Raw genomic sequence first — 72,089 nt, 5'->3', positions numbered from 1 at the left:
CTGTAATGTACACTTCAGTCAGTCTTTATTTTTAAAAATAGTGGGATGTATTCATTGTTAAATCGTTTCATGGGTTCAAATTAGCTGTCGAGCGAGGCAGAGGCACCTCCTATTTTAAGTATTTCACAATTTTGTAGAGGCGATTCCCACCATTCAACAGATTCCGAAAACGTTTTTCAAAGAGATTTTAACACCTGATGAAATTGAAGATTTACAAGCATATTTGGACAGAATTAGTCTAAGCTAGATTGGGACACCCCATGGTTTTCACATTTCTCTGTCCTCTGGTCATCACTGAAGATCTATATCTGTGCCTGAAGGGGTTTAATTCATTTCCTATTCAAATAATTCCCTTTTGAGAACGACTACAATCTTGCAATGTGATATGAAGAAGACCAAATTGTTTATCTTGTCTCTTTGCTTATGGTTGTGGAAAAATAAATAAAATAAAGATTTATTCAGGAATCATGGATTCACTGCAATATGGTCTTTCTCTTAAGTGTTGAATGTTTTTTTTCAATTCTGCCTTAACTAAAAAAAAATTAAATAAAATTCTTAAGTAAAAAAAATTGTTGATATTGATCGATTTTGCGCTTTTTTGAAATAATGCGCCTATGGCATTTGCCATACTCAAGATGCGCCACTGTTGCTGCGTGACTTATAGCAATAAAACTATCATTGATTGTATATATTAAATATTTATACTTGTATCAAAATTTAAATACTCAAATGCGCGATTTCGAATGCATCATTAGTTATATCGTATTCAAAATATCGAGATTTTAAAAACGACGCTGAAATCTCCAAGTTGGAGGAAAGACAACTAACTGTAATAAGTGTCACGAAAACTATTAGAAAAATGACAGTGATTTACGACGGCATAGTCGAGAACTGAGAGCGTCAGAAAGTACTTAGACAAATTTTAAATTCAAGCGTCGTAATAACAACATATTGAAAATAACGTTACTTAGAAAACTATGAGAAAAAGACAATACAGAAAATAACTGCCGGGAAAATGGACGGAAAAGGACATAGATGGAAAGTGGAATTACCACAAATAAAATAAGTTGACAAGTGATTACTTAAATTCGAAATTCTGGTGTCGAAATAACGTAATAAAAAATCGGACTTCAGAAAACCATGTTGAAACAGCTGAAAATCCATCGAAAAACGAAATGGATTTACGACGGAATCAGCACGAATTAATTACGTCAAAAAATTATTAATAGAATTTGAAATTCACGTTTCGTATTAACGTATTAAAAATATCGGAATTAGGATGACCCTGTAAAAATGACCCCCCCCTCCTAAATAAATCTAAAATAAGTGCCGAGAAAACAACTAGAAAAAGATGTGAATTAATGACTAAATAGCCATGAATCATGCGCATCAAAAAAGAATTACTGAAATTTGAACTTCGGGGGCACTATTGAATTAAAAGTACCGAAGTTCGAAAAATCAGGTGAAGATCGCCGAAAAAAGGATAAATAACTATTGGAAAAACGAAAAGATTTAACTATGGAATCGGCATTAAGTCTAAAGTGTCAGGAAGTGATTGTAATTCGAAATTCGCGTGTCGAAAATTATTGGAATTTGAAAAATCACGTGAGAAAGGCCAAAAAACGATTGAAAATTTCAGACCATCCAAAGTTACAAGCAATTTTTGCTACTGCATTTTTCTGTAATTAGTTCTTGTATTTTAAAAAATAAAAAAATTAATAAATAATTTAAAAAAAATCACGATTTGCTACTTGCTAGTCACTGAAATCGCACGCTGTTGAACTATACAAAAAGTAACTAAGAAATGCTTATTAATCTTCCATGAGTTAGTTTTATAAAAATTTAAATAACTTGATGTTTTCACTTTTGATAAAGCTGAAAATGTTATATCTTTTTATTAAATTTTTTGGAATATTTTAAATAAAAAAGTTCATTCCTTAATTTATCTCCAACAGTTTTTGCTATTAGAGTATAAATAGACCTTACAAATTTGCGGAAACTCGCATGTCATATTAGCTTTCTTTAAATAAAAGTATACAATAAGATCTAAAAACGTTGTATGACGTCGTATGAAAATGTAGGAGGACCATTAACTAAAAACCAATAAGGATGATACCTATCCTTTAATATTTAAAATAAAGCTCATTTAGACACGAGTCACACAGACTCATTTTTAAACCACGAAGTTTTACTTTTACATTTCCAATTAACTCTCTTCTTTTACATCGAAATAGTTCCAACAGTTTAACAGTCGACATCTATTGACCTTTCTTGCTTTTCTCACACAGAGGGTTGTTCGTTTGTCACATATATGTAATTCAAGTTTCATTAGTTTAGCTTCTTTTGAAGTTCGATGTGATGTAAAGGGAAGAAAAACAAAACAAGTTTTACCTCGCGTTCTAGTTGTGATAAAAATATAATTTTCAAATAATTTAAAAGAATATTAATTTTATTGTTCCTCTTAAATAGGAATGTTCATTTTTTAATTGATCGCCAGCAATGTTTTTGCTATTAGATTTTTAAAAAATGTAACAGTTTTAGAAACTGAAATGTCATATTTGCTTTTTATTATCTTTCTTTGAATAAAAGTGTACAATAAAATCTGAAAATGCTTTACAAATGTCCTATAAACAAATTAATACTAAAATATAAATACTATTTCATGTTTCATTAATTTAGTTTCATTTGAATTTCGATATAAAGGATAAAAATAAAATCAAACTGATTCTCACATTCTAGTTGTGATAAAAATACAATTTTTTAATCACTTGAAGGAATTTTTATTTTTTGGCATGGAATTTTTTTGAATAAAAATGTTTATTCTTTTATTTATCTCCCGCAGTCTTTGCTATTAAAATTTAAAAAGAACTTACAAATTTTCAGAAACTCAAATAAGATATTTGCTTTTTTTTAGCTTTCTATAAATTAAAATGCACAATGAAATTTAAAAATATTTAACAAATTTCCTGAAAAAAATTAAATACAAAAATATATATGTAATTCAAGTTTTTTTAATTTATCCTTATTTGAAGTTCGATATGAAAGAGAAAAAAAACGAAACTTCGCATTTTAGTTGGATAAAAATATTATTTTTTTAATCACTTGAAAGGATATTAATTGTATTTTAAGTAATAAAAAATACTTTTCTCTTCCTAGCCTTCTTAATTAGTTTAAAAGTTACTGCTTGTCAAAGATGATGAAATAAATTCATATACACTTATGTGTAATGTTTGAATTAATGCTGAAATTTATATGCTATAACACACCAGCAGAAAACGTAATGAACATGAATAAAACTGATTGTGCGACAAAAAATACCTACTTATCCTTCACAAGCAAGTTTCTGTATTCAGTTTAGTTTGTAAGTCAAGTCCTCATGTAAGAATAATGATATACATTAATAATTTAGCAATATCCTGAAAATCACATAGAAACATTAACATAGAATATAGCATCATTAAAGAAATGGTTACGTTAGTTTTCAAAGATTCAAATGTTAGCCATGAACGTTTAAAATATTAACTACTGTTTTAAATACTGTTTTTCATACATATCCGTGAGGATATTTATTCATACAAATGATATGGGCTTAAGGTAATAGTCCTTTCAACTCTTTGGAGCGAGGCGGGACAACCGTGTCCCTTTTATATATTTTTTTTCCCCTTTCTGACACTCTAATTACAAGCAAAAATATATTTTACTATTTTTTAATTCTGAAAACTGTCTAATAATTACTAAAAAAGAATTGTTAGTTTAGCAGAATTATATTTGTACTAAAATAAAAAAAAACAAAAAAATTATTTTCATTAATATATTTTATTGATGTTTTCATTGACATTCAAAAATATATTAAGAATTGATTTTGTGAATTAAGGAAAGTTCAATGATGTTAACTGTTTCTTTTAGATCTAACTAACCATAAATGAGTGCAAATTTGAAAAATCATTGTTTGGAAGATTTTAGCTTTAAAGAAAAAAAAGGGGCACTGGTATTTCAGGCTGTATTTCATAATCATAAATTATTAAAATGCTAAATATAATATTTTTCACTTATTTTGACCTAAATTAATACAAAATAATAAAAAAAGTATGAAAAATATGCTTTATAAAAATTCTGTGAGAAAGGGTTAATTATTCTATTTTAGGCTTTAAGATGTCTTTTCTCTATTGTAAGCACCAAATATATATTTTGAATTTGTGATTTCCTAATAATAGCTGTTTTTATCTGAAAGAATTTTCTATACCTGAAGTCTCATTATGAAACTATAACAAGTCGCAGCATTTTCTTATAATTTTCGAAATTAATATTAACGGCAAAAATGTGGCACAGGCATAATTTAAAAACACATTAAGCTGTATCAAATGGCTACTTTTCAAGATGTTTTATACAATTATTTATTTCTATTGGGTATAAGCCGTGAAGGATTTTCAAAACACTAAATATAAACTTTTTTACAGTTCTGTTTTTTCTGTTTTACAGTTCTGTTTTTCTGTTTTTTAATTTCACCTTTTTATTTTTCCTCACATCTTTTTATTGCTCACACATGTGTTGGTCAATATTTCACATGAGTCTTAGATTTATACACGCAGAACTTTGAATTCTAATTGTGAAAATTAAAATATTTCTTAAAGATGAATTTATAAAATGAAGCATGATGATTTAAATGATCAATTAAATTTCTGTAATTATTGCAATATTTGAAAAAGGAAAACAAATATGCAGTGTAGATGTATTAGTTTTTCATTCATGCTTGTGTAGTTATTCATTCATGCCTACTCTTGTAGTATTTCATTCTTGTAGTTATCTTTACTCACGCATACTAACTCTTATTTTTAAAAATAGCTCTTTTGCAATCCTCAAACTTGTTGGAGGCACCTGTTTTGTATATAATTAAATAATAAGGAACTATATAATAAATATGAAAACAATAAGAAAACAGTCAATAAGGAAACAGAATCTACTGCATACTGAGTTGCATTATGTAAATTTTTTATTGGGTGACAAAGTATTTGAGTACAAGGCATCAACTTATACACAAACAACATATCTTTATTAAATTTCTAATAATCATGTAGGAATCTTTTGAAAACCATGACAATAATGCACCATAATGAAAATGCAAAAACATGTTCCAATGCTTTTAGCTCCCATTTTATATTCTCCTCTCCAAATATCTCCTCTTGAGTCTCTTTTTTGAATACCTATTCGCAGGACATTTCACTTCGTAATCGGATTAAATTGGCCCATCTAATAATGGCGCCGAACAAGTGCCTGCATGCCACGTGCCGACAGTGCACGTCGCCATTATTCGTCACGTGACCGGACGGCGGAACTGTTCTCGTTTCCCATTGGTTGCTATTGTGAATCGGCGCGTGCGCGACGTATAGTGTTGCGTGGTAAAGCCGGGACTGGATTGGCCTCTGGCGAGAAATGAACAAATTTAGAACTCTTTGGCTCTACTTGAGGCCTAGATGGAAAATGCTATTTCAGAGAGAAAATTGCTTCTGAAATTTTCCATACTTCGCACTTTTTTCTAAAAATATCGAAAAATCAGCAGTTATTTGTTTCTTTTCAAATGAAAAGCACCAATATGAGAAAAATGATAGAACATCTTTATGCCAAGTGGATATACTTTCTATTACCTACCACTTTAGCTTTAAGAAAGCACCGTGCTTTGACTTGAGATCTAAATATAAATATTTATATTATTACAGCAATATGGAAGACAGAACTATCTTGTTACAGCAAAATTTAAGCGCCTATGCTACCGCTTTTTTTTTTTTTTTGAAAATTTGTACACCTTTTTAAAGGTAACCGAATACTTCGGATGCATAATTTTGAAATTTTTAATTTAGATTCATGTGTGTATTATGCACTAAAACATGGTATTAATACCAAAAAAATTATATGATAAGAAACCTTATTAGAAAATGTTAGGGAAAAAAACACTAAAATGTCAAACACAGTGTTTTGTAGAAATTTATTATTTTTTCATTATTCTTGCTTTATAATACTCATAAACGTTTAACTTAGGGAATAGACATAATATTAATATTTTGATATTTTACAGCAAATTTTGGAACTTTTTTGGAAAAAAAGGCCGAAAATTGTAATTAGTTATTTGCATTTTGGCTTTAAAATCTAAAATAATAGTTCAATTAACTAGTCCATAATCCATTCTCTAAACATATGTATAGAAAACATTCATGCAATACTTCAAGTAATCCGAATTAAAATATTTTGAGATACGGACATTAAAATGAAGGAAAATAACTGAAAATTTTGTTTCGAGAAAAAGGACCAAATTATCAATGTAATAATCAAAATAAATGATATTTTTTAAATTATAATGACATCTGTTCGAATTGTAAACAAAACACAAAGTTTATATATATAAAATTGTAATAAATTAAATAGTACAATAAATAAATACAAAAAGGATAAAACGAAAAATTAAGAAAATGAATAAGTTTCATTTACTGCGCATAAGCTGCAAGTATATAGAACTCAAAGAAAACGAAAATATTAAAATAAAATGAGAAATGAAATAAAAAAAATTCAATAAAAAAAGGGGGGGGAGATATAATCTTTTCAGCAGTTCACACGATTTATACCAGCAAAAAGGAGTACTTCTTCTCTTCACATTAATTTTATTAATTAAAATTAAACTTTAAATTAAAAAATTAAACTTTAGGCTCATTCCAGGCTATATAAGTATTGCTTAATTAGATTTAAACTTTCTGTTATAATATGTGAACTCAGTGAAAAATTCTTTACCGACTTTAAATTTCGAAAAAACATTTTCCTGACACATACTACTAATTTTGGAATAAAGTAGAATCCAAAAGTTTAAAAAAAAAATGTCAGTTTTAGAACTATTGCTTTCCCCATTTCTTAAATTTTCTACAATTAAAAATGTATGAATTTTTTTATCCCTAAATAAACAAAAAAAACAAATTTGTCTTTCTGTCATTGCATTACTATGATTTTTATTTTATTTCCAGACAGGTGATAAAATTCTAATAAAATTAAAGGTTATACTAAATTTAAATTATAAGTTTTAACGAGAATGCTACTGTTAATAAAAACTTAGTCTTACCCTGGTATTGAAAATTCTAAAAATGAATTAAAAATAATTCCCTTCTGCGGGGGAGGATGGGGAAGTAGAAGAGAAATCACTAGTGACACGTTGAGATTATAAGGGAAAAGTAATTACTATGTAGTAGAGAATTGGATTTTTATCTGATTCGCAATTCATCATTCCTGTGAGTTCCCCCAAAATGCTTACTCGTGCAAGCTTAAGTAATTGAAATTACTTTATTGGTGCAATAATGTAATTATCATGTTGAGTTGTTAACTTACTGAAATGTACTACAGGTGTTATATTATTTACTACATGAGTTGTAAGAAAATATGTAAATAATCACACTCATTACAAAATGTTAATTGTTTTCGATGAAAAAAATTTTTTTTGATACCTTGCAAAAATTAATAAATATGTATCAAATTTGTCATTTTTAAACTAAACAATCTTTGAAACTAGCACGACTTCATACTAGTATAGGGGGGAGACGAGAGTACTTCATACTTACTGCTACAGTCTTAAACTTGAAAGTAATGAGTGAGTAGAACTTGTTCTTACACTAAGCTCATACTTAACATAGCGAAAGAACTTGTTAAGTACGAAGAGTTACAACTACGAATAAATAAGTACGGAAAAACATATTAAGCCAAGTGAATTGTTATTGAGCCGAAATGAATTGAGTAAATTGTTAATGGATTGCATATCTAGGTAAGTGCCTAAGCAAGTTCTTCATAGTTCAACGCATTTAAATCTGCCCTATTTAAAGAGTTTTCAGAATTAATTTGCATATTTTAAGTTTCAAGCTATAATATCTTCAATCAAGCACTTCTAAACCAGGCATTTACGACAACGTTTTGACACCTTTTTTTTTTCAAATTTAAAGTAAGGAAGAATAGACTAAAGACGGCTGGTATTAACTAAAAAAATTATTTAAATTTTATTATTATTTATTTATTTTAAAATTCTACGTTCCTGAAATTAAGAGAATAACTTACTTACGGAATTATCCACCTTTAGAGAAAATAATGATTCTATTATGTTAACCTATGTACAGAGCGCAAAATTAAAAACGGACCACCCTGAATAACTTTTGATCTAAAGAACGGATTCTCACGTTCTAGGAGACTCCATTTTAATAGTTCGAGGAGGTGACCTAAAATATGCTAAGTAATTAGTGCAGACGATATTTCAATTAATAAACCAAAACAAAAAGTATTTGAAAATATTAAACAGTTGTTTTACACTTTGTTAACCGACAATTTTACGCAGAAACTATGTCATGTCACCGACTAATATTTCGTAATTTAATTTTGGCAATATTTAAAATTTGAAAATTAATTTCAATAGAAAATATTTCATTAAATCAACTGAAACAAAAAGTATTTGAAAATATTAATCAGTTACTTAACAATTTGTTGAATAGCAATTTTACACAGAAACTATGTCATGTCAGCGGCTATTATTTCGCAGTTGAATATTAAAATTGCTAATTGAAGGAAGTTGCTTACTCGACATTGCTAGTGCAAAGGACGAGTTAACTTGTCATCGATCAACAACGTCTGGGCATGAAAAGACGAGTTATTTCATCACTGGTCAGCAATGTGTTAAAAAGTAAGGAAATAGGGGTCATATATCCATTCTAAGGTCAACTTGGAGGAACTTCTTATGGTCAACATCCCATTTCGATCTAAAAAGAACTCTTAAAAATAAACACCATTGAAAAATTATAGTAGTATTTAGAGTATTTTATTAAATAAATTTTTAAAAAATGCCACTAATATATTGAAGGGTCAACTGCAGGCTGTTTCAATATAACTTAACTTTATTTCTGAATAATTTATCCAACAAATAATAATAAAAACACCAATATATTAAGCAGTAGTGACATTTTTCTTTATGTCAATTAATATTAAAATCAATTACTCAATCAACTATATTTGTAGTGTGCGTCTGATATGTAGTAAAGTAGTAATGTAGTAAAGTATGTCTTCTGATATTAAGAGTATATCTTGCAAGTACTGGAGGATTTTAAATGACATGGTAAGGTATTAATAGATATCATGAATATTCAGAAAAGTCACCATTATTATATCTAAAAGGTTTTACCAATAAGCAATAGCTGTAAGTCTTTATTCATTTCTGAGCAATAATTATTTTAAAAATAATTTTTCAACTGTCATAAATAGATTTTTGTTTGATTCCTTATTTAAAAAATAAATGTCAAGTGAAACTTGCTTTTTTGTCACTTAAAATGAATATTCAGTGGTTATTTGTTAAATAAAACTAAGATTTTAACAATCGTTGTTATTCAGAAAAGATCCAGGCTTTCAATTTCATTCACTTATTTGCACCAGTACAAACTTTTCATGGATAACAATGAATTTTTTTTTCTAAAAATTGCATTCATGATTTTACAGAATATCTTAAAAATTTTGGCATTCAAATTGGTCCAAGTTTTTAATTTCTTTTTTTTTTTAATGTTTCCAAATAAGTAAAAGGAAAAGTAAACTAATTCATGGAAACCAGTGTATGAAATTACCTTGGTGTATCTTCTTATTTATTTTTTAAGAATAAATGCTTTAAATGCATAAAAAAAAAATACAATTACTCAAGGAAATAATTTCATGAATCGAAGATATTTGAAATCGGTTTCTAATCAACATCGTTTTCAAAACGTTTCTATTTCACGTTAAAATGCTTTCTGGAATACAAATTATTTGACGTTAATAGTTAATACGTTGTAAAAAACGTAACATCGGATTTGTCGGGAGTTTCCACGGATATGAAAATTAATAAAATCAATGAATAATTCTCAATTTACCAATTTTTATGAGCCCAGACAATACAACGCTAAAGTAACTTTTTAAATATTAAAAACTTAGATCACAGACGCTTTTAATTTCAATAAACTGCAGCTTTTCACCTTATATGCCAATTTCATTATTAGTACAGGAGCACTAGTTAACGATGAACAAAGCTCAACCTAACGGCCATAAATAACTGTTAAAAACTCAAAATTATAAATATAGCTCATTATTCACTAAAAAGTAATATTTTATGTAACTATAGAATCTTAGAAAAAGTAAAATAAACGAATACTAATTCTCAATTTCGGTTCATTTTTATTAGCCCGAACAAAATACATATTTTTATCACTCCCAATCTGCAATAAATAGAGTAACTTTTCAAACATTAAAAAAAATTTATCGCAAACTCTTCTGATTTTCACAAAAAAGTGGCTTTTCACCTTCGCAATGGCACTTAGTGACATTTTTATAATTTGTGTAGAAAGCACATGCTAAAGATAATCAAATTTAACTTAACAGTCATAAATAACAGTTACCAACTTGCAAAAATTATAAATATAGCATATTATGTGCTGAAAAGTTTTATTTCATGTATCAACAGAGTCTTTGAAAAACAGCCTTAAAATCGATTAATAATTCTCAATTTCTGTGTATTTTTATTAGACCAAACAAAATACATATTTTTATAAATCTTATACTGCATTGAATGGAATAATTATACAATCATTAAAATTTCGATCGAAAACGCTTTTTATTTTCCCAAAACAATGCCTTTTCACCTTTATTTTGTGCCTCTTGTATTAGCGTAGGAGGGTGTGTTAATGATGGACAAAGCTTAACCTAACAGTCATGAATAAGAATTAGAAAATTGAAAAAGTGGCTTCTCACCTTATGGACGTTTTGTGACACTCTCATTATTAGCATAGGAGTGTTTCTTAATGATGGACAAAGCTTAACCTAACAGTCATAAATAAAAATTGGAAAATTACATTTCGAACACTTCTCATTTTCACAGAAAAGTGGCTTCTTACCTTATGGGCATTTTGTGACACTGTCATTATTAGCATAGGAGTGTTTCTTAATGATGGACAAAGCTTAACCTAACAGTCATAAATAAAAATAAAAATTCGATTTCAAAGTCTTTCCATCTTCACATAACAGTGACTTTTCACCATATGAGCATTTTGTGCCACTTTCATAATTAGCATAGGGTGCCTGTTAATGATGGATAAAATTTAACCTAACACTCATAAATAAAAATGAGAAAATTCGATTTCAAATGCTCCTCATTTTCACAAAAAGTGGCTTTTCACCATATTGACATTGTGTACCAATTTCAAATTAGCATAGGAGCTCTTGCTGATGATGGACAAAACTTAACCTAACAGTCCTGAATTGTTTACAAACACATAATCGTTAAAAAATAACACATAATTCGCTAAGTAGCAGCATTTCATAAGAGAACAGAACCATTGAAGAACAGTCTTCAGGAATTGGAAAATCTATGATATCATTCTTCAATCAATCTGAGTAAGCAACAAGTAGACAACTACCTGTCCTTCTATGAAACCTGCTGGAAGGGAAAAAAAAATCAGAAAATGATGTCATGCAGAGATGAAAAGATGACGGGGTGGACGAAATCCATTAACATCCCCGAATGTCCCTTTCGAGTTTTTCCCTACTCTGTTGTTAACAGGCTAGAACACGCGTAAGCCGCGTGTCTCAATTGTTGATCGTCTGCAGAAAACCGTGGGAAAGATCCTTTTACTCAAACTCTAGAACGTCGACTCGGGTTTCAATTAAATAAGGAAAGCAACTAAGCGGACAGAAAACGGCTTTGAAGGGTTTGAGTGAAATTTAGAAAATGAAAAGTGATATAAAATTGTATTTCATTATGGTTCTGGTGGTAGGAAAATAATGGCGTTAACGCTCTTTTTTTTAAATTGTGAATTTGAAATAAACAGCAAGGAGGATGGGCTTGTTTGGTAATTTTTCAATACATAAAATGCAAATTAGAGAGATTCTCGCTCCAAGTTCTTCCTCAAATACTATTTTGAATTGAAGTCATTAGGGGTAGGGATCTTCAACTATTTGAGCTGAAGAATCACAACAATAAATTCGAAAAACTCCATGGGCCACGCATTTATTAGATAATATAGTTTAGTCAAAGAAATTTATATGCAGGAGGCTGATAATTCTAGCTTAGGCTATAAAATTTTATAAGTTCGGGCATGTGGAACCGCTGTTGCTTGGGGGAGAACGTTAGCCTTCCAATGAGATGAACCGGTTTTGAATCCCAGCGATGTCTGGTCGATTCTCTATAACTAGACATACATATCTAGTTTTTGACATATATTTTAATTTAAATTTTCAGCAAATATTCTGAAATGTGCTTATTGTCGTATTAAGGCAATACCTATACATGCGATACATACCTATACATGCGACAATGCATGCGAAGGAAGGCCGGGTTGGCAAGGCGATGGACCCACGTTTGAAAGAACTGGGTTTGGAATCCAGACTGCCGAAGACCCCCGTGTCGTAAATGGTGACTGGTGCATGTTAAATCTGTCGGGTCACAAGGTCCTCAATGCCCCCATAACAAATCAATACCTCTAAGAGTACTGAATTGGAGATTGATCGTTCTCTGGTTCAGGTCAAAATTACTATCTGTGAATGAAAGAATGGATGTAGAAAGGGTACGCCTTATAAATGGGTGTTACGTATGGGTGCTGCAGAACTCGACTTCTTAGCCATAGATGGCGCCCCTGGATAACAAAAACAATCGCACTCCCTTTGCCTTTATGGCTGACGACAACAACAACGAGAAAGAAAGAAAGAATTCTTTTTTGTTACAAAATAAATTTCGAAATAATCTAAATCAGTTACACCTAACTCATCTGTTGCAAATGTTCTAAATTCCCAATTTCAGGCATTAATTTTTTTTTTCTTTTCCATCCTAATTATAAATGAATTTGCGATTTTGCAGTTTTCAGAGCGTCATTTTTACAAATTTAAATGATGAGTAATTTTATATTACTATCATTTCTGATGTTTCAATATGAAGTATACTTTTTCAAAAACTTTTAAAGAAAAGTATCTACGTGTAATAATTTGCTGTGAGTTAAATGCAGTAAAAAAATTTAACGTTATGAATATATACGAGAAACTTACTTATTGTAATCACGAATAAGTAGTTCAGTGTTATAATATCTATCTGTATTATTTGATTAGGCTATTAACAATTTAATTGTCAAGAATAATTCTGTTCTGATATTTATATGTCTTCATCCGTTTAAACAAGCGGCTGAAAACCATCAATAAATATCAGAATATTAACATTTGTTTAACATTAACTAGTATTAAATAACTAATCTTAAGAAATTGAAGTGACAAGATATTACTAGATTAAAAACTTCATTCGTTTATACAAAAATATACAAAATGGAAGTAACAGTAGACATGTTTCAAGTGTTCAAAAATTGGCGCTGATTTTCAAGACTTGCTAGACGGGAAAAGTTTTTCACTTTTCAAAGTACTTTTGTTTCTTCTCATTCAAGTCTGGCAAGTCTTTAAAATAAGCGCCTATTTTTGAGCGTTTGAAACACGTAGTGTATTATTTTCCTTTTTGTATTTTTGAAGCGATTTAAGCTTTTAATCAATTAATATTAAGTAGTATTGTTTTTCTCTTAAAAGAAATCATTGCTAGTTAATTATATTTTTGACACATTTAAAATTATTCAAAATTTCGACAGACAGAAAAATGCTTCATTTAAAATTGAAAACATTTTCGGTTAGATGGTCTTTATTAAATCCAACTTTTCCTGTTTTTTTATTATCATTTATTTTATTTCGCTTCATTTGGAGGTGACGGCCATTTATTTCTATGTCCAATAAAGCTAATAAATAAATGAAAATTAAATATAAGGGAATTTACGCGCACCCTGCTGCTAATTTACATTCCAATTGCACTCTTTTTCGGAGATTTTCCTCTTGGCTCTAATTGGTCGTAATTAAAATGTATGCATTTATTTCCTTTAAAATTTCAGATCCGAACTGACAAAACACAGACAAAGATCAAGTTTTTTAAAATGCTAAACAGGAGAGCTGGTCGTTAAAAGCCACTGAATTGGAAAATTGCCACCAGGCTAACTGAAAAGTATCCTTTGTTCAATTCCTAGTAGTAGTTCACTCCCTAATATACATATTTATATATCTTGTTCAAATTTTCAATAGTTAATAAAATACTTTTTACTTATCCACTCAAGTTCAAATAAATTTTTTTATACTTGTAGTGGATGACACTTGATATTACTACATTTTTTTCAAATATTAATTCATTAATTAAATTTAATTTGTTAATTTTAGTTTTATATGGGAAATTTTTTTTTCTCTCTTATATAAGATATTTAGCAGATTACTATTATCTTATATAAATAGTAACAAACAAAAATAATAGTCCAACACCCTGTACAGAAAGGAAAATTGCAGGGAAATTCGCTTTCTATTTTGCCACTTTATATTGTGATTGTCATATGTATATAAATATTTTTACCAATTGCTATTATTCAATAAAAAGTAACTAAAATAAAAAATTTCATTGTTGATCTAAGTAGGAATTAACTTTAATTTCATTTTTATTTTACTTGTTTATAGATAAAATGCATAATTTTTAATTTTTGAGAAATATCATAAATTGTATTTGCATGCATTGAATCGTTAGTCATTTTTTATTGGAAAGCTTTCGATAGATTTTGTGATAAAGTTTCTTTTGGAAAAGCTATTTAATTCACACTGGTGAATAAGTCGATCCATTTCGACCAACCGTCCCCATAAATGTCTATGCAAACAATGCCGTATTTGTAGATGGACATGACTGTATTGCCCTTATTGTAGTACAATCTTAATGAAAAATAATGGCGGTCGCCAGGAAGCAATCCAATCACGCCAACCTTTTAATGGCTATCTGTCACGTGATATAAAGTCCCATTTGGTTTGGATTATTAATTAGATGACGCCACTTTGTCAAGTTTTCAGTTGCTAATTGGCAAAGTTTAATTTTTTTTTCTTTTACTGTTTTTAAAATTCACACCTCGATGCTGCTACTTAACATATTTCTCTTTAGCGAAATTTCTCTAAACAGTGCAACGCAACAAAAAAAAATTTCTCACTGTAAAAAAACTACGGAAACTGTTTAAATAAATACACGGAGAAAAAATTTTGGAAAAATTACTGTATTATTTGGTAATGACATTTTTGGTGGGAAAAAAAATTGTGAAGATTAATATGTATTTGAACCATTCATTTAGCGATTTTTCCGTCTGTAATAACAGTTAACTTGAAATTCTGGTTTTCAAAAATATAGTTCTTACTTCCGAAAAGTAAATTAAACCGAATAAATGGTTTGTATGTCATGTTCTAAGGTATCATGATGAGATATCCAAATTGTATGAAATTTTTCAAATTTTACTACAAAACCATATTGTAATGTTAATTTTATCGTTTTAATGTTCTCCTAGAGCCAAAAACACGATAGATTTTACAATTTTCTGGTAGTTTTGAGCAATATTTTCTCAGCATACACAATTTAGAGTACGGCATACGCAATAAAGATTTACACAATAAAGTTTTAAATACTAGTATAAATGTCTGATAATTAAAAAAACTTTTAGTATTCTATTACTTTCATTTATTTTGGCAACTAGTTTTTATTTTATGAAATATTTCCATTCTTATTAACACAGAGATAATATTTTTGAGACAAGTTTTTCCAATCATAAAATTTTTATTTTTAAATTTATAAAGCTAAGAGTTTCACAATAAGAAATTTTTTTTAATTAGTCTTCACATTTGAAAGTTAATATGAAAAAAGCGTCTAAAAATATCCTAAGCTTCAAATAGGTAGGTAATAATTTTTATTTTAAAATATAAAAATGTGATAAAAAAATAAAATGTTATACATTTTAAATACTATTTATAAATGTTATTAGACATTGTAAATACAATTAAAAATATTATTGTACATTATAGATGCTATTTGCAAATAATGTTATACATTCTAAAGACTATTTATAGATATTATTACACTTAGTAAATTTTATTATGCATTGTTAAAATCTAAAGTGAGTTTGCATCTTTGCAATAAGTTTTATTATGCAAAGTGAATTTTATTATATATTGCAAAACGGGGCAAATTTCATTGTTGTATTTACGAAGATTATTGATTTATAAATATTATTATTCATTGTCATTGTAAAAATTATTTACAAAGATTATTATGCAGCGTAGATACTATTAATAAATATTATTATCCAATGTTTACTTAATAAATATTCATAAATATTGTTATACATTGGAAATATTATTTACAATGGTTATTATACAGTGTAAATACTATTAACAAATATTATTATTGTATACTTAAGTAGTAATAACAAATATTATTATTCATTGTATACTTAAGTAGTATTAACAAATATTGTTGTACATTGTAAATACTATTTACAAAATATATCATAGAATGTAAATACTATTACAAATATTATGTTTTGTTTACGTAAGTACTATTAACAAATATCATTATACATTGTAAATACTATTTACAAATATTATTATACATTGCAAAATATTATTACTATTATTATCCCACAAAATACACAAATAAATAGAATATATTTTCTGCCAACTAAATTCATTAAGTGGAATTACTTCTCCTTCATATTTCTAATTTTTAACCTAACATGATAAAAAAAATTGTCCATGACAGATTTTTCCACTTCACTACACCTCTCTGCGGGTGGCAACAGAACAAAAGAATAAAAACTCTGGTTTATCATATCCTTAAAATATTTGTCGACAGATCGACCCTCTCGACAGACTATTCCTTGAATGGAATCAAATAATGCAGTTCAGTCATTGAAGAGGTCTTATTAGGTTTTCGGTGGTGGAAGCCTAGCAAAGATTTGTACCGGGAAAAAAAAACGAGTGCTGTATTGTTACTTTGTGGTACAGGGTCGTTGTAAGTGGATGCAAAGTTTGATATCGACTGGTGTTTTGTTCGTTGTAAAACGGTGTTTTTTGTCCTTTCTTGGGGGAGAGTTTTAGTTTTAGAAGCCAAATGTTTTATTGTCAGTGTAAAATTCAAGTTGAGTTAAATATAAATGTTGTTTTAAATAAGTTTTTGAAGGGGATGGATTAAAACTTTGGTTCAATTTTGTTGCTTTCTTTTTATCGTACTTAGGTTTGCAAATCATTTTTTTACTTATAATAATATTAATAATAACTTATTATAATAGTTTGTAAGATTAAACTATTACAAATCATACGTGCTTTGGCAAGAATTTTATTAATAATGCAAGCAATTGTTTTATATATTTTTAATTTTTAAACTTGGTATTTAATATAAAAAGAAATTAATTCTTTGAAATATCAAAAAAAAAAAATGTTTTAGATCAATATATCATAATGTTTTACATTTGCAGTTAATTCTGCTTCCTGTTATTTTTTTATTTAATTCCAAAATAATGATAATAATAATATTAATAATAATATATTTTAAAGTTTTTATGTTGTGCTTCTCATTATGTTAACAAAATTAAAGCAATTTTTTTTTTGCTTTTCAAATTAATAATAATAATAAGCTCTTTTCTAGCATTTTAGTTTAAATTGTTCCGAACCTAATTTTGAAACAAATTTTGAATACTTTTAAAATAATGGCTATCTAATAAAGGCTGCAGAAAAAAAAATGAAAACAAATTGTGTGATTCGGTTAAATCGTAAACAATTCAGTAATTTATTGAATGGACAGTTATTGATTTAGGAAAAGGTTTTTTTTGCTTTTTTTTTTGTTTATACATTTTACTTAAAATTTTATATAATTTGTTGGAATATAATTAGTGCTTCGATTGCCTATATTAGTTAGTTATAATTAATTAGTTAATGATTTAGTAAATATTTTTCTGGGTTACGCAGTGAGTTTTTTTTTTTGGTTTATTGATTTATCTAGCGACATAATGATCCGTTTCAATGATTCAGGGATTTGTTTTCAGTATTTTGGGAATTTTCTTACTGATTCAGCGAACTACTGATTCGTTTAGTGTTTCTGTTAATCACTTAGCGACTTAAAGATTCAGTTAGTGTCTTTGAGACTTAGTAACAGAAAAACTGATTTATATAGTGATTAAGTAAGTGATTTATTGAAGTTAACTTAGTAATGCATAAATTTATGAATTTGTAATTCAGAAAAGGAGTAATTGAATAATATAGTTAGTGACTTTGATTCAGCTGGTGACTAAATTCGCGATTAAATAATTTAAACAGATAGTAATTTAGTGATTTATTTAAGCAATTAGTGATTCAATCACTCATCAAAGAAGTCCTAAACTTTAAAACTGACTACGAAAATTATTTTAATGTATCCTAATCAAACATTTTAACGAATAAAATATCAAAACAAATCAATGTCTTTCTTAATATTTATAGAGGCTTGTAATGTTCTGAAAGATAGTGAGATCAAAAAAAAATGGAGAAAATTTAGTTTTTAAGACCACTTACCGCTAAATATTGTAGCCATTCAATTTTATTATCAGTATGAATGCGTAACCCAGTAAATCTTTAGCCAATTTCAATGAAAATCACAATCAATAAACTAAAAGGAGAGGTGTTATTAGATTTTAAGTTTAAAATAGTCATAACTTACTTTTAAAAAAACTAATAAAATTTAAAAAAAAAAAGATTTCAAAAGTTTATTTAAAATAAAAATTTTCGGTAATGTATTATCTAATGAAATCACCCATATAAAATTCATGGTTATTTCCAAATCCCCTTTGAGGGATCAAATTGTTTTGCTGTATCATTAAAAAGTTCTTTTACTTATTAAGTTATTTATTTATTTTCAAGGATACACATATGTTTTTATAGTTTGTTGATCCAAAGTATATTTCAATTTTTTAAATGATTTGTCTAAATTCGAATGATTTGTCTATTTGTTGAATTAATACCGCGTTCTTTTCAACACTTATAAGCATTCCAGAGTAAATCTCAAAATATGCTCAGTTAAAACGTTATATCAAAAAGAAAAAATTAAATTGTGTGTAATGAGCAAATTATTCTATAGAATGAAATAATCTCAAAACTTGTGCATTTATCTGATTACTCAAAAAGAAAATCGAACTATAAGTCACAACATAATTTTTTTTAAATCTCAATAAATATATACAATTAACCTGTAATTGCAACCAAAAAAAAATCTCAAAATATGTGCCATAATCAGAAAATTTGAAAAACAGAAAAAGAAACTTTCTCAAAATTTAATATTAGTTTTCTAGATGTAAATGCATATTTGAAGAGCACCAATGATAACTATAACTAATTTCAAAAAATATCAACATTCTTTTTTTAATTACTATAATTATAAATAGCTTGCCAAAAGAAGTAAAAAAAATCTTTATTAACTTATGTTTATTCTTTCATACATGCGAGTGAATTCAAAATATTTCCGAAATACTTATTAATTTTATTAAATAGGTAACATAACACTAAATATAACACCAATATTGTATAACACGAGTTTAAGCAATAAATACATGACAAACTCTTTAAATTTTATTAAAAAATTGCATTTTAGACAAATCCTTCCAAAAATTGAAACATTATGGTGGACGATAATTTTGTAATAATGAGTTCGCTGCAGCAGAATTATCCGAAAGAGAAACTAATTATTTAGCAAAAACTACCTATTTTTATTTTTAAGCATTAATTCGTAACTCATTTAAAATAATAATGAAATTCTCGAAGTATAATCGATTTAAAAATGTGAAACATTATATAAATTTTTTAAAAAAATATTACTATCCACACAAAATTTAGGGATTAAAAAAGCGAATTCTCTGTATTTTAACTATGAAATTGGAAGTGTGTGTTTTAGAACATTATTAAAAAAAATATAGAACGAACATGTAAAAGCTCTGCTAATTGGTTTCAATAGGGAAAACGACTTATACGAAATGTCTATATAATTTTACAACCATTAGTTTATATTACTTCAAACTGTATTCAGAAGCAGTAAAAAGGAAATAAATATATATCACATAATGCATGATGCTAGTGTAGGTGTTAAACGGAAGGTATTATTGAAATTATCGAATTCAGTTAATTCGATTTACGTTTAATTGAATTAAGTTAAGTACGTTTTGAAGATAAGAAAAGACAACCATGCGAAAAATCTGTAAAACAGGTTTCACTGCAGCATGATCATCCAGTAGGAAAAACTTACTTATGAATGTCGTTCCACCAGAAATCTTGACGTTAGTAATGTTTGATTTTCTTTTCTTCATCTTTTTTTCCCCTTTTGTCTTCTTATTTTTAAGAAAAATATTACAGCCTTCGAATTATCCATTTTAAAAGCAATAATTTTATTATTTCATAAATATTATAACTAACAACGGAATTCGTCTGTGTAAAACATCTCGTCTCTCCTCAGTCTTTTATCTTGCAATCAAAATAGCAATTCGCAAAGTAAATTTTCAACAATATATTTTATATTTATATATTACCAGACTATAATGTAATGATTTTGTATCCAATAGGAATATTAATGATTTTTGCATTTAAGAATATTATTTATTAACCCTCACTATTTTTCCTCTCTAGTATTTTATTTTACTTTTATAATTCAGATTTTTTTTTCATCATTTTATAAGCATACTCAGAATGATGAAATTATTAACCTTAATTACACGGAGAAAGCAAAATATGGTGAAATAACCATACTTTATGATATTATCACACAGCAGCTGTTTCATAAAAGTAATATATATATAAATGGTATTTAAACCATTCACTATGTAATTTTTCCATTCATATGATAACGGTTTACTAAAAGTTCTGGTTATCAAATTTATATTTCTTAATACCACATATTTAGTACAAAATAAAAAACTGAAAAGTAAATTTTGCCGAAAAAAGATGGTTTTTACACCATACTCTAAAGGTACAATGAAAAAATTTACCCAATTCATAAAAACACATTTTATTGTTAGTTACCATTCAACAAAAATCATTACCAAAACGCTACGGTAAAAAGTATTTTGGATATTTGATTTTACAAGATTTTTGGTGTTCCCGTAGAGCCAAAAACTCAGTAAATATTTCCATATTCTTGTAGTTTTGACCGTACTTTCTTTTCTCAGTGTAGACTTAGGCAAAATACTTAATCACTTCTGTTCCTTAAAAACATTTTATGTCTGGGTGGTTATTGTTTATTAGAATCATTGTTAACACTGGGGAACAAATTCGTTGTTCCATTGATACAAATACTTGGTCTCGACTGATCCGGAGGGCAAGTCACAAAAGTTTTATTTCGTGAAGCATTTTCTGCTACGCAAACAAATTTAAAACGAAAAAAAAAATAATCATATTAAAGTAGGAATTTCAAATAGTTCCAAATTACAACAAGTTGTAATTTGGGATAAAAAAAAGTATTGTAACTTGAGACAACTTTATTAAAATCATTTTATACCAACAAACAAGTATTTTATTTATTTTTTCAAAGGCTAAACTAAGAAGAAATATATTTCAAATGTGTAACAGCAAGATTTGTTCAGTTCAAACTTAATATAAAGCAGTAAACGGGGAATTACGATTAAGGGAGCAAACATAAGCTTGTAATAGCATAATATAGCACTTAAGTTAGGAATACTAACTATGAATCGAATTGCACCTATAGCACTTAATTTCTCATAGCATTCATTAAAAAAAATGGCTGATATTAATACCTTGCTCTCCATAATTCATGTTTCTAATTTAATATAAAGCTTGAGAATTTTTTTTCTGTTGATTTTTTTAACAATTCATAAGATTTTAATAGAACTTCGATGCTTTCGTATCATTAGTTTAAAATCTGTAATTGATTCCTCATTCCAAATCAAATTTTTTCAAATGACATTTTCAAGTCAATTTTTCGGTGAAATGTGCAAGTTTAAAAACGTTATATATAACAGGGGTCGCATAAATACTGAGAAAAACTACTAGCAGTGTTAGAGCTCATCATCAGGATTAAATTACATAGAAACTCATGCCCGGTAGTATCGACATACGAACTAGGGGTGCCTTCCTTAAATGAACTGCTTCTTCATGCTGTTTCGAACAGGTCATAATAAGGATTGCCCCCTAGCCGCGTACGACAGTGTTTCCGGGCAGGAGATCATATGAAATTTTAATCCTGATGACGTGCCCTAACTCTCTAGAAAGCTGGTCGCAGGATTTACGCTAACCTCTGTTAATCATAACGTTTTTAAACTTGTACGTTTCGACAAAAAAGTTTTAGAGTAAAACTAAACTTTAGAGTAATTCATATTTGCAATTCCCTCACCCATATTAAAGAAAAACAGGTAATTGTATAAATGCAACAAAAAATTTTGCCCCAGTATAACTCACATATTGTAATTTTTAAAGGTGGTGACATAAAAATAAAATTAAAATTTTTCATGAATGTTTTCTTTTTTACAAATTACAAAACATATTAAGACTTATTTAAACTAAGGAATTATATTTGGTTATGGGTAAGAAAAGCTATTTTAGAAAAAAGAAAGAAAAATTATTCTTGAGCCGAAACAAAAGCTGCACAGTTTTATGTCGTGGAACAAGTTCGCCGCTTCCAAATTTTTAATGCAGAGACTAATAACAAACGAAATGTAATGAATAAATAATATAAATAAATTTTAAAATAATACATTACACTAAAATATACTTATAGAATATAACATTTCCCTCATTCAAAAAATTGCAACAGATTAGAACACATCCCCTTTTAACAAACTGTATTGAAATCATTAGATCATAAATTTATTAATTTGTAATATCTTTGATCACGACTCAAAGTGCAACATTCTTCACTGTTCCGACGTATAATCACACCATCTATCTTATTATATAAAACGCTAATACGTACGTATGTATCAATAAAACCGATGATATTTCTTTTCTCGCGCTGGCAACAGTTTTCATTTTTAATTGATTGGATTCGGCGCGCAAGAGCACGTAGTGAGCAACCAGATAATAATAACCAGAGTGAGCATTATCAGGTTGTTCAATTCAGATTCATGCACTAAAAACATGACAATATTTAATTTAAACTCAATTAGGAATTAATTAATTAATTGAAGTGAGAATGCTTTAAAAGGCCGCTGTTGAATTGATATTTTTCTACTGGGAGCTACCTAAACGTCTAAAAAACGTTTAAGTGTTTGTATTGAATGCAATGAATTTTTTTATATTTCGCGTTTATTTATGCATTGAATTTTCACGCTTTAAAATGCAGAATATTAGTGAAGCAATATTTGATAATTTATTTTGCTAATATGTTTCTTATTTAGCTAATGTTTTGATTTTTTCACCATGTACAATCTAAATAGCTAATATACTTTTTTAAAAGCCAATAGGAACATTGGTAGAATTCTTCTACATAAGTACAATAAGTCTTTGATGATAAAATACTATGTCTTTGATGATAATATATTATGTCTTTGTGCTAGAACATTGTGTTCATTGGCGAGCGAGCGCAGCGAGCCATGGTTCACGGCGTGAACCACATAGGATTGCGTAGCAATTCTCGGGGGTTGGCGAGCGTTAGCGAGCACGGGGCGGAGCCTCCTAGTAGTTTAAATAAAATCAAAACTGTGGTTAGTCAAAATTACCAATAGTCATTTTCTCATAACTTAAACATTTTAAAATCTTCTCTTCAATATTTAAACAAAATTCAGCTAAATAGTTTAATAAATTGAAAAAAATGCAAATGAAATTGAAAGAAAATTAATTTTAAAAAATGAAAAAGCATTGTTTCAATGTTTCCAAAAACATTATTTCATTCCTTTCTACGCTAATTTCTAAAACGATAATTTTTTTCTGTTATGTACTCTTAGAAAGAAACTCTCACTTTAAACGATTCAGCAATCCTTGAGTCATATTTCGTTAATTTTGAGAATTATCCCGTCACAAAATCACGTAAATTCTGATGAAACAGAAACTCTCAAATATATGACAAATATGCTTCTTCAACTCGAAACCTCACCGCAGTGCATTGTGGGAGATAGTTAACTAGAATGATGATAACTGGACGATCGAAAATAAAGAGACGAAATAAGCCGACTGGGCAAGGAGTTGGCCTCGTAGCAGAAAGATCCCAGGTTCGAATCCCGCTTCGGGCATGGATGTAATTTATCTCTCAGTTTTATTTGCCTTTCTTGTGTTATAAGGTGACATTGACCCAGATATATAGTGTTTACGATAGGGGATTCTTAAGAAATTTAGATAAATTAGGCACTACAAGGGCTTTATTTTTTTGGAGAAAAAAAATGGAATGATGAAATATTTCTTTATTTTTGACGAAATTTATTTCCTCGAAGAAATGAAGACAGTTATTTCGTCACTCTGACGAAAAGTTCGCTCGGAGCATATACCAGGAAACGGTTTCGTCAATAACGAAGAAAGTTTCGTGAAATTTGAGTATCCATTCTTTACAGTGTGCAATCTATTGATAATGTGTGCTATCTATTGAATCCATCGATCATAATGGGAAAAATATTCTTAGAAATTGTTACTGTTCTGGGATGATAGACTGTAAAAAAAAATCTGTTAAATTTACAGGGGAAAAAACTGTCAGTTGGTGGTGCTAGAACAAAATCGTTTATTTCCCAGAAAAATACAGTTATTTAAAAACAGATGACGCTTTTAAAGTAGATAAGTATTTTTTCCCCTCCAGACGTGGACACGTACCTAGGTTTCCAAAACCCTTACTCGTATATAGTCCACGTCTGGCTACCAGTCCAGCTCGCTACAATCCCGGGAGCGAACCTGATCAGCTAGAAGTACTATTATTTTAATAAACAATCTATTAAGGTCTGTGCTAGTCAAGCGTAAATTTCACCTGACCAGTAAATACCGAGATTTATAAAAGGGCCACACTACCGGGAGGAAGTTGTTCTGTCCCCTGCACCACGGAAGCTCCAGCTTGTTGTTATGAAAAAGAAATCTTAAGCTGTCTTTATCTCAAAAGTCTTACTTATTGAAATCATATTTAAGTGAAAAAAAGCATTTAATACTGTATTGGACCACCTTTATAAAAATGTCAGGCAATTGTTTTCTGTTATGGAAAACGGAGAAAAACTGTTTTTTGAAAAACAACTTTAAACGGAGAAATTCTGCTGATAAAAAAGGTAATTTTTCGCAGCATGCGAGTAATGATTAAAAACAGAAGAAAAATCGTATTTATCATTAAACAGTTTTTTTTCTATAAGACATATATGTTTTTTCCTTCAATGGAATTTACAATTATTTTTCATATTGTATCTAGGTGCAGCACTCTCCCTTCCATTTAACACTTAGTTAGGTGGTGAAATGAATTTGAATTAAATTCTTTGTATTAACATTGATCTAGTTAATAATACTAATCTAACTATTGATGATTTAAAATAATTAATTATATTACATCACATTCAGACAACGGCAGTGACTTAGCTCAAAATTTCATCCCTGCGAAAATCATTAAATAGTATTCCATATAATAACATCATTCGAATACAGGTAAAATTCAAAAAAAAAATTTTAACCATATGTTTTTTACCCTACATTAGAAAAGAAAATCACAGTTAAAAATCAAAGATAATTACAATATTGTTTATAAAAGTAAATCTTTGAAACTTATTTTTGAAACAATAATTAATGTCAGAAATACAAAATTTAATTACATATTTACATAATTTGAACTTTTCTTAAAGCAAAAAGTTTTAATTGGTTTAGAATTTTATAATCAATTTTATGTTTTAAAAAACTAATTTTATCAATTTCATCTGATTAAAACATAATTTTTTTAAAATTCCATTTACTGTTCTGCAAATTGAAAAATAAATAAAACAAATAATTATATAAGGTCAAAAAATAAAACTTTTCAAAAAATTTATTTAAAATGTTGCTTGTTAAGAAATAGATTTATTGTTAAAAAAATAAGCTATATAGATGCTATTATTTTCCTCTAAAGTTTTTTAAGGAGAGAGAACTATCTAAAATTAAAGTTAGTAAAATTGTTTCTTAACAAATAAATTTGCTTTTTCTTGCCTAATTCATTTCCGATTATATTCTATTTAGAATATAAAAACTATTAAGAATTTATTATTTTTTTAAGAAAACGTACCTCTGTTTTTTTTTAAGAAATATATTAAATTTTAAATTCAATGGAATTTAAACTTTCTACATTTCCATTTCCAGAAATTCAATTCTGACAATAAAAAACTGTATCATAAAACCTTTTAATTATTTAATCTTGCAGAGGCATTAAAATAAAATATTTGTTTCAATATAGATTTTTTTTATTTACAAATTAAATATTTTAATTTAAGAAGTAAAATAATTTTGGATTATCTGAAACACACAAATTAATTTAATATTTTCTTCTGTTTTCTTCTGTTTAATTGATACTTACTTGCATGTCTACAATATTAAACTAAATAACTGTAATATTAAACAGTTTATGAAACTTAAATTCATTTTTTAAAGTGAATTCTTTTTCCCTAGATTCTAATGAAAAATAAACAAAAAAAATAACGCTTAAAATTTTTAAAATCAATTTTTAATGATTTCTACGAATTTTAATATTAAAAAAACGCATTAGCCTTTTAAATTGCTACTCTAATTAAAAAATAATAAAGTAAAAACTCTAAAAATGATAATTAAGGAGCTCATATAATTATATTTTGGATTTTAAAAATGTAGCAGGAATATTTTTTTAATATTGCATGCATTAAAAGCAATTTTAAACTATTAAAAAAATGAAACAATTTAACTTCAAAAAAAAAATATATATATATGCATATTTTTAAAGAATTTTCTAAGTATAATTTTTTTTTATTCTATTTCATCATAATATTTTTTACATTTAACAATTAATGTTAGGCTTTATCTAAGTTTATGTTTAAATCTACTAAATTACATAAACATTTATGAAAATGTAAGTTAAATAAAAAAAAAATAATAAATTTTTCTAGATTCTGTCAAAGAAACTTTATAAAGTGAAACATTCCATACTTACATAAATACTTACTCCGTAGCTCTTCATCTTCTTATCGCTCAGACATTCGCACCCACAACACTAGTGTGAGGAATAAATATTCCATGAAAGAATAGAACATATTCTTCAACATCAAACACACTTCTTTTACCACCCCGCATCACATCCTGGGAACGGTTCTCTTTGATTTTTCACACACAATCACCCTATCCCTCTCTCCCCTACGCATGATTCCCCAAAAGAGCACGCGACCATGAAATGCGCGGGAAAAGGTCGAAGCTTGCGGGAAAAGAAACTATACAAGGGTTAATATGTGGGTATTAAAGTGTGGGAAATTCACTAAGTATTGAAAGCTTGCCTTAATAGTTGCAAATTGATACAAAATACTTGAGAAAAATACTATTTAAAATAAAAATATAACTTTAATTTTTTTTTTCATCTCTTATAATGTTATATATATTGTTATTTTCTTATATTAAAGTATGCTAAAACTCAGCTTTAATATTTTCAATGAGATAAATGTAAAATCAGTCATAAAGTTAAAAAGCTTATAAAATGCTTCTTTTATAAGTAACTATATAGTTCATCTATACAACAACATATGAAATATAGTTCATACATACAACAACATATATATAGTTCATATACTGCGAAAAATTATTCAGCCTATAAAATAACGATAATTATTAAATTAAACTATAAAATAATTTTTTAGCTTATAATTTAAGCTTATAAAATGATATATATATTTAATTGCTCTTAAAATTATGAACATTTTAAAAACTATTACTGTAGATTAACTTCCTACCCGAGCAGTTTCTTTAAAAAGACAAAAAGAAAAAAAATAACATTAGTTTCTGAGAAAATATCGACACATTAAATGGCGCTCTTTCGGGATCCTAATTTTTAATTTAATAACTTACATTAGTATAAGTATTTCAACAGCTTATAATATAATTATTCAGTTTATAATATAAGCTTATAAAATACTTATAATAGTAAAGTTTCCCTATCATTTAACATTACGTTACAAAATGTTAACAGAACTCTATATTTATTATTAATAAATAAATGTTTGAAAAATATTAAATAAGTATAGTGAAGAAAACAAAGTATTAAATTTAGGTACTTCGTTTTCTTCATAAATTACGTTAGATTAATCATATTTTCAATTAATTGAACGTAATGATTTTAAGTAGCATCATTTTAGAATTTATAAATTCAAATTATTAATAAATTTCTAAGCACACGTAAATTTTGTGCGTGCAAATTGTTGTTATGTACAAAATATTGGCAGTTTTAGAAATTGCATTGTATATGAATTTTAAAAATATCAAATAAAATTCTTTGAATAAAGTACAATAATTATGATGTAAGCAGAATAAAAATAAATGTTGGTACAATTCTTAACGTTTTAAAATATTGTTTAAAACAATATATAAGTATATTATATAAATTTTGTAGCTTATATCAAAAGCATTATTGACAGATGGTTTAACTGAATTGAAAGAAAAAGTCACAATAATATTTTTGGAACTAATTTTAATTCATTCTAAGTGAGTATCAATCACATAGCAACAAGCCAATAGTGTGAAGAACCAAAAATTCACAAAGCGTTTCATAATATTTCCGGTTGGAATAATATAACAACCACCTGTTGGAAGCGGTTGGAAGCCAAGTTGGTGAAGCGGTAAAAAAGAACTAATATCATAATACAGGGTGCATAGCTAAATTATTTAACAAAAAATAAGCACCTTTTAAGCACTTTTCAAGCACTCAAAAAATATTTTTAACCACTTTAAAAAAATATCATAACTAAGCAGGGTTGGAACGCTTTTGACTTGTTTGTTGAACGGTTTTATCTTGTTTTAACCATCTTGTCAAAAAATAAAAAAAATTTAAAAAAAAACATTAAAAAGAAATATTTTGGCATTGTTTATGACAATTGTCAAAAATCATGAAAAACGAAAGTTGTTTTCATACGTTACGGACTGACAACACACCGAAATAGATTGGGGTTGAATTAATTGTAAAAACGTTGAATAGAACAATGTGAGCTGTGTCATAATTCAAAGCGAAAGTTAACATAGTAAAGGAAAAATCTTATTTGGATAAAGGGAAAATTAAGCACTTTTTAAAAACATCTAATGAAAAAAGCACCTTTGAAGGCTTTTAAAAAACGAAAATAAGCACCTTTAAGCACTTTTTAAAAATGCTACGCTCCCTGTAACAGATGAACAATTTTAAGATAGAAACAATCCGTTAAACGTATAAAACACAAATATATTTATTTATTTATTTTAAAAAAAGTTTTGTTATCAATATTTATTATTTGGTACGGTAAAATAGAATTATATTAGGATTCGAATACAGAATTCCACAGATAATTTTTGACCTTTACTTCAAAAAGTAATTAAAAAAATGTCCGAAATATTTATTTTTAAGAATGAATAAGTTTAGAACCAAATTTTAAAATACAGAAACTGTGTAAAAAGCAGAAAAGTATATTTGTATGTTTTAAAGTGTTGTTTAATAGAAAAACCAATGTTCATTTTTTTAAAGAAGACCTAATTGCTGAGATTAATCAGAGTAGGACAATTTGAAAAAAGATCATGCTCTACGAAGAGAAACTGCTTCTTTTATGATGTCAGTCGAAATAATTAAGTGATCAACTACGTTTTAATTTTAACAAAAAATTATTTTTATGACTAAGTTTCAGTTGTTGTGAATATGTAAAAAAGTTGACATCTGTTTGCAAAATAAAGAATTAAAATAAATTAAGGATTAGTTTGTAGAGATTTTGTGTAACATAAATAATTGAATTAATTGAAATAATGAATTGTCTTCGAATCATTAAGGATTGAGTTCCAGTACATGAAAATCCAATCATTATATCAAAAGTTATTAAGGTGTATGATTATTTTAAATTGTGCACTTTACATCAATGTGTATAGTTTGGAAACTAATAATTAATGTAAAGAAAGAAAATAAATGAATGAAATATATTATAATATCAATTTATTATTTCTAAAATATAAAACTAAATAAAATTCAGATTTTTTTTTTCTTTCTTTTTTTTTCAGAATCGTTCGGGCTTGGTCAATTTTAATCATTATGTTCAGGTAAATAGTAAAGAGAAAAAAAACGTTTTTGTATTTTCCCACGCCCTTCAGCTTCTTCATCAGATGTTAGATTTAGATAGCAAAAAAACACGGAGCTTTATTTCTATTCTATGCAATAATATGCTGGTCTACTGAAATACTTAACAATAAAAAAGCTATACAAACACACCATACAAGCAGATATTTCCAAAGTTTGGAGATAAGGAGTTAAGAGTCGTGCCTTATCACGAAATCCACCTTTACCACGTGCTCGGGATTCTCGGCGTGAGAAAAAGAGAGCAAAATTATATCCAAATAGATTATACGGAGGAGGGAGATGAGATATATAAAAAAAAATAGGGAGTGTGGAGGTCTAAATAAGTGGAGTATCCCACGCTCACGAATGCAACCACCCGCACACATCTGGGCGAGAGGCCAGCCAATCAACACACGCGACTTCCATCGGATCTTCTAACTTTCTCACAGTCAGGGTTGCCAATAAAAAACTTTTATTGCATATTTGGCAAACTTTTCCTGATTTATGAGATTGAAAATTTTTCTACTATAATTTTTTCCCCCCGTAGGATTGAATTAGTGTTAGAATTTAAAATATTTTAAAGAGTAGCCTAAAATATTTTTATAAAACTTTATAGGTTGCATCTCCATTTATTCAGATATCATTGCTAATTAAATTATTTTCATTCAATCTAAGAACTTTTGTTTTATCAAATTTCGTTTAAGTTTGTTTTAACAGAAATAAAAAAAATAAGCAGGGTAGCTTCTGAGCTCTTTAAAAACATTATGCAAGCTAAGAAATTTTGCTTATTTGTCATTATTTTTAAATAAATAAAAATACAGCTTCTAAGTTCATGAAAAAAATAATATCACTCAACTAAATTTTGTTTTAAAAGTTCGTTTATTTATTATTGTACTGCAAAAAAAAAAAAAAAAATCTTAAAGCAGCATTCAATTACATAATTTTTTCTTTTAAATTTTATTTACTTTTTATTGTTTACGAAGAAAAAAAAGAACATCAGTATTAATTAAAAAATACCATTTAATCTAATAGTTTTTGCTTTTATTTTGTTTTATTCATTTCTGAAAAAAATAACTAATCCGAAAAGTAGAAGATTTTTTAATTATAAAAAAAGCCAGGACGTGGGGCTTTTCAAATTTTTAGATAAAAATTTTTAACTTGTAAAGGGCTTGACACCAATTACTGTCATAATTTTATTCTTCTTTATTGTTCTATTTTATCAGTATTATTTTTTTTCTATTAGTTTAAAATGTATAATTGGTTCTATTTGTTTCAAAATGTACAGTTGCTTCTAAAGACCTAGACATGGGTCTAATAATCCAAAAGTGGAACGTAAATTTTGCTTTTTTATTATCATTAATTTTATACATCTGAAAATTTCTTATAATAAATTTCTCAGCAAATCTAGAATATTTTTTTTTATAAAAATTGTGTGATATTTATCATTAACCCTAAAAGGCAATTCCATATTAATATTTAAAATCAACTTAAAAATGTCATTATAACTTATCCCATACCTTGTCATTTTTATTTTATTCTGTTTTAAAGCTGATGAAAACATTTTCAAAAAAGAAATTGCGGGAAAAATGGATTTTTTTTTACAAAAAGTTTAATTTACAAATATTAATTACAAAAAATGTTTAAAAATACTTTTAATATAACTAATAAATCATGAATTAAAATAAAAAGCTTAGAAAAAAAATTTAAAAATTTCTGAATGAGATTAATATTTAAATTTAGATTTTATTTACGAAGAAAATGTTTAAAAACAGCTTTGTCAAGCACTGATTATTTCAGTAAATTATTCAAAATGTCAAGCCTCAATTTTTAAATAAATGTCTTTACATAACTTTATAAATGAAACGAAATTACATTTAAATAATGATTTACACGCAAGATTCATAAAGAAATCTTTATAATACGGAATTTATCAAGAAAAATTTACTGATAAAACCAGTTTTGGAACTATACTCTTATGATAGAAAAGTATATTTCTTATACAATTTTTTTATTAAACAGTTAAGCATGCGTTCTTTATAAGGTATAATTTTTTTTCTTTGTAGATACTAAAAATTGATAATTTTAAATTCTTATAAATATTTTTTGATTCACTTGGAACTTAAAACATGTTATGGTCAACTGTAATTATGAAAGATTTTATTCAACCAAGCTCATAAATGGGGATAATTTTCTCTATTTTGCTAAATTCACACTTAAAATGCTCTTTCATTAAAGTTGCTAAACTTTCTTAGTAACTTTTACAAATTTTAATAGCTTTAATAAAAATCATGAATTGATTTTTTATTTAAGTTTAAAGTTCAAATTTTAAATAACATAAAATTAATATTTAATTTTTAGATTTATTAAATATATTTTGAAATTTAGTGTTTATTTTCGTTAAAACAAACATTTAGTTTATTCAAATCTAATGCACATTTTTTTCATATCTTCATATAAAAAACTTTGCAACTGCAGTTCAAAACACATTCTAATTCTATAAAATTATTAAAGGATTTTTTTCATCATTATAGATTAAAAAAACTTATTAAAGCTTTTATTTTATTAATTAAAAAACTGAAGTTTTGGGAACTAATTTTCCTAATTTTAAAATGAATAAAAATAAAGCGTACTTCTTAAAAATTACCAAGAGAAATTAAGAAAAATTAAGGAAGGGGTTAATGAGCTGAGCAAATACTTTAAATCAGTAACGTATTTTATTTGAAATTCAGTCAATTTATATAAAATTTATGGAATTAGCTTTTTTTACTCTTTAATTATCATTAGACCTTCGTTTTAATAATAAAAATTTAATGTTCATTTAAAAAGAATTTACACACATTATAGAATTTTTAATATATATTCAACAGTATTTAAGAAATATTGCGAGTTCTTTAAATATCACATGAAATTAAAAACAATTATGGGAGACCTTGTGAACTGAAATATATTCTTTAAAAGGATAATATATTTTATACTAAATTACTTTAATTTTGAATGAAACATGTAAAATAAACTTTTCTTTCACTTTTTAGCGATTACCAGGCACTTTATTTAAGTTCAATTAAAAATTTGCTGATATAGAGTTTGTGATAAATAAAACGGTTTCGAATAAATATTGTGACAACAGCCATACGGTGCAATTTTCCCATCATCTCTTCACGGCAAATCACCTGCTCTTTGGCGACCGCCAGCCCTGGCGTACGTTCGTATGGAAACCCATTCATTCAATGCACGTTTCAGCCAAAGTTCCACAATAGACGAAGGAAGTACAAGTCGCGTGGCGCGGTACAGTTTGAACTCAGTAAGCTCGTGTGCCTTGGCGAGTGCTGGTCGTGTGTTGTGCACCCCTTACAACTTCCTAACCATTCTCAAAGCAGGTAGACATGAAGCGAAATCTCAGTGATATGGACTCTGAATGTGACGATGTCTTTGGCGATGATTCCAAAGGGTAAGTGGACAACGAACAATCAAGTTGTTCCTTTTTCCTCGTAAGGAGTTGGATTTTTTTTTTAAAAAATGGACTCAATGAACTTCGTCAGATCAATTAAATTACCCTTTTAATAAGCGGTTTTCCTAAATTTTGGAAGCATTCATTTTTAATTATTATGGAATATTCTTTTGGAATATTTTTGGAAGCATTCATTTTTAATTCTATCGGAATATGCTTTTCGGTTATTAATAACGGAATATGCTTTTCGATATGATATGCAATGAAATTTTTAAAGTTGCTGATTGTTTTGTTTTCTTTTTAATTTTATGATATGATGAGATGAATAAATATATCTTTATTAAAATTTTACTCATTCCTTCATGTTTCATAAAGTTGCGAAAAATCACATTAAAAATGGTTTATAAAAATGTAAAATTTTTCAAGGATATTTATCTGAAGAATAAGTTGATTGCTTTTCAGGTAAATGGTATTCTTAGCTTTGATTATTTTTATTATTATCATTATTAGTTTGAAAATGACAATTTAAGTTAGAAAAGAAAAATTATAAACATACATGATATTCTTATTTCGTTTTATAAACAATAAATTGAGACTTTTAATTTTATTTCGTGTCAAATTAAATTAAAGGCTGGTATAATCTTTACTTCCTTACGAGTACGCATTAGTTGAGCATAAATTATTTAAAAGTGCAAAAATATTTCTGTTGTTTATTTTTCTCTTATTCATTATTAACATTGGGTAATTTATTTTTATTTTCAATCATTTAAAAATGTGCAATTAATATTTACTTTACAATCTAAATATCTGGTTATAAAGCCATATGTAACAACATATATTTATCTGCTAACACATTTCTCCTACAGAATGCTACTATTGCAGTGAAACTAGTTTTACAGACTTGCTTGTAACTTCATAATTATATATTTTAGAATTACTAAATTAATAAGAAAATATATAATTTTCTTTTATTTACAGTATTTTTGACAGCCTATTCGTAAGAAGTTTTCATTGCTTCTTTAATTTCTCTACAGATCTACATCACTATTGTACCATAAAAAGCTTTACCTCAGCATAATAACGTTGTAATGAAACTAATTTCAAAGAATTTGTTATCCCACAGTTTCTATTATTGTTCGCGATTATTACAAGAGTAATTTATATGTAAAATTTAAAATAATGTGTTCAATTAAATCAGTGTTTTTATTAAAGAAGTTTTTATATAGTAAAAGTTTGCCGTTGTAAAACTGGTTTTACGGAATTTTTACTCTTCTGTTTATTGTGATTTTTTAGAAATGCGTGTGCAAATTTGTTACAAATATATTAATGAATTAATTGATTTACACAATAATCTTAACTGATATTGTTGTCTTTTGTCTAATTATAAGTCATTAAAAACTATTAAGTGAGAAATTAATATTCTCTGTAAAATTAAATAATTTGCTTTACTGGATGTGCGTGTTTTAAATAGAAACACACATATCAATTAAATAGTTTCTCTTAAGGATCGATGTTGTTGCAGTAAAACCAGCTTTATGGAATTTACTAACTTAAGCAAAAACGCGTATTTCATATTATTTCAATCATGGATGCCCGTGATTTTGTTCAAGTAGTTTCTCCTACGGAACAATGTTGTTGCGGAGAAACTAGTTTTACAGAAATTTCACGCGTCTGTTTTCTTAAGCTTACTGTGATTTTTCTGAAATACTATCCGTGGAATTTCATACTACTATTTATATTTAAATAAGTTAGTCTTGGATACCCGTGAATTTTATTATTTCTATCATAGATGCCTGTGTTTTTGTTGAAATAATTTCTTTTATGGAACAATGTTATAGCGAAGAAACCTGCTTTACAAAAATTTTTCACGTCTGTTTACTTCTGATAATTGTTATTTTTCTGAAATACAATCCGTGTAATTTCATACTATTATTTATATTTTGAATAAATCTATCTTGGAAGCTCGAGGATTTTATTATTTCAATCATTGATAACTGCTTTTTCGTTCAAGTAGTTTCTCCTGCGAAACAATGTTGTTGCGGAAAAACTATTTTTACAGAAATTACACGCGTCTGTTTACTTCTGCTTATTCTGAAATATAATTCGTGTAATCTCGTACTATTATTTCGTAATTAGTTTCAATGTAATGTATAATTTCCAATTTCTTGACGAATTAAATGATGTTGCGGTAAAACTAGTTTTACAAATTTTGTGCATGCCTTGTTTTTCAATTTTTCTGAAATATATGACCAGCAATTTTATATTATTAATATGTTTAAGAATTAATCTTAATGTAAAGTTCTATGTTTTTAATTGCATCGAATTTTAAACATGTTCATCTCTTTCAGAACACCAACACAAAGTAATGATAGCTGCCAAATGTTGAACAGGAAAAGAAGACGAGGGGTAAGAATTAGTTTATTACTATTTATTATTAGTTAGGTATTATTCTTTATAGTTGGATTTTTTTTAATAGCAAAAATATTAGTTTAAAACCTAAGTTTAAGGAAAAATATATTTAAAAAAAGGAAAAACATTATGATTTTTTTTAGTTGAAGGAATATTAAGTTCCTTTTTAAAGTTATTAAACATTCAAGCATAATTTTTACACATTTAAGTTTAAATTTATTAATATAATAATATTGTAAAACATGACTGTGTCAGATATTACATTTATTTAAGAAATATTTTTTTTTCTTCTTTTCAGTTTCAAAATCAATTTAAAAGAATGGTGAATTATCCTTATGATTGCTCTTTTAATTATTTAAAATAATAATTTTTAAAAAAAATTAAACTTAATTAACTAAAATCACCTTTTTAATCTTTAACACCCTGTTTGAAACAGATCTAAATTGCAATTTATTACTTTAATTTCAATTATGTATTTTTAGATCACATGCATCATAAAAATTTATTTATTTTTCAAATTTTTAGATTATTGAAAAAAGGAGAAGAGATCGAATCAACAGTTCGTTGTCAGAACTTAGAAGATTGGTCCCGGCAGCCTTCGAAAAGCAGGTAATTTGTTATGATTGGTTATTATTAACTAAATTGTTCAAATAAAACTACATTTATTTTATGGATGCTCTATAAATATCTATTTTACATAATTAAATGTCAAATAAAAGTTTTTGCAACATAAATTTCTAATGAAAAAAAATTTTAATGCATTGTTTATCTATACTTATGCCAATTCATCTCTTTGTCTTCAATTGGTGAATTCTTCAATTTGAAACTATTTCATTCCTTTATTATTTTTATTTCGAATATTTATGTGATTTAAACCTTTTATGGATTAAATAATAAAGTATTTGAGAAAACTGAATTTTCAAATTAACTGAACTTTTTCTTTGTTTCTAACAAGTTTTTCCATAATTTAGTTTAAATAACTCTCATGAGTACCGTTTTTGTGAGTTTCATTTTAAATCTTGCCTTAGTACTAAGTAGTGCACAATTATATTAAAACTGCTAACATTTCTTTAAGTTACCAAAACTAAATTGAATCTTGTAAAGAAGCGGAATTAGTTAAAATTATAAATATGATTCATAGTATTAAAAATATTACTAAAATAATAAAAAAATGGAAAAAAATAAAAAATTAAAAAAAAATAATAATAATTTACGATCTTGTACTTAAATGGCATGTTTACTAAATTTAAATAATTTGCATTATAAAATTAAACTAATTAAGTCTACAATTCATGGTTAATATAATTTCCTGCTACTTCAATCAATTATCTTACTGTCCTGTTTTAAAAATTAGGCATGTTTGGCATAATCAGTTAAGGACTTTATAATTAGAAAAATCATCAACTGAAGTAAAAGCCATTTGCGTTAATAAATAACTTTAAACTGTTTTTTTTTTTAATTTTAATTTCATTGACCTTATATTGCAGGGTTCAGCAAAATTAGAAAAAGCAGAAATTCTTCAGTTAACAGTGGATCACTTGAAAATGCTTCATGCAAAAGGTAACATTCTTTTCTAATCTCATTTATTTATTTATATTAATAGGAGGTGAAATTGAAATTGCATTATATCAAATTTCTATTTAATTGCAAAAATATTATTTAAAAATTTTCGTTTGTCTTATTAACTTAATGTAAAAAAGCTTTCAAAACTACTACCGTTATTTAAAACTGCAAATGCTTCTAGAATTTAATCTATATCAATTTATCAACATTTAATGGTGCAATATCGTAAAATTTTTAAAGATTAATAATAAAAAAAATTTATAATATTTATTTGACTTCTTAAATCAGATATTGGTAATAAAGATCTGTAGTGAATAGAAAATTTGATACGCATGACATTTATTATAAATATATTTTTTAATTAAAAGCAATTTTTAAAATGAGAATATCATTATAATTACACTGTTTCATAAAAATAAATTGTTCGGTCATAAAAATGTTTCTTGGACTTAGCCTTTGTAATTTAACGATTTTTCTTACAAAATAATTAATTACTTAGGATATAGTATTAAATTGAATATATATATATACTACTAAAACTTATCACCTGCACTTTTTGAATTAAGATAATTTTTCATGAATTTGTAGTAACTTTTACATGATATCTATTTCAACAATTTCTCTTTTATTCCAGGTTTTGATGCTTTATCTTTTGATCCCCATAAATTTGCAATGGATTACCATATTATTGGATTCAGAGAATGTGCATCAGAAGTAGCACGTTACTTAGTTGCAATTGAAGGCATGGACTTGCAAGATCCTCTAAGAGTGAGACTCATGAGCCATCTTCAGTGTTACTCAGCTCAAAGAGAACTGTCATTGAAAACGTCAGTACAACCAACCTGGAACCCTACTTCATTCCCTTCATCCCTGCCACCAGCTCCTACGCCCCAATATCCAGGCCCATCAGCCTCAATGGGACCCCAAATCCCAGAAGCATCACTACAAACTTCTTATCCATATTCCGAGCCAGCAAGACTGGGTCAACATATGGACAATTCCTTTAACCCATCAGGACATTGTACAAGATCTTCTGCCAATCATGTGCCGGTAAATACCTCAACAACACAGTCATCAAGTATGACACTGGTACAGCATCCACCATCTGCGCCATCTATGGTACCTTCTCTACCTCAAATGTCAAGTTCCAATCAGTACCTTGGAGGACATGGATTTTCTAGTGGTGGTTATGGAAGCGCAGGTGCATTTAATCAACATGGCGCTTCCACTGGTAGGCCATACAGACCATGGGGTGCAGAGCTTGCTTATTGACAATGATAGATAGGCACAGTAATAGTTTATTACTTGCATATAGAGTTTAATATTATAGTTTTTTAAAAAACCACAACAGAAAATTTTTATTCCCATCCTATCTTAAAAATATATTTTTCTAATAACGAAGGTTGCAACTCTAAGAAGCATCTTAGACAGTTAAAAAAATATTTACACATTATTTCATTTTAAAAATTTACCGAGGTCTGAAATGATATAACTAATAATAATAAAATAAGAAATATGTCTTAGAACACCTTATACTAAACAAGCTGTTAGAGAAAAAAAAACATTTACCCTTTTTGTTTAAAAGTACTTACTATTTATATCAAGTATTTAAGAAACTTTATGATCAAAAAGATATTTTTTTAAAAATTGTATTTTTATGGAAAAAATTGCATAGAAATATACTTTATTTTGCATAATAAAATGTTTAAGAAAAGCATTTTTATTTGTCTTCTAAAAAGTAAAAAGTTTCTTAAATTGTGATCATAATCTTAAAATATTCTGGTTTCATAATGTAAGAAATGGAAAATTCTAGCATTGTATCTTAGATATAATGTTCTTGCATAAAAAAGATTAGCCTTTATATTAAAATTAATCTATAAAGATTATTAACCTTATAACTGGTGAAGTCGGATAGTACCATTAAACTGCATACTTTCTCTTAAAATTACTATAATTTCTCTATAATGTCAATTGAGGACAGATAATTTTATTTTAATTTATCTCAGTAAAGTTGAGTTAACCTAAATCCTTTTTTGGCGTCAAATTATTTATATAATATAATTCAAAATTTATTTCAATTTTATACTCACAATCATTATTATATTGATTTGTTGATACTTAAAAATTAACAAGTTAAAATATAAAATTGAATATTGTTTATGAAAAGATTTTTCCATTTTTTAAAACTATTTTTGATATAAGACAATAATCTTTACTATTTAATGATATATATTTTGTAATAAAATAATACGCATGATATATTTTAATAGCTTAAATTATGTACACTTGATAACTATTTAAGCAGATTTTGTTACATAAACATAAAAGTATATCCTAATAATAAAAAATCATACTACTATATTCATTGAATTACTAATGTTTAGTAATACAGAGTGTGCCTTCAAAAAATTTATATATTGTACAGTAAATTAATGCACCAAGTAAAATTATATTGCATAAGAAACCATTAACTTGATATTTACTTTTGTATGAGTTAATATTATAAGTGAGCTATTGAAACATTAAAACTTAATTTTTTAGTAAAATATTATTACTAAGTAAAATTAGTTTTTGTTTCACTTTTTTATCTAGTCTATAATTTTTTCATTTTATTAATTTATAATGTTATGATTTTTATTTATTGATCAAAATTTTTACTTTAAAATATTTTTCTACAAATTTTACACTATATTTTATAAAAACTCTTATTGTTTTTATTTATATTAATTTATACTATTTTAGCTTTTATTTATTCTCAAAAATTATGTTTTATACGAACTTTTACACTGCATCCAACAAAAAAACTATTTGTGATATATTTTGTATGTATTGCACTTAAGAAGATTTTGTGTATATATATATTTGTACAGTTTTCTAGTCTTTTTACAAAAATAAAATGTTATTTTTAAAACGGTGTTTTATTATTTTATTTAAAAACTAAATTCCAAGCTTGTATTCTTTTATTTATTTTTTTATAATTAAAGATCTTTGGTAAATTAAGTGATGAGCCACTTTTTCAAATTGTACCGGAAAGCGTATTTGTTAAAAACAATAAAAGTTTTAGATAAACAATAATATATTTCTGTAAACTAAACTGCTATCTAGTGGAAATTCTATAAAATCGTGAAGTACTTATGTAAAAACAATTGTAAGAGACAGTTTGATGTAAAAATGTTCCTTTTGGAAAAAGTGAAGCATACTGCCTAGCCCTTCATTAAGTAAATAAAAACATAAATATGTTTTCAAAAACAATTAACCAGTAAAAGTGACAAAATTCGATAGCTTAAACTTGAGGATCGTCCACACAAGCATGGTCCAGACAGATAACCTTAGCGGAAGGATTAATTGTTTCAAACTATTGGGAATTCAGTTATTTTAAGAAAAAGAAAACTCAATTGACTATTTTACATTATCAAATTTCCATGGGGATGTATTCAAGGGTCATATGCTTATTCATTATTTTCAGCATATTCAGTAACAAATCTTGCAGGATGGAGTTTTTAGTTTTACAATTATTGATTCATCTCTTTCACCGCAGTTAAAAAAATATTAATTCCAATCAAAAATACAGTAGTTATATCATAGATTATCCACGACATTACTTTTGTACAAAAACGTTAAGTGGCATAATTACTGTGTTTTTGCTTAAAAATCATTGAAACCGTACTTTAATAACGAGTTGTCCAGTTTTATTAACAAAATTATACCGTATACCGTTTGTCACTGTTTTTTTTTAATAATCTGTGGTATATGTCTAGACGGCTGAGTGGTAGCGCTTCGCTCTGTCGTGCCACAGGTCCTTGGTTCGATCCTCGGGCCGGAGAAGGTTGACTCAGACTTACTTCCCACCCAACCAGAACATCTGCTCTTCCACCGCAGTGCCCAAAGGTCAAGAAAACTGAGATGGGCACTGTAGGCCTTGGCTGTCTCGCCACTGAGTTTAGTTTAGGTATATGTCTTCTGTTCCAAAAAATGTCCTGATTTTTTCTTTGACCCACTACGGAGCCTGAAATGATCACCTAATAAGTTTAAATAAAATGCTGTAAACAGAGAAAGCAGAAAAATTTTACACTGTAACGAGCAAAAAACTGAGAGAAAAAAAACAGCACCGTCAAAACCAAATAATCTTTTTTCCTGTTCGTGCACTGACTTTGAAATTTTTGAAGAACAAGAAATTTGGCTATCTTTGAAACATTATTCCAAATAACGAACACGCTTTTCTATCAAAGTGATAACTGTACAGAATGTAGGGGTGGAAAGAAGTAAGAAAATATTTTCATTTTATTATGTATATAATTTAGTACAATAAATTATTGTGCAGCACAACATTGATAATAACGTAAACTAAAATTTGGGAGGAAAAAGAAAGTTGAGAAAATAAACTTATATTGAAAGTAATGCACCAACAGAAAAAAAATTCTATATTGTTGTTGTAACATACAATTTTTTCAAAATGTAGCAATAGTTATAAAAAATAAAAAAAGTGAATCTGTGAGAGAAACTGTCAGGGTGTTTTCTTATTCAGGGTGATTGAAGTTAAAACAAATGCATTTAACCATTTCAGGGTTCCCCACATCTTTTAAACCTTAAACGCAAATGAGGCCCTGTCCATTTTATAAATTTTTTTGGCGTTCTAATTACAAGCAAAGAAATATTTTGGTATTTTTTAAACATAAAAAACAATCTTATAGTTACTATAAACAATCTGTTAGATTATCGGTATTATTTGTACTAAAATATAAAACTAAAAATAAGTCATTTGACTTTTTTTTTCTTTTTCCATTCATTTCAAAAATTTATCAATAATTGATTTCGTAAATTAGAGAAATTTCAGTGCTGAATGATTATTTCTTTTAAATAACTGCAAATAAGTGCAACCTTAAAAAATTATTGTTTGGAAGTGAGCCGTGTTTAGAAAATTTTAACTTTAATGCAGAAAAAAACAACGTTGTTTGATGCTGTATTTCATAACCATAACTATTAAAATGCTGAATATAATAATTTTCACATGTTTTGAGCTAAATTAATACAAAATAATGAAAAAAATATATGAAAAATAGGCTTATAAAATTTTTGCGCCAAGGGATTAACCAAAGAAAAGGGGGGATAGAGAGCCATTAGAAATTAAAAAAAAAAGACTTAGGAGGATTATTCAGGTTTTCAAAAAATAAAGCTTTAAGGTGACTATTTATAGTTAAAATCAATTGCATTCAATCTTGTTCGTTAAGAAAAAAAAAGCAGTTAAACAGAATTAACACAGAATCCCTCTAACAAGATAGCAATTTTACAATAAGTTAAATTAGTAATTTAGCTTAAAAGTACACCATTTTTGAGACACTCTTTTGATTGGGGTTTTCAAAAACAAAACGAGTCTGAACTTCCACTAACTGTTTTTACAAATTTTTACTATTTTTATTCCCTCGATATCACTTTAATTAAATAATTTAAAAAAAATTTCAATAAATTTTTTGGAGAAATACAATTTTAAAACGATCGTCCAAGGTAAATTAGTATTATGCTTTTTCAATTCAGCGCTCTGATAAATTTGTGATTACTGAATGGTTAATTTCAATACTTTTAAATAAGAAATATACCATTTTTCAAACGATAAACCTAAATCATATCAAATTTGTCACCACATTTCTTAATAATATGTATTAGATAAATGAAGGGTGTGAACTCAGCGCTTTTAGAATTATAAATAAATCTTAAAGACATGATTATCTAAATCTAAATAAATCTTAAAGCAGTTTTGAAAGGGGAAAAAAACTGAACTTAAGATAAATCTTCAGAAACATATTTTTCAAATTACAAATTTATTACTAACTATTACAGTAAGTGTAAAATATAAATTAATTTCATAAATATTTTTATAAATATTTTCAGTAATTTCACTGCAAGTTATATAATACTCCTGTTAACCGATTTATAAAATCATTACTTACAGAAATTTCAATTGAAATAATTTCTTACTAATAGACAATTTGAAGTTTCATATTCTGTTTAAAATTGTAATGTGTTTAATATATTTTAAACAGAACTTAAGATTTTTATTAATAAAAAGGTTTTCTACTTAAATTTCAAATGCAGCTAAACATTTTCTTAACAACCCCTCAGTTTATTACTCTAAAAGTTTAGTCATTATTTCGAATTGTCAATCAGATATGGATCATTTTTAAAAAAATATTACAAATAAAGTCATTCAGATATTTAAAACATTTAATCTCTATCTTTCCCCTTCTAAAAATAGCAAATAAATGTATGATTCTCCAAATTCAACCTTATAAAATTCCCAGGTAGAAAAATTTAATTCATCAAGTTTTTTTCTTCCTATAAAATATTATTCGAAAATCCTTGAAATTCAGAAAGAAAAGAGAAAAAAAAGTCTGGTAGAATAAATTACTACAATCACCTATACACTTTGTGGATGGCCCCCAGTTAAACCAATCAAATTATTTATATTTTTTATGTAAATCAGGCTTTAAAAAAAAGCAGCATTTCGATCCTATCTATATTAAATCAAATGAACAAAAGGGACGCGAAAAATTTAGAAGTGATTAATCTGAGTCCTCATGTGGGAAAATTTAATTAGTAAACAAACTCCCATGTTCCAGTTTTGATACTTGATTTATAAATAAAACAAACCATTTATGTCACAGGCTTTCTAACAACATAAACGATGAGGAGAGAGGCTACTGAGCAAATTTAGCACAAATCACAATTTTAGAGTCCTCTAAATGTCCTTAAATAGCTTTTCAAATCATTCAAAAAAGAATCAAGAGAACCAAAACATTAAAAAGAGGACTGAAATGGACTTACTCGAAAAATGGACTATAGAGAGAAGCATTTGAAAGCCTTTCCATTCAATTGAAATGTCATTAAATGACTGTTCAAAAATGTGTTTACACATATTCAAAAATGTGTAGAAACACACTTGATCAGAAATTTAAAGAGCTTTTTCTTTTCCTTTCAAAATTCACCACAGGACAACTTTGAAATATATTTAAAATTACAACTTGTAAAAACATTTTATAAACAATTTAAATAGTTTTTTTTTTTTTAAGTAGTTAAAAGTCCAAATTTTAATTGAAATATAACATTTCTTGTCATACTCTTAATTTTAAAAAAATGTTTTAAAAAAAGTATATAAAAAAAGTCAGATTAAAAGAAAAAGTTTAAAATGGGCAAGTTTACATAATTTATTTTAAATGCGTACATATTCAAAACACTTTGCAATGTTAGTTACAATGTAATTTATATGCACAGAGAACATATTTTATAAAAATAAAATAAAAGATCACGAACTATAAAAATTACAGACTACAAATTATAAAACAAAAATCATAAAAGCTTTGCATAAAAGCTTTATTTCACACAAGTACATATAATTTTTTATGGCAATAAATAATTTGATATAACTTAAAATTCGGAAATGTTTAGTAATTTTTATTTGAAAACATTGTAAATATCACAATTTTTTTTTCTTTTTTTAGAGGAAACAAATAAAAATTACACACATTTGAAATTCAAAACATCAAATGCAAACATATTTACAGATAACTTCACAAGAGATGTCAATACAATTGGGGAAGTTTCAAACCAGATTTCCAGTCTATTTCACTTTGTGCGTTTTTATTTTTTATTGTTGTTAAATTGCCCTTTGATTATGTTAATAAAAGTGCCCAATTTCTGACAAGTCTTTAAAAAAATACTTATAAAAAAGTTATATTTACGAAAACTATTGAAAAAATGCAAATAAATAAAATTGTAATTTTTTTCCAACATAAATTTTTTTAAAATAAATAATAACAGTCAAAGACATAATTACAAAAGAAACTTTTACAAAGAGAAATGTGTAGGTAATACTGTAATAAATTTTAAAAATTAAATTCTTAAAATACATTAGAATACAATAGAGCATAAGTTAATTTATCAACATATAAGTCGCTTAAGAAAACCAAAATAATAAGAAATGTTTCGCAACAATAAAATAGTAATTAAAAATTCATTTTTTATTTAATAGTACAAAATTACTAAGATTACTACTTTAATTTCACAACTTAGACAAGTTAAAAATAATTTCTAATTATAAAGATCGGAGTCAAAATTAAGAAAACAATTTGCAAAATGTTAATAATAATGAATTAAACTACTTTTAAAATATATTCAAATTAGACATTAATTATACCTCAATATTTCAAAAAGAAATGAAAAAAATTTTATTTTAAAATCAATAATTTAAATTGTGAAAATAATATTTCAGATTTTAAAAAAAAAAAACATGTAAAAAGGAAATCTATCTATAAAAAATTAAAATTAAGCATAAATGTGTTTATCAATATATAACAAAATTTTTGAGAATAAAAAAAAAAACAAGTAAGAATAATATAAAATAACCACAATAAAAGAACACTTTAAAATTCATTTTTAAACTGTTGGGTTGCAAAGAAAGTAATTTTGGAGCATTTTTAGTACGAAATAAAACTCAAAATTTTCAATACAAAAAAATTAACTTTAACCCAACAAATACCTTCCATTCTGTTTGATAACCGTTTACCGACTTTTTGGTAGCTTCATGATCTTGCAATCATAGAACTTCTATATCAGCAAAATACTCATTCAAAAGTGATTTCAGATCATCATTACTGAAATTTTTAAATTCCAAAGAAGTTTTGCAAGCTTTGAAATAAATGATAATACGATAGTGTAAGATCAGAGCTACATCGAGGATTACAAATTCTAAAGGAATCTTATTTCACCACAATGCAAAGCCTAAGTACAAAACTATAGTTGAGTGGCTGGAAAGTACTGTCACATTCTCCATATAGTCCCGGTCTTGCACAATCGGACTATTATGTATCTCAAAACTTCTTAAATAGTTAACTTTTCAATAATCATGATGACTTCAAATCACACTTGGTTGAGTTTTTTGTTGTTAAGTTCTATGGGATAAAAACCATGAAGCTACCAGAACGATGGCAAAAAATCATGGAACAGAATGGAAGATATCGGACTGATTAAAACTAATTTTTATCTTGAAAAATTTGAGTTTTATTTCACACTAAAAAGCACAAATTACTTTTTTGCCAAAACAATACTATGAAGATATTAAGAGTAAAAACATGTCGCAACTTATGGCATTAAAAACATTTTTCGACAGTACTGGAATTTTTTGCTCAGTATTGACTAGATATAAGGGTTGCCCAAAGGAAAGGTTGAGATATGTGATAGTCAGAAATGCAGTAGCCATAGCATTGTCACTCTTGGAATATAAATTCAGGTAAGAGGATTGCATTGCAAACTGCGTATAACTCATTAGCTAGCCTGTGTGTATTTTAAGCAAATGCAATGATGGATGCAATCAAAATATAGTATGAGTTTTCAAGTATGATTTTTTGAGGTAACCTTAATTTAAACATTGGAATAGTTGTTGCTTTGTCGAAGACTGTCTAAGAAAAATAGTTATTAATATTTGATGTTTTAGTTTTTGTGAACAAATACATTAAAATTGGATCCAAGGGTAAACACAAATTTTGATCTCAAATAAATATAATTCTGCTATTGTCAAAATAACCACTTTACATTCACTTTAAAGGTTCTCAAGTTGACCAGTTAAAAGAAGTTTTGAATGCACTTTTAAAACCCTAAATTGCGGCAGTGTTATCGTAGCTGTATTTTGTACAGTATCACACTTTTTCATTTTCCATCTGGGCAACCCTTATGTATATAAGTTTCAAGTATCAATGCTTGGAAGAGATCAAATCGTAAATGTTATAAACATTAGAAACATAACCATGCTCTTTATAATGGGTGGATATATCACATTTGTTAACTGAAGAATAACATTCAGCACAAACAAACTTTGATCTTTGATCAAAATAAAAATGAGGTTTTGAATTGGGATCTTCAATCAACTTAACTTCTTCACTTGCACTTTTATCGCAGTCTCCATATTTGCCATTTAATGAAGACTTTTCACGATTACCTGTAGATACTAATACTGGCATCTTAGTGTGTTTAGTCCTAAGTAAAGGTGACATATGATTAAAAGCATTTTTAGCACCAGATTGATTAGATACACCAACTTTACTATTCGCAGCCTCTTCACATATTTTATATGGTGCAAAACAGTTGTAACTAATTTGTGCAACCAATTCAGGAATTTTGCTTATCCCATTTCTGTCCAAATTTTTATGGCAATGTGTATGGTTGGGAGTTGGCGATTCTAAATTTGCCATATTTGTATCTTGCAATGTGAAGTCTGAAATTGGTAGCTTTAAATCTCCTTTATTTATGGAATTTACATTGTGTTCAAGATGAAAACTATATTTTTCATAATTTGCCTCCTTCTTAGTGCTATCAGATGTCAGTTCACAATTGATAATATCAAAATCCATATTAGAACTTATGTTTTTAAAGTCCTTCCTAACATTACAAACTTCTGAAATGCATGTGGATTTAAAATAGTCAAGTGTTTGATTTGTACTATTTTCTGTCTTCTTTAAACTACCACATTTATTATGGTAACACAGGCAATTTGAATCTAAAGATAAATCTGTACTGCTTTTACTCACGCAAGATTTGTGCATATTCTCATAAGGGCAATAATTGGATGAATGACCACACGTAGAACATTGTATTGCACACTTCATCTTTTCATTTAATAAAACTGAGTGGCATTTCAATTCCATGGAACTAGCCATTTTATCATTTGCAAAAAGCTCTGCTTTAATTTTGCTAGATTGAATAGACTTTTCAATTGAAAAAGATCTGGAATCTGAGGATATATTTTTCATAAAGGGCTGAGTATCACAAACCGATTCATTATTTTTAAATTCTTTCTCATGCACTTTTGCTTCCAAAGGATATGAAAGCAACGGGTCTTCTGATACCACGCAGGTACCATTTGAACCACACTCATACAGTGAATTGGCATTTTCCAAGCTCACAGAAAAACTGTTAATAATTTTAGGAGAAAAACTAGCCTGACTTTGAAAGTCTAAAGAATTTTGATCAGCAAGAGAAAAAACACTTTCAATTTTAGGAAACTTTGCGATAGTTTCATTGCTATTTTCTTCAAGTGATAAACAATAGAAGTTATGATCAGTTTTCTTTAAATGTTTTTCATAGTCATCCAGTTTTATTATTTTCGTCCGCCCACGAGGTGAATCACATGCGGGATCACTAGAATTATAACATTTTTTAACACTATCAGCATAGTGATTATGCAAATATGCTCTATAGCAAGAAAACTTAGGCTTAGCTGTTTTGCAAATGTCACACGTGTAGAAAACATCTTCTATTTTGTGATTCAGATCTGCTCCAATATTACTTTTCTTTTTCCTCGGGGGTTGCTTTTTTAATTTTCTTTTCATAATGCAAGTGGAATCAAATAATAAAAATTTAAGATGCACTTAGCTTAACAAAAAAAAATAATAATTTTTGTTGAACACCAATTTTTTTTCCTTGGCCGAGTACTTTCAGGGATAAAATAGGACTAACTGTGTAGTCAGTTATTTGTGTCAATTTCTATATTCATTAAGAAAAAACACGACTTTTCCATTAAAAACTGTTTTCAGCAGCACTTAGAAATATCATAAATAGTCCAAGATGAGTGGCATGATATGATCTTGGGAGACACAGCTTTAAGTCTACCTAAAAAAGGTTGTAGTGCTTATTAATATGACAACAGCTAGAAATGTTTTCATAGCAATGTGTAATAAATCGATAGAAAGTACAATTCCACAAAGCAAAAGCTAAATATAACTATGCTGAATCTATGATATATTGCTATGGTGTATTTAATAATTTAAAAAGTAATCTGAAAAACTGATAAAATTATATAAAAAGTATCAAGAATTGTATAAAATTGATAATTTACCAAAATACACAGCAACAGAATAAATATAATAATAACACATTAAGAAAAGGGATGTCGTATGCGCAACCTTTCTAAAGGGAAATAAGTAAATTTAATCATGTTGTAAAATTTTCAAGCATTGTTTTCAGACCTATAAACACATTTTTTTTCTAATGACTTGATCGATAGATAAAATTTGAATTCCCAAGCTTATAGTTTACTTCAGTTTAATAATCCTTAAGGTTAAAAAAAAAACGATAGGTTTATAAACCAATCTCTTGACACAAAAATTTTTAGTTCTAAGAAAATCTAGCTAAACAGTATTCGAAAAGATTAAAATATGCAAAAAAATAGCACATGTTTTTGCTTATAATATCAAATAAACATGTATAAAACAGATGGAATTCCCAAAAATTCCTTAATTTATATATCGCATACGTCTCTGCAAAAAAAATATAATGATTCGACGTCATTCTTGAACTTAAAGTTAGTAGTTCAAAATTCGAAAAGTTCGTTTGGGAAAAAATTGTGCAGCTCGACGTAAATAAAATACCTACCTACCTATCTTGTTCGGAAAAAATGTTCTACATGATAGGCGAATATTAATAAACTAGTTACTGTGGATATTACATACTTGATAAATCTCTTCTACAATACAATCAACATTATAAACTGTAAAACAACCTAAAATGTAGTTTTCAAACTAAGAGAACATATTTAAAACAATTTGCAAGATTTAAAATAAAAAAAATACTCACTTTATCAAATAAAAATAAATATCTACTTCATCTCACCAGTGTTGTTTTAGCTACTATTTTCGCTTTAACCTAACTTTTATTTATAGCGTAATTCTAGGGAACTGTTCAGACTGCATGCAAACTACGTACCTCCTAACGCAATAGAGAGGGGAATAGAATTTAGGGCCGTTTTTACTGTCTGTGATATTTCTAGCAAGCGAAAAATTGTCCGTGAATGACAGCCAATTGGTGGTTATTCGGAAATGAAAAACTCGGCAATCAATTTCTCATTCGCGAATAATTTTCTTACCCTTTAAAAAATAGCATGCAAAGAGAATTCCCTTTAAGAGCCATTCATACTTCTTTCGAAAAAATTGCATATGCGATTTTGAAATTGCTTGCAAGAATCTGATTGGTGAAATACATTATTCCACGAAAAACTCCCCAATCCCCTCACTCTAAATCATCTCCGATTTATATAATCAATTTTTTTTTTGTAAGCAGTGTAAATGACCTTTTAAAAATCCAATTCACTATTCTCACCAGATGCGTTTTTTTTATGCAAAAATTTCGCATATGAATGTGAGAACTAGATTGATGGATAATATTTACCGGTGAAAAAATCGCCAGTTAGTTTCCCGTTCGCATTAGAAAGAACTATATCCTGTGATAAGAGCTCTTAGTTCCTAATATCTATATTTCTCGCAGTGGTTTGTTCGTAGAGACGCGGCTCGTATTGACAATCGCACCCTGCGTGGTCAGCTTGCGCAAGGACCGAGATACGCGGTGTCACTTCTCGTTGAACTGTTCTTCCGTAAAATGAAGTTATATAGATATCAGATTGGTTGGAAGGTATATACTTTATTTATGTCACTCTAGATCAGCATAAGGTTCCTCTATAGTGGGAGCTGAACTGTCCGTCATTATGGAGCAAACAAGTTCGCTAGTTACGTGAGATTTAAAGCTCCTTTAGATACTTAAAATTATTGATATAGGTAATTGTGAAGTGATGAATTGGACAAACAGTTTTAAAAATTCTTAAGCCTGATGACAAATTAAATAATAATCATTTCCGAACACCTTTGCTGTAAGCAGAATTTATAACCACGTGATTGCTACTAAAAATTTTGAGTCAGTCGAAATTTCGAGTTATGTCCGATTAACTAGAGTGCTTGCATTAATTGAGCTCTGTACTGGATTATATCTCGTGTTTTAATCATTTCCCGGCCAAATGCAGATGTTATATCCATGTATTATTAGCAAAAATAATTTATTGTTAATCTAAATTTCAACTGCTTTCAAACTAGTCAAAGTTTCAAAACTAAATTATGTAGGATGTTAATGCATAAATATTGATGATTTATTGACCTCTATAGGCATAATTTATATAATCAAACAAAATTTATAGCCAATCATTATTTTGACCACTTTCCGATTTGCTGGAGTGTATGGGATAGCCGCTATCTGTGAAATATGGTCCCAATAATTTGGTCAAGAGAGCGCTCCAAAGTTTGGATCCTTAATGCTAATTTCACTTTTTGCGTACTTCGTAATATTGGAGAACTTTTCAAGCGAATTGAAAAGCTTCTGCAAACAATTATAAAGTTCATCTATCCAAAGATAATTTCATGCAAAAAATAAATTTCAGTAATTATTTATTATTATTTTAAATTAATGGCCGAGAAAATTTTGAATTGTAAGGTATACACATTTTGTATAAAAGAATATAATTTTTACATGGCAATGGTTGAATAGTTCCTGAGAAATCAAATTCTTAAATATTTTACTTTTTTGAAATTCAATTACCCTCTATATTTTGGGGGTCAGAAATCCGAACCAGTCGAAAAAAAAGGTATGTTAATTCTGAGATAATACGTTTTGTGTCTAATTTCGTCACTTTATCGTTTGCACATATTAATTAGCATATTTGAGGTGACCTTCTTGAGATATTAAGATTGAGTCCTTGAACGTGAAGATCCGATCATTAGATCAAAAGTTATTCAGGGAAATCCACGTGTTTTTTTTTTTTTTTTTTTTTTTTTTTTTTNTTTTTTTTTTTTTTTTTGGCTCACTGAGCATTAAATAGAACTATATACAGGAGTTTTAGTAAATCTAAAATCAAAAATATGTGTAAAATTCTTGATATAATATAAAAATTACTAATCTATAATTTTTGGAGAATTGGCTTGAAAATAATTTTATAGTAAAGCAAAGTATCTCAAAATCGATCATTAAAGAAAAATTTAATACTACATTTCCATCTATATTTCATAGAATATCTGGTTTTTAAAAAAATCCAGAGTTTTATTTCCAATTTAAACTCGAAATACTCATATGGTACTTTTTCATTCAATAATACATAAATAGTTTATACAATATTTAATACGATTGCTGGTTATATCTTTGTAAGGGTTAACGAATTCAAATATCTTGGTACGGTCGTTAAGGATCAAAACATACTTAGAGCAGAAATCACCAATAGAGTAAAGATGGTTAATAAGCGTTTCTTAGAACTGAGGAGACAATTAGAATCGAACCTTCTCAACCGAAAAGCAAAGCTAAAGCTCTATTAGAAACCCGTTATTCCTGTACTCTTTAATGGAAGCGAAACTTGGATCCTAAATTCAGATATACAGCAGTCACTGGACAATATTGGTGCAATTCAAGAGAGGGGATGTTGGCGAACCAGATATAACTTCGAGCTCTACAGACTCTATAAGCAGCTCCAAATTACACAAATAATCCGAAGCAATAGGCTGAGATGGCTGGACCATCCATGGAAAAGATCTGAAAATAGCGCCATGAGAATAGTCACCTTTAAGAACTTTAAGGGGTCACGTCCTAGAGATAGACCCCCTACTTGATGGCTCAACGAAGTCGAAAATGACTTGAAAACCCTAAAGATTAGAAATTGGATGGGAGTTGTACGGATAGGGGGCACTGGCGTTTGTCAGCTGTTGAGGCAGCCAAGACCTGCAAGGGGCTGTTGTGCTGACTAAGAAGCTTTTTAAATAAAAATATAAATTGGCATTAAAAAAAAAATAGTTTACATTTCTATAAAAGGCAGAATCATCAGTTAATATTTCAGTCATAAAAAAAAATTAAAACCGCAAGTTTTAAAACTATCTAAATGAAAACATTAACTATTTAAAGGAAAATGCATACAAATCAAAACAATTAGTAATCAGAATAATTAATTTAATTTAGCGAATAAACAGTGTCTTTTGAATTTCTGAGGGCTGAAATACAACGAATGACGCCCGGTGGCTGAGTGGTATTGCTTCGCGCTCTCACGCCACGGGTTCGATCCTCGGGCCGGACAAGGATGACTCAGCCTTTCATCCCTTCAGTGGGTCGATAAAATGAGAAATAAGCATGCTTGGGAACTAAACCTAACTGGAACATCTGCTCCTACAAGAAAACTGAGATGGGCACAGTAGGCCTTGGCCTTCTATGGACTGTCACGTCTCTGAGTTTAGTTTAGAAATACAATGAATTCTTTGTTGCTATAGTACCAATATTTTATCATGTTGCTCTTCGTTTTTTTTTTCCTAGTCATGAGACACAGGATTCAGCTTTTTAAATATAAAAACATAGCTTTTTTTTAAAAAACTTATTAGCAAAATTTTCTACTAGAAAAAATTTCTTTGCAAACAAGCTAACTTTTCATCAAAAAATTAACAATTTATTCGGTACATAATAACAAAAACAATTTGATTAAAGTAACAAGTAGAGTTATGAAAATTATTTAAATCTGATTATTTCACAAAATAAATGGAGTTTTAATAAAATATTTGCGTACTCTTCTCCTTTACTCTAAACATTCATGCCACCGCTGGTTCAAGCTTTTAATTGAAAAAAAATCTTTTTTTACACTTAACCTCTATTTTTTTCTCTGGTCAAATGATACGAAGAAAAAAGGAAAAAAGAAAGCATTGTTACTTTATCTTGTTTTTATGGTGCAAGTATAGTATAATATTATTGAACAAATCGTAATAGTTAGAGATTAAAACACGGAAAATATTGTATAGAACTATTGCATTAAAAATATTCAATACAAATTAGTTATTATTCCCTCATACCAAGATTTAACTAAAAAATTTTATCGAGTTAAAGGCATTTACAATAAAATAATTTTAAAGAAGGATTTGAATAATCTCGAAGAAATAACACAGTGACTAGCTATTTAAATATTTGTACAAAAGTAAAAAAAGGACATGATCGCCGCGATAACTCATTTGAAAATTCCATATGATTACTGTGTGTTGTTGATTGCTATCAAACATTATTAAAATCAGATAAAAAGATGAATCAATAATTCTGCAACTGCATCTTAAAAGATTTGTAAATGCATTTGTTGAAAATTATAAAAAGCGTTAAACCTTGGGATTCATTGCATACAAATTTGATTCCATAAAACTGTTGTGTTACCTTTTAATAAAATAACTGAATTCTCCAAAAGTTTGAAACGCTGATTCTTATGGTTAAAGTTACATGCCAGAAAAATGTATGCATAATAATAATGGACGATTCCAAAGTTTGCAACCTAATTTCGCGATTTTTGTAAGCAATATTAAATATAATACGATGTTGAATTGAAAATCCAAATCTTTCATATCTTAAAATCAATTATATTAAAATCCGCTTTTGTATTCGTAGGAAATGGGATGTTCTAAACACAAAAAAATCAGGACAAAAAGCTAAAAATTAGGACAAAATATTTTCATCGGGTATAGAGGGATATGATAGGGATATCAGGATAACTACAAACCCTGATGATGTTATAGCTATTTTAATTAATAGCTTTGGTAAATAAATGAAAAAGCACACGTTAAAAATAAAATAATTTGAAATCACACCAGTTTATTTTAATGACATTTACAGGTGCAGACATTTGAAATCATTTAAAACTACATAAAAACAAAAGTTAGGTAATGAGATATGAAAAACACAATTAAAAAAAATTTCCAAAGAAATATATTCTTCAATTTAATACTACTATCTAGTACACACAATATATATGTCGCAGGTAGGGTAAATATGGATCTTTGCAAACTGCCAACGTAACTTTGCAATGCACCTTATAAGGCTTATTGCAATAAGCCTAACAAATGACACAGGCAGTTTGCAAAAAGCTGAATTTTTCATTGCAAATTTGTTTTCAAATATTCGCAAACATTAAATTTTGTCAAAAAAAATTCCACCCTCAAAAATGGAAAAAAAAAGACTTATTTTTCTCAGAATGAAATTTTCAATTTTTACTTTTAACTTATTAATTTCATAATTGAGAAAAAGTTGATAATAATTTTAAACTTTTCTAAATAATAATGATCAGATTTTCAAAAGCAAAATGTTAAATAACATAATAACACCAATAGAGCGTTTCACATCTGTAATGAAATATTAAAACCTCATTTTAAAATAAATATTTGTAGTTAAATAAAATTTTTTGCATATGGATCCTACTGAGAACAATAAATCACAATGCTACAAAACTTATCAAGCATACCACAATTTATAAAAACCTAAATTTGCTTCACAATACACCATGCATGAATAAATATAGCACTTGAAATGTAATAAATATTTACAGTCACACCTCTGTTTTATAACACTAAGCACAGCTTAATTTACAAATATGAACATCATTACAACGAATATGTAATAAATAACATTCTTTTTTTGTAAAGAGCTCAAAGAAAATAATTAATTCTTAAAGAGCAACAACAATCCCAGTTTTTATGTCAACTAATTTAGACCTTAACTATTCTATAATTTAATAAGAAATTAAAAGACAAATGACAGCAAGTTGTATTATTTACTAAGTATATGCATAATTTTTAGAGAAAAAAGAAAGTAGTTTTCCGAAATAAAATTAAAACATATCTAATTTTTAAATTTACATTGTAGAAAAATATATATATACTTACTGTACATAGACTATCTGCATCATAAATTTTTAAGTGAATTTTTTCTAAAACTATTTTCATGCCTTTGCTAAAACCTTTTTCTTCTTAAATCTTATGATGCAATCGAAAAAACAACAGAAGTGCTTCACGCTAGGTTTCGAGAAAGGTGGCATGACAACTATTTTCTTTCTACTGCTAATACTATAAAGGCTAAATTAGAATCTCAAAAAGTGATTAACAAAATTTATTCTTTTAAAAATATATATATATATTTCTTTGGCAATATGAAGGTTATTATACAAAAGTGCCAAATATATAAAAAAATCTAACTTCTGATTTTTTGTTGTTGCTTAGGTCAAATTTTCTATTGCACGGCAGTAAATAAATAATAAGGTCCATCTAAATGTCATCGTTTGACATTCAACTGCATTTCAAAATTTTAACGCTATAATTCCTATATTTCAAGTACAGAAATTAGTTTGAAAAACAATTATGCCAGTATAAATTCTAAGCTAGTTGTATCAGGACTAGAAAAATCTCAAAATGTTTACATGTCTGCATGTAGTCCTTAAAATACATAGCCAAACATATTTCATAATTGCATATTAATAGAAATACACGAAGATACACATTATTTATTTTTGTGGAACAAATGCTCTGGATAACATTATAAACACACCTACACTTTTACTTTAACTATAAATTCAAATGTGTTCAGTATTATTAAGAAAGAAGCATTAGGCATGGCTGACAACTTGAAAATCATAACTTCCAAGTATATTTAAAGTGATAGCCAAATAATAATTTAAGTTAAATTAAATTTGTTTAGTTTTACCTGCAACTAAAATTTTCTCTGAAATATTATAGGTTTTATACATTTGTTTAAGATAAGCATATGTAGTGGTGGAAAAACCATTGAAAATTTAACTTATTGAATAAATAATAAAATGTAAATCATAAAATTTACTTTAACCGTAAATATTTTGATAAATATGTTACAATAAATGGGAATAAGTTTGCAGGTATGGTTTTATTATCAAGTAAATGTCAAGACCAAGTAAGCAATGATGGAGTATATGTTGAGCATTTTTGAGGTATTATTAGGATTATTGACAGTAATCAGCAAGTGTATCCACTTCAATATGTTACTTTAAAACAATGTTATTTACCTTTATAATAATTTTCATTTGCACAGCTATAGGAGCAAACTTTTTTTTTAGAAAAGAACATAAGCAGGCTATTAGAATGAAAAGCCAACTTTGTTTAATAAATTCTTACTTATATAATTAAATTCAGTAACATTCACTCCTTACAAATAGACTTTATTTTCTTTTTTCTAAACTTCAATGATGTTTATTCCATCTGACATCTTGACGATTTTCCTTAAAATTTGAGGGGTGTTAAATCAGTATTCTATGGTATCATGCACAGCTGAGCAAGCAAGGGCAAAAAATACAAGAATCGAGTAAGTAGGTAATATAACATTCGAACCCTGAGTTTTAAAATTTTTCAGTTTTGACAAGAAGGTAAGAGACCTGCATTGTCTGTTTAAGGAATGCAAGTTCTGCACTCTTATTCTAAATGTAACATACTTAGGAAAATATTTATAATGTTTTTAGGAGAGAAGATCAGAGCTTCCTTTTATGGGATGTTATTATAACTCAGTATCCTTCAAAATGTTAAAGTTCAGCACTTTGCATTTTAGAAATCTAGCACTGGCAATAAGTTCTGATTTTAAAGCAACAAATTTTGAGCCAGTAAAGTTGATTAATAATTTGTTTTGTGAATGAGGATAAAATAATCCAATTAAACCAATTTCAAATTAAAAATTTAACTATTTAATTAATTTTGAAACAAATTATATGCACTTTAAAAAGGACAATTGGTTGACTCATTATTTTCATAAGCTCACTTTTAGTGAAACAAATTGAGTAGACAATCAGTAACCTCAATAGAAAGTCACTTTACGCAATGTAAGGTGCATTATTAAATTGATTTAATAAACCAAAGAAATAATGGTTTGAATTCTATATTTATAAAACATGAAACATATTAATTTTATAAATGTATGAGCTTAAATATAATTCAAAGTATTTAAAAAATAAATTTGATATTACACACTTTTGCAGTGTAATTTAAATTTTTCTTTTTTACTATTTAATTTGAGTTTGGGAAGCAAACTTATATAGCCTCAACAGAAGGTGTACTATGAAATTTAATTCATATACTATAGACATTATGTTTCTAACTCTATTTACAAACCTGAAACAAATACACATTATTCATTAATGATTATTAATTTATAAACTTGAAGTTAAAATATTTTTAATATAAAATAAAGATTAAAAAAAATATTTCAAATAATTTTTTAATCACTGGTTGCAACTCTGACGAACAAATAAAGATTTATAGACAAGCAAATATTATAATGCTATCATAGTGCAATATTAGTAAATTTAAAAACTATTTCATAAAATAAAAATATAAAAACAATTATAGTTTTTAAAAAAAATAAATAACAATAAAAACAGGTACAGCAATAATCATAACTCCTTTTTTTTCCTCTAAAAATGATAGAATGCTGTGATTTAATAATTAAAAATTATAGTTCATTAAAATACATAAAAGAATAACTAGTCTCTTCACAGAAAAAGAAAAAAAAATAATGGGAGAAACCTTAACAAATAAATGCAAGTAAAAAAATTAATTAAACTCCATGGAAAAATTGATGTTAAAAGAATAAGAAATTTAATCTATTCTACAAAATGAATTTTATACATTAAACTCATACCAAGTTAAAACTACTCAAGTAGTTATGACTTCAGAAAAGATTAACCCACCATTGTGTACTCAACATTTGAGTGATAATTTTTAACATAAAAAGTCAATAACATAATTTAAAATGAAATACAGTCAAATTTCTATAAACCAAACATTTACCAATCACTTTTTTATTAACTCAAGAGAGTTTAATATTCAAGGTTGGCAAGTTTCTGCCGAGGTGGTACCACTGATAGAAACCGGTTAAAACTGGCATGGCAGAAATTCAGAAAATGAAATAAAAGTTAAGTACTGAGATTGACATACAATGGATAATTCATAGAAAAAACATTTAAATGTTACACAAAGTGACCAGTGAAATTGCTGTTTACATTTATGAATCAGTGAATCTAATCAATTATATTACCTCTTACATACAGCAAAGATTAAAACTGTTTCTGTTATAATAATTGGATTGTAGCCATGCAAATTATGTCTTGAAAAGAAAAGAAAAGCTATTTGAAAGTAGCTCTATTCAGTTATATTAAGAGTTAAATGATAATAATTACTGAATTTCAGAGTTTAATATAATAAACTAAAATTTAGTATTTATATTTATTATTACATTACTTCATTCCTTATTTAATATAAATATTTGATATACTGTACTGCACTCTTTATATTTAATATAAACAAAATAATATATACTTACAAACAATGAATTAAAAAGTTTGTTACAGTTACATTTTTCAGTCTACTTAAACAAAATGCTATTAAGCAATTACTACAACTAATATAGAAGTTTTTTTTAGTTTCTGCCGGCAAAAAGCCAACCCTTTTAATATTACCCACTAAATGCAGGAGCCTTTGAACATATTTGTTAATTAATTTTTTATCTTTATAATCCCTTTCCCTAACATCAAAAGTTTAGAATTTTTTTTTTTTTTTTAAATTACAATTTGAAATACCAAACAGTTTCCTAGCCACAATTCCAGGAAAAGAAACTTATAATTTTGTAGAAAAATTATTTTTAAATTTTTCTCTCAACTTTCCTATTGTTACTATTAAAGGTATTTATTGTATTTTACAAATTTGAAATAGTTTTGAACTCAAATTATTAAAATAGAATTTTTCAAAAATCTTTAAGTTGCCTTTATTAAAGTGTCAGAAGTAAAATAGAAATTGTACTAAATACTGACTTTTGAAGTCAAAAAAATATTTTGATAATACTTTTCCTAATGAGGATGCGTCTTACAACTTGCTTTTAATAAAAATAATAAAAACTGAATTTTTTGTTAGTCAAAATATTGAAGTTTTACAAAACAGGGACCAATAAATCTACAAAAGTGAAATTTTTTATCAAATTATACAACTATATTTAAAAAACTCATTGTCATATTTTTTTAAGTGTAACTTTTGAGGATCTACAAATAGAAAGATCAAGTTTTTACTTGAATGAGATACACTTTGCATTTTATTGCAAATTTATAGGAAATTTAAAGCCCACTAGGAGAAAAAAAAAGTAGCAAATGGCAATTATATTTTGAGAAAATGAAAAGAATTGAATAAAAAATTACAAAACGCAAGGAAGAGGGCTGGTGAAAATAAATTTTAATAAAAAAAAATATATACATTGTATATATGTATATACATATAAATTGAAGAATTTAATTACTACTTCTCCTGTGTGAAATAAAACTGTTTAGTATCAATTATTATGATAAATGTTATTATTCAAATATATCTTCAACAGCTAGACAGATTATTATTTATTACAAAAATATGTACTGTTTGTCTAAGATAGGTACTCTGACCGCCACTAAGTCTGCGACAGTCTGGTGCTATGGAAACAAGAAGAGGCCATTTTAGGGAGGGTAGCTTCGATGAAGAGGTCTCCTTTTCTCTCGCCGAAACCAGTCCTAAAGAGGGACCTCGCACCCCTACTTGAAATAATTATACCTCGTTACCATAGTCACCACCACAGCTCCAGGCAGAGTACCTATCTTAGACAAACAGTAACAAAACCTTGTTTGTGTATAGAATGTGTGAAACGGTATTTTAAATTTAGTGTGCACAATGGAGAGCTAAACATCAACATACTTTAAAATTGTAGAGCACAGTATTAACATGTTGGACAATTAGAAAATTTAAAAGTATTCACATGGCAAATAAATATAATTTGTCTTAGGTCGCTTTTATGCACGACACATTAACCTGACCACTGTTTTTGTCATGATACCTATGCATATGTTCACAAACATCATTTTCAGTCATGTCAGTGTAACAGCTTGCACAAATATATTTCGAAATAGATAACTTATCTTCTGAGGCTAATATTGCAAATGCATCAATTTTATCAGAGCAGCAATCCCAAGAAAGCTTTAAACTCAAAGTTTCTATTTGTATTGAATTTTGCAATTCATCTGAGTTATTAAACCTTGAATCACTAGAAGCTTGAGATTCGGAAGTTTGTGAGGACTGGCTCTGACAGTATATACTGTCTGGTGTCGCAGGCGGTGTAGGAAATGAACGAGGTTGGTGATCACTGGCTGTTGAATGGGAGGTCTGACGAGGAGCGTAATTAAAGGACAACTGAGCTTGCAATTCCTCACCACTATTTGAATTTTGTGTTTTAAAATCATTTCGATTATCTTGGGCATAATTTGCAGAGAACAATTGTAAACATGCAATGCAAGGTTTTGTATCTTCCCTTGCAAGACCTGATTCATCTGGATCATGATTACAGCCGATAATCCTTTTTGCATTTTCTCCATCCAAAGGGGCAGTTTCAAAAACTTGAGGTATTCGATATCGAAAAAGGTTAGCAGAAGACAACTGATTTCTCAAACCTTCTGGTTCTTCCAAGTTAGAGCTCAAACTTGGTAGTGAAAATATAGATTCTAATGAAGGAGTCTGATTGATCATTGGAGTTGAATCATAAAACTGATCTTCATTATAATTTGGCTCCTGCTTTACAGCTTTTGTAATTTTTCCAATTTGAAGAGACAAAGGTTTCAAAATGCCATCATAAACATCGCGATGTTTATCGCGCATATGGCCATCATAGGCTTTGGGGTTCAAAAAATCTTTTTTACACATCTTACAATGATAATAAGTTACATTTTTTGCCTTCAATTCAAGGTTACGAAGATTATCTACCTTTACGAAGCAATTACTCATTAACTTCACACTTTCTTCACAAGGATGTTTTTCAAGAGTTATTGAACTGAAGCAAGTAAAGCCACATTTATTACATTTATTCAAAAACTTCTCATCATATTTCTGGTTAACAGTGATTGGGTTTATTCCATTATCAGACTTGTCTTGAAAACCTGATAGAGAGCATGATGTTTTGTGCTTAAGAAGATCTGCAATAAGATCAAAACTAGAATTACACAAAGTGCAAAACCACAAAACATTGTTTAATGATGTGAATTGTTTTTTCAGCCTAATGAATTTAATTTTGCAGCAGGAAAAATGAATGCATGCAAGTTCCACATTTCCAAACTGTTTGCAGCACTTAACACATTGATAATCAATTTTGTTTCCAAAGCATTTTAAAAGAATTCCACTGTTTGGATCTGGCAAAGAATCAATCAAACTTTCGATTTTAATTTCTAAACTAGATGCATAGCCAGCTTTAGATGAGTCACCCTCTTTTGCTTTATTTTGGACACTTGAAGAGGGGGACACATCACTTATTTTCTTTTCAATCAAAACCTTTACAGGCTTCAATGGATTCTGTTTTTCAGTTAATTGTTTTGATTTCGCAACAGCACCTTCAAGCAAAACATTTCCCATATTTTTCCTAACCAGCCTTCGTGTTGTCTTCTCTGTATTAGAGGATGATGAATTATTATTAGAGGATGATGAATTATTATTAGAAACCTTACTAGAGGATGATGAATTGTTATTAGAAAACTTTTTAGAGGATGATGAATTATTATTAGAAACCTTACTTGATTTGCTTTTAACTGAAGTAACAGATTCTGGCTTTTTAAATAGAGCTGAAGTTTCATCAGGAACAGCTTCACCGGAATTTTCTGAAATATTGATATTTTTATCTGGGACCATTTTCTTAGGCTTATTAAATGTTTTTCTAATGTGGATATGGGTATCACTTCTGTCAATATCATCAGAGAGATTATTTTGAGTTATGGATGTACCTTGAATTTCAGTGGCATTAGATTCAGAGGATAAACAGTTTTTAGACTTTTTACTCCGATTAATTTTTCCTGTATTTATATTTTCAGTATGAAGCTGATTTGTTGACACACCCCCCCGATTCTCAGCGATTCCAACTGAAACTAAACTTGTCGATTGATTTCTGTCTTTTGAATTTCGCCGCAGACTGTAGTCTTTTCCGCTTTTGTCAATCAATAAGATGCACTTTTTACAAAATTCATGTTTGCTACGGGGATGCATTTTTTTATCACACATGTTACATTGTTTAAAGTTTCTCTTTTTACAGAGGGCCTCATGTTTAGCCAATGATGATGGTAGATCAAGCTTAGTACTACAGAACTTGCACTGTAAACAATATGCCCCGTCATTTACTTTCTTATGAGTAAGTTCATGATTTTTAAGATGAATATCAGATTCCAAATTCTTGTGACATACAGAACATTTAAAAGAAGTGCATTCATGTGCGACTACATCAAAGGAATCTTCAAACACCTTCATACATTTATTACAAACATGTCGATTTTGCAAATTTGCTTTATTTTTAGAAATTTTTGCTGGTTTAACTGACATGCTGCCAGATGCTTTTTCTGCTTTGTGTGAAACTTTTCTCTTTTTACTCAAACTAGTAGATGTTGAAGCTTGTTGTTGGCTTTGATCAGGCAATGAGAGGCGGCGTTTATTTTTAGCCGAGCACTCTCCCTCATTCCTTTTCATCATTTTAGAGAACAGCACAAAAACAAGGCAATTAGCACATCTGGAATAAACAAAAATTTTAACAAAATAAACACATAAATTAATACACATACAGAAAACATAATCGTTTTATTTTTAATTTAATTATTTTTTTTATTGAAATTTCTTAATCTGCATATCTGACTAGTAATTAAAATGATTTTAAAGATAAAAAAAAACTTTAGCCATTACATTTATAAACTGGGATGGAATTTCGCATGGAAAAAAACTAATTTCTTCCAAAACACTTGAAGAAAGTGGAAAAAATGGAAAAATCTAGACAAAATGTATTAAGCTAAAATTGACCAATATAATGAGGTACCTGCGTGGTATTTTTTAATTTTTTAAAATGAAACTTCAAACCATTATATGATGATAGACACCAATTTCAGTTCAGTGCGTTAATTAGTTATTTTGTAATAAATATTTACAATTGCTTGATTAGCCTGTGTTTTAGGGGGTGCCCTAAAACACAGTTAGTTTCCCCATCTCGGCTGAAAGCGCATGCCGTCGCTCATAGAATATTGATAAAAATTCTCAAAAATAACTCTATGCACTTACAACAGTATTGTTTTATATCACGCTGTAATAGCTTTACATTTAACATACCATATAAAATTTAATAATATGAATATATAAACATAAATATAAATGTACCAAAAGGCAAAAAATTCCAAGATTGGTGCAAAGCCATCAAACGTGATGAACAAAAAGAAGGAGAAAAAAAATCGTGAACTATCTGTAACTTTATTATTTTGTTACAAAACCATTTTACAGTACTTTGTAATATTTTAATTTTAAAAGAATGGTTTTATTTTGATTAAGCTTCTCTGAAGAAATCATTGATTATAAAGAATTAAAACGTATATGAAATGATATTTTTATGAAATGCCTTTTTCTTATTATAATATTCTTTTTTAAAAATGAAAGGATTTTATTCTTAAAGAGTAATTGTGTACAGGTTATTCCTTTTTAAAAGTATTATTTTTTTTCATCGAATAACCTATTTTGTTTCGTTCTGCATTAACTTCGTTATCGAAAACATACATTCTTTTGTTTTTATTTTATTGAAATCAAAATTTTAGAGATAAAAATAATTCATTTTATTTTTATGTAGTTGGGCGGAGGAAAAATGTAAAAAGAATTTTAAAAAATGGAAAGGACTTAAATTTTTTTGCGTCACTTCTAATAATAATTAAATAAAATATTTTAGAAGTAAACCATAAAAAATAAGACATTTTTCAAGAAAATTTTTTAACTTTCTTTATTTCTATAAAAACTTTTAATTTAATATCTTTGACATTTCGATTTGCTCTGTCCGTGATCAAACCAGCATGGAATTTTTAAAACAATTCAAACTTTAATGTCTGTTATTCGTAAAAATAAACCAACATTAATAATAACTTTTTAAAAAAATAATGCTTTTCAAAGGTTATTGAATAAAAAAAAGATAAATTAGGAAACTAGTTAATAACTTTTTTTTTTTGCATTCAATTTATTTTATGTAAAGGGCACCTACAAAAATTTTTTCAGAAGGGGGAGGAGAATTCAATTGGGGGAAAAAAAACATTCCTCAAATTATAAAATCATGTTTTAAATTTATTTCTGTAATTTTTGAAGTTTTAAAGAAAAATTTTTCTAATTTACTCATTGTCACTAAATAACGAATTTCAAAACAAAATTAGGAATTTAAATATTTAAATTTGAAAAAGGAAAAACTCAAAAATCATATTTCATGTAGTATCAAGATATATTTAATCATATTCAAGAAATGTAGTTCTTTATTTACATCACAATTTAAATTCTTTAAATTTACTACACACACAAACAATTCACTACTGTGTTTTTGTATTTTTTTGTATGAATTTTATTTTACGAAATGCATCTTGCAAACATATTTTAGGTAATAATGGTATAAAATTTTAAAATGGAAATTTCGTATTCAGTTCATTACTTTGAATAAATTCAATATTACACGTATAAGAAAAATTACTACAAATAAATAATTATTTATTTTCTGTAGCTTTTCAGGAAAAAAGGTTTTAAGAATAAAATAAATAACTAAATAAGGGATTAAGAATTATTTGCATCTCTTAAATATTTCCATTTCTTATCTGGGATGAAACCATTAGGTGAAAAACTTTAAAACAGTTCTTATTTCTTATAATACTTAAGAATGAGAAAATGGATATTTTTGATTAAAAAATATCAATCCTCAAACCAAATATCTTTCTCTCTGCATTAAACCAAAAAATTAACTCAATTTTGGCACAAAAAAAAAAAGAATAAAATAAAACTTCTCTGTAGAGAACATGACTACACCCTATGACAAGTTTAGGTTCGGCCAGGTCGAAAATAATGACGTCATAAACAATCCCCGCCTCTTTTTGAGTCACTTGAAGTTAGTTTCGTTTTAAGCTATGCAGTGTTTTCATCTCAGAAAAAAAATGGGTGAGAATTTCTCACCCTTTCTCAAAAACAGGGTGAGATTTCAAAAAGTTAAGTAAGATTTCAAAAATTAAAAAAAAAAAAAAAAAAACACCACGAGACTTGAAAAAAATTCATTTCTTTTATTATAATGCATTTTTAACATCTTCTAATTTTTAAACCATTGAATATTTTTGCAGCATCATCATATGGAAAATGTTCCACATCTACTTTTTCATCAGCTATTCTCATTAGGTTGCTCAAATGCGTATTTGTTTCGTTTTGATCATTTCTACCCACATTTGTTTCATTTTCATTTGTCCGTTTCGGAGTAGAAGATATTGGTTTTACAAGGTACTTGTCCATCTTACATTAACAAGCAAAAGATTTGAACATCTTACACGTAGAAACCTTACGTACGGTAAACACGTAGTTGCAGAGTTCTGAAAGAGGTTCCGTGGTTCAGAAGGATGGTGTTCTGTTGTTCTTGAAGGTTCTGAACAATACTGTTAAATAGGGAAGCTAGATAATGGGGCAGATGTTGAAAATAATAAAAGATCCAGGAAGAAAAGTGAAACGGATTTTATTCTAAATGGCGCAAATGAGAAATTTTTTTCAAAATGCGAGAAATTCGCAAATTTTGAAATTGGTTTATAGAATGCGCGAATTTCTCGCGGTAATAATTTTTTAATGCGAGAATATAAAAAAATATGCGAGATTCTCGCGCTGTAGTGAAAACACTGCTATGATTTTAAAAAGTCAAATAGTAGAGCCCTGTTAATGAAAACCGATCAAATTGATTTATGTTATTTGCATTAACATCTGGAAGAAACTAAACAAAAAGGAATGAACTAAAAATCACCAGTATAATTGTTTAAGCAATAAGACAAGCTGCAATTAAATTTAATATAGAATCAGATATGTCTTCTAATACTTTTATCATTAAAAAAAAGAAGCTATTTTTTACACTGAATAAGATTTATGTATATTTTTTAAGAAGCATATTTGATTATTTATATTTAACAGTATTTTAATGTAAAAATTAATAAGTTACTTATAATTGTAAATTCAATGAGTAATTTGTAGTAGTGACTTTATTTTGTTATAGGTTTTTAATCTAATTATATTTATAAAATTTAATTATAATATTTTTAGAGCTCTTTATTTATAAAATTTAGTTTTACTGAACTATTTCTAATGCTGAATATAAAATATGATTTTTAGTAGTGATTATGATTAATAATCTAGCATAAACAACATTTCAGTTTTTTAATGGGATATAACTCAGTAGCTTTGTAACAATCCAGAATGAAATACAAATTATAAAAAAAATAAACATGCTGTACTTTTTTTTGAAGAAATATTATAATAAAGACCTTTTACTTCTAAAATATAATTTTCATCACGAGAGACAATTAAATTATGAGATACACGTATATATATTACATAACAGAGCATCAACAACCACCATTGCTGAGGCTTCAAAAAGTAGTTAATTTTTAAAAGTATAATTTTTGCAGTGGTTTACATGTGGATACAAGTTATACTTTTTAAGTTGGTCTCCTTCTGTGATGTTTTTTTTTTTTTGGTTCCCACACCACTATCCAGTTAATAGTAAAATGAAGCGACTTATATAGCACAGGTATCGATTTGGGTATCATTGTTTTTCCATTTAAACCAGTGTAAAATTGAAGCGTGAAAAAGATCCTATTTCCTTCCCTAGAGGCTTTAAATCTGCAGAATCATACTACAAATTAGAATAAGTCTTTTTTAATAGAGTCATGTATGCAAAAACAGCAAATGTAATTGAAATACACTTATCCTGATTTAGATGAGGATTAATGAAACATTAATAAAGGCTTTCTTAATACAAAACAAAAGCTATAACTTCAAATTGTGTCTAGTTTGTTTGTAATATATATGTTTTTGAATAACAAATAATAATTTCGGAACATTTTAAAATATTTGTGAAAATATTATTGGGTATTATGGTAGGTAGAGGTAGGTACTTTATTTAAGTGGCACTAGAGAAGTATGAAGGGTTATTAGGAAGGTCCGGGAAACATCCCAGAGGATGATCCGAAGACATGTCATCACAATTTTCATCCTCTGCAGAGGGGATGCGGTATTAAGAACTTACGTAGTAGTCACGATAGTTTTTTCAATAACATTACCAATAACTATTACGTTGATGCAATACATTTACAAAACTGTACAAGTCAATTTATTTACTATGTGTTTAACTGATTTACCTCTTCGTTTTAATCAGAAAATGTAGCCCGTACACTTCCTCCTCCAAATGTAGCCATTATTACATAACATTAATACAATTCAGGACTACACTACAAAAACAACAAATAAGACGCCCGATAATCGCGGCAGAAATTTCATGAATCGCGGTTTATTTAAATGCATTTAGTTTTATTTGATAACAAAACTAATGTTATTATAAGAAATAATGTCAGATTCGTTAAAACAGATTCTAAAATAATCAACAAGAAATAGAATCCCAAACAAATGCCATTGCCATTAGATGAAATTAATTTTTTGTGTCAGTAAATGTTACAATGGACACGTTCCAATATTCTCACTGGTGACGCTGGTTTAACGTACCAACCGTTCAAATATTAAAACTGGTTACTACAGTGCACCGCACCAGATTTCTATGCCTGCGGGGAGTTTTCTGAGGGGCGTGGTCGAAAACGTCAAGAAATGAGGTTTTCACAAATCGTCAGGAGTGGAATAGGCTTCATGATGTAGGAGTATGAATTACCTTTCTCCCTTTGTTGGAACTGGAAGTGGAAACTATACAAATATTAAAACAAAGAGACTTAGTTTTAATTCTAATATTTTAAGGTGTTTCAAGTTTTTGAAGAAGCATGTAAAAATAGGTACTTCAAAAGTGAACACTTTTATAGCAAAATTTACGAAAAGAACAATCTTTTAAATGAATATATTTTTTTAAAAAAAGTTTAACATTTCTTTTAAATATGCTAATTATTGATTAACATAATGCGTTTTAAAGCAAAACATTTATTCTAACTCATGCAACACTGACAAAAATATTATAGTAATTAAACATTAAAGACGAAGTAATTATTATTTTTAAAATAAATTCATGTAACATATTATTCTAAATTGGCGAAAATTTTTCTAAAAAGGGAAATAGATTTAAAAAACAAATCACGAGTTAATTGAACCAAAAAAACACTTAATGTTATTAATAAAAGCGAAAACTAAGTATTTTCTTTCATAATAATAAAGTTCAAACTTATTGCAAAATTACTTGCCAGCTCTTTCGATAAAATCGACTCTATCGGCTCTAAATTGCCCACCAATTGTTCAACAAGACGACGGTCATTCACATGTCTCCATACGCGTAGCGTGAGGGAGGGGGATGGCTTGCTTTTCTTTAATAGAAAACTGTTTCTTTATTTTAATTTTTTTGCATGAAGTGTGCTCCCTCCTCTACGCCTTTGTTTCAAAAAAAGAAGGTACCTTGTGCAAAAAGTACCGCGAAATTGAATTTACACATGGCCGATAACTAATATTTTTTTCGTAACAATTATTTTTTAATTGTCCCAGTGAGTTTTTCTTTCTTTTTTTTTTTTTGAAAACTTACCGGGGAAAATAAGAGACAGCTTTGAAAAATTAAGAATTTTCAATAACAGTCGGTAGTGTCAATTGAGTTTTGATCTGAAAATTTCTGTGAGAGAATAAAAATACTTCTTTAAACAATTTATTGTTGTTAAATGCCGTTTTTTTTGCGAATTAATAAATGTACTTTAACAAATGCCTTTAGTTTTTTACGATAAATCCCTTGAATTGATCGGCAAAATTGTTTTGAAGTTAATATAGGGGTTTTATGCTTAAAAAGTAATATTTTGCACTTGTACACATTTAAGCTTCTGACACTGCTATCTAAAAAATTAGGTATTGTTCCCTATATTTTTGACGCTAATAAGTATAAGTTACAATTCTTTTTGTTTAATTAAACAGTACTCCAGTTGAATTGTAATTATGAAGAATAAAACTTTTACAACGTTTATACTGTTCTCTTTTTCATATAGACTTAAGTTAATCTCATTCAAACTAGCACGGAAAAAAAAACTTAAAGAATTATGTTTCTTGCTTTTGTTGTTACTTATACTTTACTTGACAATGTCAGGTGCGTATACTAGTCAAAATTTGTACTTTGTATACATAATCGTGGTAGTTTCTGCGCCATAACTTCTGTAGATTAATATTTTGTTTTACAACTGGTGTTGAACGGCTGACATATTTTTTGCTTTACGTATCTCAATGTTCAACTTGTAACCTTGCAAATTTTGAACCCAACACAGAAGATAAGGAAACTCTTGTATTAGCATTGGGCAAAATAGAATGCATGGAGACTTTTTGAAATTCGTGATAGAACTCACTCATACTTGCCTTCTACGGAAAGAAAAACCATTAAAACATCTTACGGGTATCCAGATGCAATCAAATTCTCAGCAATGATTCGTTAATTACCAGACCCGTAGCCAGGGGGTGGACCGTCGGGACAAATCCCCCCCCTTCCCGAAATTCTGGGACTCAAATTTTTTAGTCTTTCTTTGAGCCTCTCAGTAATATCTTTTTGCGAACTTTGAACCTCTCAGTAAATAATATCTTTTTGCGAAACAAGATGGATAGAAAACCATGATGCAATCATTAGATTTAAAGAACTTTATCCAAAACAAATTCAACTCCTCTAAAGCGGACAATCTTATTTCTACTATCACTAAGTGAGTTTTACATTACTTTACTTGTTTGTAGAGATATTTTTTCTGTGACTCTCCCACTGAGCAAAGAACTCCAAGAAATTCATCTAGATTTGAATGGAGCTTAGATACATGTAAAATCAATAAACAGCACAGTTCTAAACAGAAGAAAAAATGCCGAGTATGAATTTCAAAAGCTATATCCAGAACTCCTTAATACTTTCACAAGTTTGGATCTAGATGTAAAACTTCCTAGATTGGCATCCTATCAAAATCACCGTGGCAATATAAAAAATCAGAACACAGACCTAGAGCGGTACTTCCGTCAAAATACACTGGTTATCATAAATTAAGGAAAATTCACAAAAATCGCGATAACTCAAGAAATTACACATGGAATTTTATGAAACTTACCCACAATATACAACACATAGTAAGGTATTAAACAACATAAAAAGAAATTATCAGACATTAATAGTAGTATAGAAATTAGCACATGTATAAAATAAACAAATTGGAAGTATCGGTTTGCAATAGAAAAAGTACCTTTAATATGGAATATGATTGCCTCTAGAAGCAATACAGCACAAACAGCGATGTGTGATGCTTTCAATTATGCGGTCTATCAGTTCAATAGGAAGTGAGAGCCATTGCTCTTGTAAAGCAGTTGCAAGCGTGGCAAGGGTCTGAGGGGGCGGATTGATGGCAGATACACGCCTCCCTAGAGCATCCCAAACGTGCTCGATAGGATTCAAGTCCGGGGATCGAGCTGGCCACTCCATGCGAGTAATTGTTTCCTGTTGAAGATAATCATCAACAATGCGAGCTCTGTGTGGTCTTGCATTATCGTCCTGTAACAGGAAGCAATCACCAATTGCCCCGGCATATGGGCGCACATAAGCATCAAGGATGTTGTCTCGATAAACCTGAGCATTCACGGTTCCCCTTGGAAAGACATGGAGGTATGTGCGCCCTCCTAAGGATATGCCTCCCCAAACACAGACACTGCCTCTTCCGTATGCATCTCTTTCACGGATGTTTGATGGATGATAACGGGTCCCAGGTTCTCTCCATATCAAATAACGTCTACTGTCACTTTCTAGACTAAACCTGGACTCATCCGTAAAGAGAACAGGCCTCCATTGATCTGACGTCCAGTGGACATGTTGTCGGGCCCACTGCAAACGGTCTCTCCTATGGCGTGATGTGAGCGGCACGCAAATGGCTGG

General features: G+C 27.8%; 3 protein-coding genes across 7 annotated transcripts; 1 reads left to right on the top strand and 2 right to left on the bottom strand.

Moving 5' to 3' along the window:
• Positions 1-33,338: 33,338 nt before the first annotated feature.
• Positions 33,339-39,633, top strand: LOC107456910 (hairy/enhancer-of-split related with YRPW motif protein). Of its 2 annotated transcripts, none has more exons than XM_016074888.3 (5): positions 33,339-33,536; positions 35,885-35,942; positions 36,471-36,554; positions 37,433-37,505; positions 38,143-39,633. In XM_016074888.3, the coding sequence occupies exons 1-5, from the start codon at positions 33,472-33,474 to the stop codon at positions 38,778-38,780; spliced, it is 918 nt and encodes a 305-aa protein (XP_015930374.1). In that variant the 5' UTR covers positions 33,339-33,471; the 3' UTR covers positions 38,781-39,633. The 2 variants fall into 2 exon arrangements, with proteins under 2 accessions (XP_015930374.1, XP_015930375.1); XM_016074889.3 differs by having other exon boundaries at positions 33,532-33,998; positions 38,143-39,070.
• A 5,349-nt stretch (positions 39,634-44,982) lies between these two features.
• LOC107456938 (uncharacterized) lies at positions 44,983-50,247 on the bottom strand. 4 transcript variants are annotated; one of them, XM_016074934.3, is made up of 2 exons: positions 50,127-50,247; positions 44,983-49,163 (listed from the first exon to the last, which is right to left on the bottom strand). In XM_016074934.3, the coding sequence occupies exon 2, from the start codon at positions 48,881-48,883 to the stop codon at positions 47,249-47,251; it is 1,635 nt and encodes a 544-aa protein (XP_015930420.1). In that variant the 5' UTR covers positions 48,884-49,163; positions 50,127-50,247; the 3' UTR covers positions 44,983-47,248. The 4 variants fall into 4 exon arrangements, with proteins under 4 accessions (XP_015930420.1, XP_042901242.1, XP_042901241.1 ...); XM_043045308.2 differs by having other exon boundaries at positions 44,989-49,163; positions 49,926-50,150; XM_043045307.2 differs by having other exon boundaries at positions 44,989-49,163; positions 49,930-50,150.
• Positions 50,248-59,865: 9,618 nt separating this feature from the next.
• LOC107456929 (uncharacterized) lies at positions 59,866-68,675 on the bottom strand. The gene is made up of 2 exons (XM_016074921.3): positions 68,371-68,675; positions 59,866-63,713 (listed from the first exon to the last, which is right to left on the bottom strand). Exon 2 carries the CDS (start codon positions 63,674-63,676, stop codon positions 60,959-60,961), a length of 2,718 nt encoding a protein of 905 aa, XP_015930407.1. The 5' UTR covers positions 63,677-63,713; positions 68,371-68,675; the 3' UTR covers positions 59,866-60,958.
• Between the last annotated feature and the right edge of the window lie 3,414 nt (positions 68,676-72,089).

Source organism: Parasteatoda tepidariorum, chromosome 6 (genome assembly GCF_043381705.1).
Source record: "Parasteatoda tepidariorum isolate YZ-2023 chromosome 6, CAS_Ptep_4.0, whole genome shotgun sequence".
In the NCBI taxonomy this organism is placed as follows: domain Eukaryota; kingdom Metazoa; phylum Arthropoda; class Arachnida; order Araneae; family Theridiidae; genus Parasteatoda; species Parasteatoda tepidariorum.
Note: the sequence above shows the minus strand (reverse complement) of the source record. Positions and strands in the feature narration are given on the sequence as shown.

Excerpts from the sequence above, each read along its gene's own strand:
- LOC107456929 (XM_016074921.3), bottom strand. The coding sequence starts at position 63,676 with ATGATGAAAAGGAATGAGGGAGAGTGCTCGGCTAAAAATAAACGCCGC.
- LOC107456910 (XM_016074888.3), top strand. The coding sequence starts at position 33,472 with ATGAAGCGAAATCTCAGTGATATGGACTCTGAATGTGACGATGTCTTT. Across the intron at positions 33,537-35,884 it reads TTTGGCGATGATTCCAAAGG|AACACCAACACAAAGTAATG; the intron begins GTAAGTGGACAA and ends CATCTCTTTCAG. Across the intron at positions 37,506-38,142 it reads GAAAATGCTTCATGCAAAAG|GTTTTGATGCTTTATCTTTT; the intron begins GTAACATTCTTT and ends CTTTTATTCCAG.
- LOC107456938 (XM_016074934.3), bottom strand. The coding sequence starts at position 48,883 with ATGAAAAGAAAATTAAAAAAGCAACCCCCGAGGAAAAAGAAAAGTAAT.